Genomic DNA, 56,798 nt, shown 5'->3' with positions numbered 1-56,798 from the left:
CCCCAATAACTTATTTACATATATATATTTATATATTTATTTATATATTTATTTATTATATATATATTTATTTATTTATTCATTCATATTATGCTGTATATTCATGTTATCCTATGTAGGCTACTACACTATTATTAGGCTACCATCAAGGACATGAATGAGTTTATACAGGAAATGAACATTTGCCAGGAAGATGTTTATGCAAAGAAAGAGCTTTATTAAAACAAACACCTATATACAACGCGAGGATCCAAAAATTACAACTCTGTGAACTGTCCCCCGTGAAAATCTGTTTCCCCTGTGTCGGGAATGCGCTTTGCAGCCGTTTTCCCGGCGCTTCTAATTGATTTCTCGGTAAAACAACTCATATAATCATGTCAAGGTTGTAACAGTCAGTTTAATCGGCAGTTGTTTACAAAATTGTAGAATAAAAATAAACAAACTATACGCTGTATTGTGTTATAAATGGCAAGATAAACGGTCTTTTTCCAACTTTTGTCACTTTAACCTGACAAATAAAAGTAAGCCATAAAACACTATTCCAGCACCTACTGTGTATTTATGATTTTACATTGCTGAAAGAGGAGGATGGGATGGCTGATAGCAGGACACAAACATTATGGCTGTTTCTCAATTCACGAGAATGCGAGCGCGTTCTCGTGAATTGAGAAACAGCCTAAGACTTCCTGAAAACACAAGAGTGTAGACTTCCCAGTACATCCCTTTGTAATATAAAATATGACAGTTTACTGGATTAAGGAAATTTCTAGTATACTACATGCTATCACACATAATTTTTGACAATTTAGAAACATTTGCTCTTTATTTCCCAAAGTTTTCGGGAGATGTCTGAAAGACCGTTTATTTATTTTTATTTGCCGATTAAACTGAATGTTACAACCTAGACATGATTATAGGATTTGTTTTACCGAGAAATCAACTAGAAGCGCCGGGAAAACGGCTGCAAAGTGCGCTCCAGAGACCACGCCAACAACGCCATCTTCTTCGCCAGGCTGGAAAACAAATAAATGAGAGTGGTATGAATAAAAATCAAACGCAAGTCACAATAACATTAAACAAGGAAGGAGAAGCAGTAAAAACAAGTCACTTACAGATAATGTCGTCTTTATCAACAGGGTGTAAATCTGGAATTGCAGACATAGCTCCGAGCAAATAGGAGGTCACCGCCTCGCTCCGGTTCATAGCGCCTGCAATTTGTCTCCGAGTTGTGAAGACGGCATACTGCTTCCTGTAAATGAAAATACACTTTAATAAAGCTTGTTCTTTTGCAAGGCTACTAGGCTAATCTTAGATTTGGTTGTAGGCTAGGCTACTTTTAGCTTAGCTAGCAGTCACCGAACATATTCTTACCTAAGCTTGGGATTCTGCACCCGTCTTCTCTTCTTGGAGTTAGTCTCTCCCGCACGGTTGTTCGACTGCAGAGCCGCCAACTTGTCCTCTATGGACAGCAACCTGGAGTTTACCGAATTCTGCAGTTAAGTGAACCGCTCATTCATATCGGCACTATTAGCTGACGAGACGGTCCACTGCTGCTTCTTCTTCTTCTTCTTCTTCTTCTGGTTTTTATGGCGGTTGGCAACTAACTTTAATGGTGCATTACCGCCACCAACTGGACTGGAGTGTGGTACTGGAGTCTAACCTTCCCTAATAGGTTGCAAACAAATAAAACAAACACACAAACAAACATAACGAAACAAACCAATCAAAACAAAACAAACAAAAAGATCATACTAAATTATTTTTATTAGTCCTGTATTCCTCAGGAAGCCAATTACGTAGTTTACACTCATTTCCCCTGTGTTTTTTTGCAGAATTTCTTATAAGTTTAGCCTCATCTGTTCTCCTTGTAATTGTAAGACTAGTCTTTGTCTTTCTTCCTGATATTTATTACAGTGTACAATAACATGCTCTATAGTCTCTGGACTACCACAGAATTCAGTTGCCATCAGCATGCTTCTTCATTATTAACAAAGTTTTATTTAGACGTGTGTTTCCATACCTCATTCTAGAAAATACATCCTCCTCCTCCTTGCTTCTGTTTGTATTTCTGCTCTTTCCCACTTTATTCTGATTATAGAACTGTCTTCCAGTCTGCCCACCGTCCCTAGGGCCAAAACCAAAAATTTCCAGGGCGGGCGGGCGAAACGAGACCCTCCATTTCCGTACAGCCCCGTACAGCCCCAATGCCCAGGTATGCGCGGCGGCGTTCCGAAGCTCGCCGCGGCCGGGCCGGCCCCCTTAAAAATCGGCGGGCGGGCCGGGCAGGTGCAGAGCGGATCCCCGCCCGCCACGCCGCCGCCGCCGTCCCGCCGCCGCGCACGGCGGCCGTGCGGCGGCCCCCCAAAGAAGGCCGTTCTCCGCTCGCAGCGCGGGCTCCATCCACAGTGTGGCGCCCGGGGGTAGGGTCGAGAACCGTACGCAGGCGGAGGGGGGGGGCCGTACAGCCCCGCATTGGCCGAGCCCGCGCGTCCGTCGAAGTGGCGCGATTTTGGGAGGGGCCAGGCGGCCGAAACGTGGACCGGCCGTACAGGACCCACAGATTCCCTTTGCTGCTGGCGTCGGGCCTTCGGCGCCACCAACCTGTCGGAGCGGGGATGGCGCCAGCGTGGCAGGGGGCGGGAAGGGAAAAACGGGAAAGGTTCACGCATTGGCCGAGCCCGCACGTCCGTTAAAGTGGCGCATTTTTGGGAGGGCCAAGCGTCCGAAACGTGGACCGGCCGTACAGGACCCATAGACTCCCTTTGCCGCTGCCGTCGGGCCAGAACTGAAAAAAAATACGCCACTTATTTTAATATAATGTTAAAATTATTATTTAACCCGTTTGCAAATATAGATTCCAGACCCCTAATGTGAAATAAAAAATTAATCTCCCACTTCCAGGCTGGGGGGGTCTTGGTCACAGACCTCTCCCCAGGAAGAGGGCCTCTTGCTGGGTAAGAGTGCTGGAACGATGACCCCCCTGCTGGAGCTCTGACATGCATAAGGCAACATCTCTAAATGTTTGGTAGGACAGGTTACAGTTTGTAACAGTGGTAGCCACATGCTGAACTTCATAAGACAATGTTATATTTATTAAAAATAACCTACCGCGATATGTACACTTTAGATGTACGTACGCTACCGCGTTATGTACACTTTATATGTACGTACGCTAATGCGTTATGTACACTTTATATGTACGTACGCTACCGCGTTATGTACACTTTATATGTACGTACGCTACTGCGTTATGTACACTTTATATGTACGTACGCTACCGCGTTATGTACACTTTATATGTACGTACGCTACTGCGTTATGTACACTTTATATGTACGTACGCTAATGCGTTATGTACACTTTATATGTACGTACGCTACCGCGTTATGTACACTTTATATGTACGTACGCTACCGCGTTATGTACACTTTATATGTACGAACGCTAACGCGTTATGTACACTTTATATGTACGTACGCTACCGCGTTATGTACACTTTATATGTACGTATGCTACCGCGTTATGTACAATTTATATGTATGTACGCTACCGCGTTATGTACATTTTAGATGTAGGGCAGCTACCGCGTTATGTACACTTTATATGTACGTACGTTACCGCGTTATGTACATTTTATACGTACGTACGCTACCGCGTTATGTACATTTTAGATGTAGGGCAGCTACCGCGTTATGTACACTTTATATGTACGTACGCTACCGCGTTATGTACAATTTATATGTACGTACGCTACCGCGTTATGTACACTTTATATGTACGTACGTTACCGCGTTATGTACATTTTATATGTACGTACGCTACCGCGTTATGTACATTTTAGATGTAGGGCAGCTACCGCGTTATGTACACTTTATATGTACGTACGCTACCGCGTTATGTACACTTTATATGTACGTACGCTACCGCGTTATGTACAATTTATATGTACGTACGCTACCGCGTTATGTACACTTTATATGTACGTACGCTACCGCGTTATGTACACTTTATATGTACGTACGTTACCGCGTTATGTACATTTTATATGTACGTACGCTACCGCGTTATGTACATTTTAGATGTAGGGCAGCTACCGCATTATGTACACTTTATATGTACGTACGCTACCGCGTTATGTACACTTTATATGTACGTACGCTACCGCGTTATGTACAATTTAGATGTACGTACGCTACCGCGTTATGTACGCTTCAGATTTACGGCAGCTACCGCGTTATGTACACTTTATATGTACGTACGCTACCGCGTTATGTACATTTAGGACCTAAAAAAAACACCACTTTTTAAAAGATAATGTTCAAATTATTATTAAATCTGTTTGCAAATATAGCTTCCAGACCCCTAATGTGAAATTTAAAAAAAAAAATTTAATCTCCCACTTCCAGGCTGGGGGGGTCTCAGTCAGAGACCTCTCCCCAGGAAAAGTGCCTCTCGCTGGGGTAGAGTGCTTGACTGGACCCCCCTTCTGGAAGTCTGCCTTACCATAGGCATAATTTGAGCTACTCCTGTTAAATTCGTATCCACGCCATGCTGGAGACAGAACTCAAAAAAAAATACGCCACTTATTTTAATATAATGTTCAAATTATTATTAAATCTGTTTGCAAATATAGCTTCCAGACCCCTAATGTGAAATTTAAAAAAAAAAAATTTAATCTCCCACTTCCAGGCTGGGGGGGTCTCAGTCAGAGACCTCTCCCCAGGAAAAGTGCCTCTCGCTGGGGTAGAGTGCTTGACTGTACCCCCCTTCTGGAAGTCTGCCTTACCATAGGCATAATTTGAGCTACTCCTGTTAAATTCGTATCCACGCCATGCTGGAGACAGAACTCAAAAAAAATACGCCACTTATTTTAATATAATGTTAAAATTATTATTTAACCCGTTTGCAAATATAGCTTCCAGACCCCTAATGTGAAATTTAAAAAAAAAAAATTTAATCTCCCACTTCCAGGCTGGGGGGGTCTCAGTCAGAGACCTCTCCCCAGGAAAAGTGCCTCTCGCTGGGCTAGAGTGCTTGACTGGACACCCCTTCTGGAAGTCTGCCTTACCATAGGCATAATTTGAGCTACTCCTGTTAAATTCGTATCCACGCCATGCTGGAGACAGAACTCAAAAAAAATACGCCACTTATTTTAATATAATGTTAAAATTATTATTTAACCCGTTTGCAAATATAGATTCCAGACCCCTAATGTGAAATAAAAAATTAATCTCCCACTTCCAGGCTGGGGGGGTCTTGGTCACAGACCTCTCCCCAGGAAGAGGGCCTCTTGCTGTGTAAGAGTGCTGGAACGATGACCCCCCTGCTGGAGCTCTGACATGCATAAGGCAACATCTCTAAATGTTTGGTAGGACAGGTTACAGTTTGTAACAGTGGTAGCCACATGCTGAACTTCATAAGACAATGTTATATTTATTAAAAATAACCTACCGCGATATGTACACTTTAGATGTACGTACACTACCGCGTTATGTACACTTTATATGTACGTACGCTAATGCGTTATGTACACTTTATATGTACGTACGCTACCGCGTTATGTACACTTTATATGTACGTACGCTACTGCGTTATGTACACTTTATATGTACGTACGCTAATGCGTTATGTACACTTTATATGTACGTACGCTACCGCGTTATGTACACTTTATATGTACGTACGCTACTGCGTTATGTACACTTTATATGTACGTACGCTAATGCGTTATGTACACTTTATATGTACGTACGCTACCGCGTTATGTACACTTTATATGTACGTACGCTACCGCGTTATGTACACTTTATATGTACGTACGCTACTGCGTTATGTACACTTTATATGTACGTACGCTAATGCGTTATGTACACTTTATATGTACGTACGCTACCGCGTTATGTACACTTTATATGTACGTACGCTACCGCGTTATGTACACTTTATATGTACGTACGCTACCGCGTTATGTACACTTTATATGTACGTACGCTACCGCGTTATGTACACTTTATATGTATGTACGCTACCGCGTTATGTACAATTTATATGTATGTACGCTACCGCGTTATGTACATTTTAGATGTAGGGCAGCTACCGCGTTATGTACACTTTATATGTACGTACGTTACCGCGTTATGTACATTTTATACGTACGTACGCTACCGCGTTATGTACATTTTAGATGTAGGGCAGCTACCGCGTTATGTACACTTTATATGTACGTACGCTACCGCGTTATGTACAATTTATATGTACGTACGCTACCGCGTTATGTACACTTTATATGTACGTACGTTACCGCGTTATGTACATTTTATATGTACGTACGCTACCGCGTTATGTACATTTTAGATGTAGGGCAGCTACCGCGTTATGTACACTTTATATGTACGTACGCTACCGCGTTATGTACACTTTATATGTACGTACGCTACCGCGTTATGTACACTTTATATGTACGTACGCTACCGCGTTATGTACAATTTAGATGTACGTACGCTACCGCGTTATGTACACTTTATATGTACGTACGCTACCGCGTTATGTACAATTTATATGTACGTACGCTACCGCGTTATGTACACTTTATATGTACGTACGCTACCGCGTTATGTACACTTTATATGTACGTACGTTACCGCGTTATGTACATTTTATATGTACGTACGCTACCGCGTTATGTACATTTTAGATGTAGGGCAGCTACCGCCTTATGTACACTTTATATGTACGTACGCTACCGCGTTATGTACACTTTATATGTACGTACGCTACCGCGTTATGTACAATTTAGATGTACGTACGCTACCGCGTTATGTACGCTTCAGATTTACGGCAGCTACCGCGTTATGTACACTTTATATGTACGTACGCTACCGCGTTATGTACATTTAGGACCTAAAAAAAACACCACTTTTTAAAAGATAATGTTCAAATTATTATTAAATCTGTTTGCAAATATAGCTTCCAGAACCCTAATGTGAAATTTAAAAAAAAAAAATTAATCTCCCACTTCCAGGCTGGGGGGGTCTCAGTCAGAGACCTCTCCCCAGGAAAAGTGCCTCTCGCTGGGGTAGAGTGCTTGACTGGACCCCCCTTCTGGAAGTCTGCCTTACCATAGGCATAATTTGAGCTACTCCTGTTAAATTCGTATCCACGCCATGCTGGAGACAGAACTCAAAAAAAAATACGCCACTTATTTTAATATAATGTTAAAATTATTATTTAACCCGTTTGCAAATATAGCTTCCAGACCCCTAATGTGAAATTTAAAAAAAAAAAATTTAATCTCCCACTTCCAGGCTGGGGGGGTCTCAGTCAGAGACCTCTCCCCAGGAAAAGTGCCTCTCGCTGGGCTAGAGTGCTTGACTGGACACCCCTTCTGGAAGTCTGCCTTACCATAGGCATAATTTGAGCTACTCCTGTTAAATTCGTATCCACGCCATGCTGGAGACAGAACTCAAAAAAAATACGCCACTTATTTTAATATAATGTTAAAATTATTATTTAACCCGTTTGCAAATATAGCTTCCAGACCCTTAATGTGAAATTTAAAAAAAAAAAATTAATCTCCCACTTCCAGGCTGGGGGGGTCTCTGTCACACACCTCTCCCCAGGAAGAGTGCCTCTCGCTGGGCTAGAGTGCTGGAACGATGACCCCCCCTGCTGGAGCTCATTCCAGTGAGATGCTGACCGATCGTTGCCCCGGGGACAGGTTTTGGCAGCATCTCATCCACAAAACCTGCGCTGTTTTGAGAAAACTGTAGGAAATAAATGAGTGATAAGCTAAGTTAAGCTCTTACCACTACTCACAGACATTTTGACACATATTTAAAAATTCCACCTCCAGGCTTGGGGGGTCTCAGTCACAGACCTCTCCCCAGGAAGAGTGCCTCTCGCTGGGCTAGAGTGCTGGAATGATGACCCCCCCTGCTGGAAGTCTGCCTTACCATAGGCATAATTTGAGCTACTCCTGTTAAATTCGTATCCACGCCATGCTGGAGACAGAACTCAAAAAAAATATGCCACTTATTTTAATATAATGTTAAAATTATTATTTAACCCGTTTGCAAATATAGCTTCCAGACCCTTAATGTGAAATTTAAAAAAAAAAAATTAATCTCCCACTTCCAGGCTGGGGGGGTCTCTGTCACACACCTCTCCCCAGGAAGAGTGCCTCTCGCTGGGCTAGAGTGCTGGAACGATGACCCCCCCTGCTGGAGCTCATTCCAGTGAGATGCTGACCGATCGTTGCCCCGGGGACAGGTTTTGGCAGCATCTCATCCACAAAACCTGCGCTGTTTTGAGAAAACTGTAGGAAATAAATGAGTGATAAGCTAAGTTAAGCTCTTACCACTACTCACAGACATTTTGACACATATTTAAAAATTCCACCTCCAAGCTTGGGGGGTCTCAGTCACACACCTCTCCCCAGGAAGAGTGCCTCTCGCTGGGCTAGAGTGCTGGAACGATGACCCCCCCTGCTGGAGCTCATTCCAGTGAGATGCTGACCGATCGTTGCCCCGGGGACAGGTTTTGGCAGCATCTCATCCACAAAACCTGCGCTGTTTTGAGAAAACTGTAGGAAATAAATGAGTGATAAGCTAAGTTAAGCTCTTACCACTACTCACAGACATTTTGACACATATTTAAAAATTCCACCTCCAGGCTTGGGGGGTCTCAGTCACAGACCTCTCCCCAGGAAGAGTGCCTCTCGCTGGGCTAGAGTGCTGGAACGATGACCCCCCCTGCTGGAGCTCTGACATACATCAGGCAACATCTCTAAATGTTTGGTATAGCAGGCTACAGTTTATATTTATTAAAAATAACCTACTGCGATATGTACACTTTATATGTACGGCAGCTACGCCGTTATGTACACTTTAGATGTACGTCAGCTACCGTATTATGTACATCTAGAACCGAAAAAAAAAACGCCACTTTTTAAAAGATAATGTTCAAATTATTATTAAATCTGTTTCCAAATTTCCCTTCCAGAGTCCTATTAAGAAATTAGAAAAATATTTCAAAGTACAAGATGTTTATTTGCTTTAATGTAAATGAAAATATGATGGCCGAGGTGAGATTTGAACCCTGCTCCTCTGGGTGGAAGGCAATGTTGTTATCCACTCTGCTACACCCCTTAGCCCCTATATATAGGGGGCAGAGAGCCGTTTTGTACTTCCATGTTGCCTGTACAGCCTCCCTCCTTCTGTACACCTTGACCCCTCCTTAACCCACATAATTACATAGGCCTCGCTCTCAGCCAATAGCAAAAGCTGTTCCCCTCCCCCGGTAGTTGTGGTCGTGTAGTGCGGTTTCAGACACAACAGTGGAGCTTGATTTGCAATGAGTCAGCCCGTAACCTACCGTGTTATGTACAATTTATATGTACGTCTGCTACCGTGTTATGTACATCTAGGATCGAAAAAAAAAAACGCCACTTTTTAAAAGATAATGTTCAAATTATTATTAAATCTGTTTCCAAATTTCCCTTCCAGAGCCCTATTAAGAAATTAGAAAAATATTTCAAGTCTAAATTGTTTATTTACTTTAATGTTGTAAATGAGAATATGATGGCTGAGGTGGGATTCGAACCCTGCTCCTCTGGGTGGAGGGCAGTGTTGTTATCCACTCTGCTACACCCCTTAGCCCCTATATATAAGGGGCAGAGAACCGTTTTGTACTTCCATGTTGCCTGTACAGCCTCCCTCCTTCTGTACACCTTAGCCCTCTGTGTTGTCCTGCTCTAACTCTACTCCTCAGGTGTGCCTAGTTGGCTGAGGGGGTGTGGCCCACACCTGCAGCTCGTTGCAGGCGGCTTCCTCTGGCTTCTTAAGCAGAGCGCTGACAGATGGAAGACGCCAGAGCCTTAAGCAGTGGTGGTACGACGTGGCCTCTGACCCAACTCCTGAAAACCTGCTGGTGAGTTTTTTCGTTTTTGAACTTTGACTAATTTTGGATCTCCCTGTTTTTGTCACAGTTTTTGGTGCTTCTGGATCCTGCTGGTTCTTCCCTCACTCTGGTCAATCCATCTGTCACCCACTTCTGCCCAGCTTTATGGTAAGCAGTGCAGCTTCTAGTAGTTCTCCTGGTTCACCTTTCAGAGTCACTTACTCTTCTTCTCTTTGCAGTCTCTCCAGCCGTGACGTTCTGACCCTGCCGAGTTGTCCATAGTCCCGTCCGTTATATCTGCCTGTTTCCTAAATAAACATTTTAAAACTGTGCTTTGCTTCCCGATCGTATCTGCATGTGGGCTCGTCATCTGAAAACCATGACAGTACCAAGTTTGGTACACTTCTTTTTAGGAGGCCCTGATTAAGGCCTCATTAAGGTCAAAAACCAGCTGCTGGCAGACAAAATATAGAGCTACATGGGCTCCAGTGGGCTTGTTTCGATCGTCTCTATGTACTCTTTCGTTTGGTACCAAGTTTGTGAGGCTACAATGCTGCTTTGCTAAACAGTGGCCCAGAACACTGGTTTCTAGGAGGCCTATTGAGGCCTCCTAACTAAGGTGAAAAACCCAGCTGCTGGGAGACAAAGGAAAAAGCTACATGGGCTCAAGTGGGCTTGTTTCGATCGTCTCTATTTACTCTTTCGTTTGGTACCAAGTTTGTGAGGCTACGATGCTGCTTTGCTAAACAGTGGCCCAGAACACTGGTTTCTAGGAGGCCCCATTGAGCCTCCTAAGCAAGGTGAAAAAACAAGCTGCTGGGAGACAAAGGAAAATGCTACATGGGCTCAAGTGGGCTTGTTTCGATCGTCTCTATGTACTCTTTCGTTTGGTACCAAGTTTGTGAGGCTACGATGCTCCTATGCTGAACAGTGGCACGAAACACACTGCTTCTCTGTGTTTTGTGCATCTCTTTTTCATACTTCAAACGGTTGCCATTCTTAGACGCAAGCACCCAGAGGCACAAAAATCACAGACGGCGGTTGAGGGGTGAGCTAGAACTCATATCTAAAGTTTGGTATCACTGCGCTTAAATAAACCTTTCTTCCTCAGCTTTTGAGACTCAAATACTGTCTTGAACCCTTAGGAAGTTGGCTGAATTTTTTGGGGCAAACAGCTTTTGTTGTTTTTTTTCACAGAAGGCTGATTTTAACATATTTTGTAGGTGACCTTATGAGGAGCAGAACCTGTGATTTTGAACTCCCTGGGTGGTTCCACGTGGACACAGTGGGGGTCAAAAGGTGAAAATTTGCAACCTTTGATGGCACACAGCTCACACACGGTTTGTCTGTTCCAGCTCAAACTCGGCATACAGGAGCCCCTTTGAGGCATCTACCAACGGGTAAGAGCTCATACCTGTATCCCCTTCCTATAGCTACTTCCTTTTAGCAATGAGATAAGAAGATGTGGTTAGTGGCATGTTGTAGAGCACTTCCAGGAAATGAGCATTTACAAGTTTGGTCCAAATCCATGAGCTGCAAAGGCCTCAAAAATCAAATATTGCTTGGCTGGTGGCATAGCTCCAGAAACAAAACGGGCCCAGATTTCCACTCTTGGCCATATGCTGCAGTACCATTCCCCACCACCATTGGTGCTATTGATATTTGGACAGGCCTGTACACCATCCCTCCTTCTGTACACCTTCCATTGTAAAGCAATGGAACCAGTTCTGTACAGCCTCCCTCCTTATGTACGCCTTGGCCCCTAAAAAACACGCATAATTAAATAAGCCACGGTCTCGGCCAATAGCAGAAGCTTCCCCACTTTTCCCTTCCCGCCCGTAGTTGGTTCGTGCAGTGCTCTTTCCGACACGTTGGTGGCGCTATGCTGGGTGGGCTAATAAGCCATTGTAAAGCAATGGAACCAGTTCCGGACAGCCTCCCTCCTTCTGTACACCTTCCATTGTAAAGCAATGGAACCAGTTCTGTACAGCCTCCCTCCTTATGTACGCCTTGGCCCCTAAAAAACACGCATAATTAATTAAGCCACGGTCTCGGCCAATAGCAGAAGCTTCCCCACTTTTCCCTTCCCGCCCGTAGTTGGTTCGTGCAGTGCTCTTTCCGACACGTTGGTGGCGCTATGCTGGGTGGGCTAATAAGCCATTGTAAAGCAATGGAACCAGTTCTGGACAGCCTCCCTCCTTCTGTACACCTTCCATTGTAAAGCAATGGAACCAGTTCTGTACAGCCTCCCTCCTTATGTACGCCTTGGCCCCTAAAAATCACGCATAATTAATTAAGCCACGGTCTCGGCCAATAGCAGAAGCTTCCCCACTTTTCCCTTCCCGCCCGTAGTTGGTCCGTGCAGTGCTCTTTCCGACACGTTGGTGGCGCTATGCTGGGTGGGCCAATAAGCCATTGTAAAGCAATGGAACCAGTTCCGGACAGCCTCCCTCCTTCTGTACACCTTCCATTGTAAAGCAATGGAACCAGTTCTGTACAGCCTCCCTCCTTATGTACACCTTGGCCCCTAAAAAAACGCCCCTAATTAAATAAGCCACGGTCTCGGCCAATAGCAGAAGCTTCCCCACCCCTCCGTAGTTGTGTTCGTGCAGTGCACTTTCCGACACGTTGGTGGCGCTATCCTGGGTGGTCTAATCCGTTGTAACGTACAGCTATCCTTCCTTTCGTACGCGCCCCCCCCTCCGACACCCCCCGATACGCTAAATCTAGAAGAGAGCGCCATCACATGGTGCACGGAAGGCGGCACGCCCGTACGAAACGCCGACTTGGACCAAGCGGGCGAAATGCTGGAGCTTTTATTGCGCGCGTACGTACACTACCTCGTAACGAACACATACATACAGATTGTATGTGTAAATCCGTACGTACGGTATTCAAAATCATTGCGGCTGTACGGCCGAAGGCGTCGTTTCGTACGATTTTCCCTTGACTATGTTTTTGACCATACTTTTAATTTCTTCTTTGCTGTAGTGCACTTCAACATCTATATTAGAATGTCTTGCTGCTTGCTTAGCACTTTTATCTGCTAACTCGTTTCCTATTACTCCTATATGAGCTGGTACAATACCAGAGTTATATTAATTCGTGACTTTATTAGATTATTTGCAGCTTGCAGTATATCATACACAATGTCTTGCCTTGATTTTGACTGAAATACTGATTAAAGCTGAGCTGGAATCTGAAGCTTGCCTTCCTTGGCCTATTGACCTCCACCCAAAGCAAAGCTAGCCACACAGCAATCAATTCCGCTGTGTAAACTGCTAAATCATCACTCATTCTTTTTCCAACTTTAATGTTTAATTTTGGAATGACATAAGCAACACCCATTCTTTTATCAGTTAGTTTATATGCATCTGTATATATAGTTAAATCCTCACTATACCTCTCCATTAAAGTGGGACTTATTTTTAGTTCATTAAACCCCATTTCATTTACTTTAACCTGAATGACCCAACCAAAACTTCTGACTTGAACATTTCCACGCTCTTGGCATTGCTTCAGTACCGACTGACTCATATGAGACAGTCCACTGATAGCAATCAGCAGTTTCTTCTCGTCAGTCTGCGGACTGGCTGAAAGTTGTAGATCGCGTCCAAGAGGAGTTGAAGGGGAGTTGAATGCGAGACATGGGTAAACTCCCCCTGCAACCCTGATTTGCATTTGTATAGCTCACAGCATTTTCATTTACATGTTAAAGCCTCTCCTAGAATTAGGAGGAGGGGGGGTCATGGGGGGACCACGCCAAGCAAGGCCCACGACAATTTCTGACAATTCACGGCAGTTTTCGGTGTTGCCTGCAAATTACCGTGAACAGCCGTTAACCTGAACTTCCACGACAATCTACAGTGCCGCATAGTGACGAAAATCACACTTTTCATGCAGTGTTCGCCGAATTTGTCCCAGAATTTAGAACAGTCTTTTCTGCTGAAATCGATCCGGTCCAGTTATCCCGTTCCCTCCTCTCATTAAAGCAGCGGGATCGACGCGTATCTGATTTCTCCATAGAATTCTGAACCTTCACTGCAGCTGCAGGTTGGGAACCCAAGCCTCTTAAGGCAGTATTTTTGAAGCTTTAGATGAAAGTCTCAAAGATGAATTAGCCTGGCTGGAGGAACCCAGTACCTTTGAGGGCCTGGTCGCCTTGGCCATCCGGTTGGATACCCGGTTGTTTGACGTAACCGTGGTCGCTCCATCACCAACGAGAAATCCTTGCGTTCAGCCAGCCCATCAGTACCGGGATTTACCTCTCAGCATCATGTAGCCTCACCTTCCCCTCCTCCTGTACCTATGCAGATTGGTCATATCCACCTGACCAAGGAGGAGCAGCAACAATGATATTCGGGGAATCAGTGCCTTTATTGTGGAGCTGAGGGCCACTTCGTTAAAGATTTCTTTACATGGCCAAAAGACCGAGTCCGTCACCTGTAATGGGGAAGGTGGCAGACCAGAAAAAGATTTCTTTCCCCAAAATTGCCTCTAGTTCGTCTCCATCTCGCCTCTGTCTGCCCGTCACTTATTTTTGGTCAGGACAGTTTTGACGTTTCCGCCCTCGTAGATTCAGGCTCTGATTTCAACTTGATTGACTCAAGTTTAGTTAGCCACTTCCGTATTAGAAGTGTCCCGCTCACCAGTCCTCTCCAGGTTTCTGTGCTTGACGGTAATCGACTCACGCTTATGACCCTGGAGATCATTGTCTCAGGAAACCACTGTGAACATCTTTCCTTTTTCAGTTTTCCCGTTAAACATTCCCTGGTAGTTCTAGGTCTCGCATGGTTAACAACTCACAATCTGCAGTTTAACTGGGCCGGATCGCGGCTCGAATCCTGGTCTCTGGCTTGTCACTCCCGTTGTTTACTCTCCGCCCGAGCCATATCTCATTCTCCAGCTTCATTCCCCGAGCAGGAGAATAAGATTGACTTGTCGAACGTCCCTAAACAATATCATGACCTTTGAGAGGTTTTTAGTAAGAGTCGGGCCTGCTCTCTACCTCCGCATCGCCCATACAACTGCGCCATTGAACTGTTACCAGGTGGTCCGCTACCATCCAGCCGTTTGTACAACATCGCGAGGTCTGAACGTCAGGCGCTCGAGAAATATATTGGTGAGTCCTTAGTGGCTGGATTAATTCGGCCATCTTTCTCTCCTTTAGGTGCGGGGTTTTTCTTTGTAGTTAAGAAAGATGGGTCCCTTCGGCCATGTATCAATTACCGAGGGCTAAATCAAATTACTGTCAAGAACAAGTACACACTTCCTCTGTTATCCTCAGCCTTTGAACCAGTCCAGAATGCCACTATTTTCACCAAACTAGATCTACGCAACGCATGCCATTTAGTGAGAATCATACAGGGGGATGAGTGGAAGACCGCCTTTAAGACCCCACTTGGGCATTTTGAGTATTTGGTTATGCCGTTTGGTCTTTGCAACGCTCCTTCGCTGTTCCAAGCTTTGGTTAATGATGTCCTACAGGACTTCCTTAATGATTTTGTTTTTGTTTATTTAGATGACATCCTCATCTACTCTAGCAATCCCGACCAACATCAGCAGCATGTTCGGCTCGTTCTTCAACGCCTCCTAGAAAACCGTCTCTTTGTAAAAGCTGAAAAGTGCAAATTTCATTAGAGCACAGTTTCTTTTCCAGGCCTTATTTTAGAGGGCGGCCGTGTGAGATCTGCCCCCAGATAAAATCAAGGCAGTTCTTGAATGGCCAACCCCGGATACTAGAAAGCAGCTCCAAAGATTTCTTAGTTTTGCCAACTTTTATAGGTGTTTCATTCGCAACTATAGTTCTATAGCTTCACCCCTGCACGCACTCACCTCCTCCAAGGTCCCCTTTATTTGGATTCCCAAAGCCAAAGCGGCCTCCCAGGACCTTAAGAGTAGGTTTTCTCAGGCACCTATACTCATTCATCCCGACCCATCAAAACAATTCACTGTAGAAATAGACACGTCAGACACTGGTGTGGGTGCGGTCCTTTCACAACCTTCAGATAACGACAATAAACTACACCCTTGTGCATTCTTTTCTCGCCGGCTGTCTCCAGCCGGGTGCAATTATGATGTCGGGGATCGGGAACTGCTGGCCATTAAGATGGCACTAGAGGAGTGGCGGCATTGGTTAGAGGGGTCCGAGCAGCCCATAATCATATGGACCGATCACAAAGACCTCACCTACCTGCAGACAGCCCGACGCCTAAAAACCCGCCAAGCCCGCTGGTCCCTATTCTTCTCAAGGTTCAACCTTACCATGCTCCAAGAATGTCAAGCCTGACGCGTTGTCCCGACAGTTTGCCTCCTATGAAGAGGAGAAGGAACCAGCAATTATTCTGCCTCCCACTTACCGTGGGAGCTCTACGGTGGGAATTAGAAGACCGGATAAAGCAGGCTCAGAGACTGGATCCTGATCCTGGCACCGGTCCCCCAGGACTTATCTACGTTCCCCGGTCTGTTCGTCATGATGTCCTATGTTTGAGCCATGACTCAAAGTTACCTGCCCATCCGGGTATTTTTAGGACTCAATCTCAGGTCTCTCGATGTTATTGGTGACCTCCTTGGATGTGCGTGAGTACGTTTTAGCCTGCCCCATCTGCACATAGAACAAGCCATCCAATTGGACACCCTCTGGACTTCTGAACCCCTTACCTATTCCTAGACGCCCTTGGTCACATATAGCATTAGACTTTGTCACAGGCCTCCCATTGTCCCGGGCATATCCACTATTTTAACTGTGGTGGACAGATTCTCTATAGTATGTCACCTGATACCTCTCCGCAAGCTGCCCAACTCCTATCAAAGAGCCCAGTTCCTCATCTGTCACGTTTTGAGGTTGTATGACACTCCCTCCGACATTCTCTCTGACCAGGGTCCCAGTTCGTCTCCCAGGTCTGGCGGCACTTCTGTTCTGCTCTCGGTGCCCGCTACACGCTTACGTCCGGTTATCACCCACAGACTAACGGTTAGAAAGAAAGAATGAACCAGCAACTGGAAACCACCCTCTGCTGCTTCACGTCATCATCACCCTCTGACTGGAACAAGTTTTTGCCCTGGGTCGAGTATGCCCTGAACTCTCATATTTCATCAGCCGCTGGACATTGCCCATTTGAAATATCTTGAGGTTACCAACCTCCATTACTACCCACCGAAGAACAACAGATACCATCCTCCTCCGTCAATGATTACATCCGTCGCTGTCAAGACACCTGGAAATCCAAATTCAACTCTCTCACCCACACCGCAGAGCAGAACAGGAGGTTCGCCGACTAGCACCGGTCACCTGCTCCCTAGTACTGCCCCAGTCAGAGAGTCTGGCTGTCATCCAGAGATGTCCTCACAAACCCGTCTGTCAAGAAGCTTGCCCATCGTTTTACCGGCCCTTATGTGATCGAATCAGTCATCAGCCCCACTTCTGTGTGTCTTTGTCTGCCCCCTCACTCCAGAGTTCACCCTACGTTCCACGTTTCCCAGATTAAGCCAGTGTTGTAGACAGAGATTTGCCCCACCCCTCCACCCACCCAGGACAGTCAGAGACCCCGTGTCCACAGGATCGTGGACGCCCGTCGACACGGCAAGGGTCATCAGTATTTGGTCGAGTGGAAAGGTCGCTATCCTGTGGAGCGGTCGTGGGTCTCCCGCTCAGCTATGGACAACCAAGATCTGCTGAGTGAGTTTCGGCCTTCACGCCCATCCTGTTCGTCATCAGAGTCGCCAGGGGGCGACCGTTGAGGGGGGGGGGTAGTGTCAGGGTTCTCTGTTGGTCGGTGTTCTAATTCTGCTCCACAGGTGATTTGAGTTGGCTAGGGGGCATGACCCACACCTGCGGTTCATCGGGAGTGCTCAGCACTGGCTTCTTAAGGAAGGCGCAGGCAGATGGAAGACGCCGGAGCCTTACCCAGTCATGGTACGACATGGCCTTCGACCCAAACCTGAAAACCTGAACCTTTTCGTACTTTGGAATTTGTCTAACTCTGGATCTCCTGCCTTTTTGCAGTTTTGTGTTTTTGGATTACTCACCCATTGTTGACGTCTTGCTCGACGAACCTGCACCAGAATGATCCTAGGCTCAGATGTTGCTCTGGCGCTTCCCCTCTTGCTCCCTTGATATTACCAAGCCAGGCTCGAGGTTCCCCTTCCCGGATTTTACTGGTTCCTTTGAATCCTCTGGTCAAACCATCTGCCTCACTGTCAGTCGTGGCTAATCTCGGATCCCTCGCCTGCTCCTTTTTAACTCAGGTCTGCGGTGTTCCTAGGGCCCTGTTCCCTGCAGAGCTGTTATGCAGGGACCATCTTTTAAAGGTTCTAGGCTGGTGCTTTGCCCCCCCGGTTATGGTCCTAGACGTCACCTCCAAGGCGGCAGCGCGTCTCCGTAGCCGTTCCGCCGTCATAGACATCGATGAGCGGTTGGGCTGGAAGAAAGATTTGTTCCTGACCAGATCTCCACCCTGTCCGGCGGAACAAAGCTCTCTTCCCTCTGCAGCTCAGTCATCCATTGCTCCTCCCATTAATGCCCCTATCTACGAATATGGCGCAATGGAGGACAAAATAAGAACTTACACTCCCATAATAAAACAGCTGCGAGATGCTCTTTTTGCCCAATATTCCACAGATTTGGAGGCAAAATTAAAGGACGTTGAGGGCCATTATAGGGCAGCTCTCACGGCTTTCTACAGCCGACTCACACCTGCTCCTGAGGCTGTTCCCGAGGGCCTGGCCGACGCCTCGGCTCATGTCCCTTTCCCCGAGGGGGTTCTGGAGGACCCACCTCCGCTCCAGTCCCGAGAGGGGGTTCTGGAGGACCCACCTCCGCTCCAGTCCCGAGAGGGGGTTCTGGAGGACCCACCTCCGCTCCAGTCCCGAGAGGGGGTTCTGGAAGATCCGCCTCTGCTCAAGTCCCGAGAGGGGGTTTTGGAGGACCCGCCTCTGCTCAAGTCCCGAGAGGGGGTCCGGGAGGACCCACCCCCGCTCAAGTCCCGAGAGGGGGTTCTGGAGGACCCGCCTCCGCTCAAGTCCCGAGAGGGGGTTCTGGAGGATCCGCCCCTGCTCAAGTCCCGAGAGGGGGTTCTGGAGGACCCGCCTCCGCTCAAGTCCCGAGAGGGGGTTCTGGAGGATCCGCCTCTGCTCAAGTCCCGAGAGGGGGTTTTGGAGGACCCGCCTCTGCTCAAGTCCCGAGAGGGGGTCCGGGAGGACCTGCCTCCTCTCAAGTCCCGAGAGGGGGATCGGGAGGACCCGACTTCGCTTAGGCCCCATTAGGGGGTCCGGGGATGGTCCGGCGCCGGCCTGCGACGCAACGATCCAGGGGGAACCTGTCCAGAATTCACGATGCTGACGAGGCAGGCTCAAGCGATGAAGCAGGTTACATCCTTCCGGAGACGGTGAGGTGCTCTGTTACCATGCTCGACCTGGAGAGGGAGGTCAGGGATGCCCTCAGCACAGAACGTGTTCCAGAATCCTGCCCTAACAACCGGCTATTTGTCCCAGACTTATTGAGGGGGGGGATTCTTGATTTTTGTCATGGGTCTCGTTTGTTTTGTCACCCAGGCATCACCAAGTCTCTACAGATCATCCGTTCCCAGTTTTGGTGGCCCACCATGACTTCTGACACCCAAGATTATTTGGCGGCCTGCACAAAGTGTAATCAGGCCAAGGTCTCCCGACGGCCACCTTCAGGACTGTTGCGCCCTCTCCCAATACCCTCTCGGCCCTGGTCAAGGATCTCAATGGATTTCGTCACAGGACTCCCAGTCTCAAACGGCAACACGGTAATCCTCACAATCGTTGACAGGTTTTCCAAGATGGTCCACCTGGTTCCTCTACCCAAGCTTCCTTCTGCCAAGGAGATGGGGAACATCTTGGCTAAGGAGGTCTTTAGGTTACATGGTTTACCTTCAGACATCGTGTCGGACAGAGGTCCTCAATTTGTGGCCCGTAATTGGAACGAGTTTTGCTCCTTGTTGGGGATCTCAGTCAGCTTGTCCTCCGGCTTTCACCCTCAAATGATGGGCAGTGAGTACTGCACCAGACTAACCCTGTAACGCCTGAGCCCTTACCGCTGCACAGATATGGACCGGACCCAGACCTCTCGTAAGGATAACCGCCAAGGATTGCTCTCTGGGTTTTGACCTCGGACCGTTTCCCGGATCACGCCCCTGAAAGCCCCCTGGACCACGTCGCTTCAGCCGGACGTTTCCCCCCTCGGTTCTGCAGACGGCGCCTCTCCGACCCAAGGTTCTGCAGGAGCTCCGGGTTAGACGTTGCCTGCCGAACCACCTGAGCCGCTCCCTCCCGCTCTCTAAATAAATCAGTCTTCGAACGCCACTGACCTGTCTCGTTGTCTTCTGGGTCCTCCTTTCTGATCATCACAGCTTTATATTTGTCAGACCCATCAATTTCTGTCTTAAGTGCAAAAACCCATCTGCCCCCCACTGTCTGTTTGCCTGGTGGCAACTGAGTTAGGCTGAAAGTCTCGTTCTCCTCCTGTAGTGAAACCTGTCTAGTTTAATGTTATCCAATGTTGAGTTCACCTACTGAGGCCACCTAGTGACAAACGTTATATTTGGTCTATTACTGGTTCACTGACGCCATCTTGAGGTCACTTTTATTACTACACTTTGTTTACTGAAAGGAAAAAAGACCTGTTGATCCATGTGCTCAGAAGCCCCTTTTGTTGTGTTTTCTTTTAGTTAAATGCAAAAAAGGGAAAACGGCATCGTCTGTAAGTACTGTTCTAATGTGCTTGTCACATAAATCATAATATGTAATCCGTTTACATGTTTTATGTGAAGATAGACATTTTTACATGTGTTAGCCTAGCTAGCTTAATTTTTCTCTGTACCTATGTGTGTTGCAGTTTTACACGATTCTCATTAAACCCTGCTAAAGAACCAAATGGAGTGCTTCTTGGTGGACGGATGGGAAAGTGTTTAGCTACCTGTATAGCTGAGTTACTGCTGAAAGTCACAGTGCTTAGCGAGGCCAGGACAGTAAAAAGACGTCCCACGCAGAAAAAGACAACTTCTGAGCCATGGACGATAAAGGTAATGAACAGAAGGCAAGTGATGAGCTATCAAATAAGGACATAGATCAAAGCACAGTGTACCACGTCCGTTCGGTAGCCTCACGGTCATCTACGTGCTCTTCAGTCAGTTTGGCCGCAGCTAAAGCAAGAGCTAAGGCTGAAGCAGCTAAAGCTAAATTGGAGTTTCATGAAAAAGAGACACATATTCAGATTGAGAAGGTAAAACTTGAAGCATCACTGCGTGCACTCACTCTTCAAAAGGAAGTTACGGCTGCTAATGCTGAAGCAAAAGTTTTTGAGGCAGTAGCAGCAGACATAGAAGAAGGAAAATGCAGTGAGACATCTGAGCGCAGCCCTCTAGCCATACAAACACTGAAAAGGACAGAAGACTATGTAAAAGAGCAGTCATCTTACTTCAGTCAGTACAACTACAAGGATGAAGGGACTCACTCACACCCACCTAACTCAATGCCCAATGCTGTTAACGTGCAACAATATACAGTACCTATGCCTGCTGCTGTAACCACGCAACAATACACAGCATCAGATGAATTCAAGTCTCTTCCCATTCATCAGCCAGACATGACAGGAAGGCACGTTGAACAATCCCCTAACTTTAACTCTTACCATGGCGGTAACACAATGTACAACGTTAATGTGAAAACTGCTGTTCCTTCCTCAAACGTAAACTCAGGAAATCCCACATTTGATCTGGCAAGGTTTTTAGCACGCAACCAAGTCATAACATCTGGTCTGGTCAAATTTGATGACACTGCAGAACATTATCAAGCATGGCGAGCTTCATTCATCAGTGTTATAGAACCACTAGGGCTGACACCTAGTGAAGAAGTTGATCTGATGGTGAAATGGCTTGGCAAGGAGTCAAGTGAGCATGCGGCCAGAATAAGGGCAGTTAATGTTAATCGGCCTATGGATGGGCTAAAAGCAATATGGGCAAGACTGGACAAAATATATGGCTCACCAGAGGCAATTGAAAATGCTCTTTTCTCAAGACTTGAAGCTTTTCCCAAAATCCAATCCAGAGATAATCACAAACTTCAAGAGCTAGCAGATCTTCTACAAGAGATCCAGATTGCAAAGCAAAGTGATAAGTTGTGTGGTTTAGCCTATTTGGACACGGCTAGAGGTGTCCGGCCAATTGTAGAGAAGCTCCCCTACCCTCTACAGGAACGCTGGATGTCACAAGGTTCTAGATTTAAAAAAGAATATAACGTGTCTTTCCCACCATTCTCCTTCTTCAAAGAATTTGGGTGCTCGGAAGCTGAAGTAAGGAATGATCCAAGTTTTAAGACTCTCTCACTCACGTGTGCTCCTCAGAGAAAGGAAAAATGTGCACCAGTCAGATACCCAGTTGCTGTCAATAAAACAAATGTCACACAAGATCAAATCAGCATTCCTCTCAAATCAACAGAGAAAATCCCTGTTAACCCAGAAAAACAATGCCCTATCCATAACAAACCGCACCCGTTGAGTAAGTGCAGAGGATTTGTTAAAATGACTCTTGAGGAACGCAAAAAACTTCTCAAAGAACACATGATCTGCTATCGCTGCTGTGCTTCTACAAGTCATATGGCAAAAAACTGTCAAGCTCCAATCAAATGTTTGGAATGTGCAAGTGACAAACATGTTAGCGCCATGCATTTCAGTGGAACAAACACGGTTCAATCCTCAAGTCAGCCCCCACCGTGTACAGAGGACGGCGGGGAGGAAGAGACGAAACAGGAAATAAGCTCAAACTGCACTAAAGTCTGTGGTATAGGACAAAGTGGTAAATCATGTTCCAAGATCATTCTGGTCAACGTGTATCCCTCAGGTCAACAGCAGAGGAGTATGAGGATGTATGCAGTTCTGGATGACCAGAGCAATCTCTCTCTGGCAAGAAGTGAGTTTTTTGATAAGTTTGACATACACGGTACTGAGGCTCCTTACAGCATCACAACGTGTATGGGCGCAACACAAGCATATGGAAGAAGAGCCCATGGTTACGTCATAGAGTCTCTAGACAAAGAAACATGTCTGCAGCTTCCCACATTGATTGAATGTGACAATTTCCCTAACAACAGGAAAGAAATCCCGACACCAGAAGTGACTTATCACCACAAGCACCTGAACAAAATAGCTTCAGAAATCCCTCCTCTCGACCCCAACGCTGAGATTCTCCTACTGATAGGAAGAGACCTGTTGAGAGTCCACAAGGTGCGGAAACAGTTAAATGGACTGAATAATGAACCATTTGCACAAAAATTGGATCTCGGCTGGGTGGTAGTTGGTGATGTCTGTGTCAATGGAATGCATGGGCCGCCAACAGTGAGCAGCATGAAGACATACATATCTGACAGCGGCAGACCTTCTACATTTTTAGGGTGTGAGAACAAAATAAAAATAAGAGACTTGTACACAGAAACATCAGACACACTTTCAGTGTTTGCAAGAACAATTCATGATCACCAGTTGGCTCCCTCTATTGAAGACAAACGCTTCTTGGAAATAATGGAAAAAGGCCTTCTCCAAGATGATTCAAATAGCTGGGTCGCCCCTCTCCCATTCCGGCATCCTCGTCGCAAGCTACCTAATAACAGAGAATATGCAGAGAAACGTTTTGCCTCTCTGGAACGCAATCTTCAGAAGAAACCTGAAATGAAAAGGCACTTTTTTGAGTTTATGCAAAGGCTGTTTAATAATCATCACGCTGAGCTTGCTCCATCACTCGAAGAAGAAAAGGAAAGGTGGTACTTACCCACTTTTGGAGTTTATCATCCGCAAAAGCCCAGCCAAATACGTGTCGTGTTTGATTCATCTGCACAGTTTGACGGCGTCTCACTGAATGACGTTTTGCTGCAGGGTCCAGACCTAAATAACAATCTACTTGGAGTTCTGATGAGATTCAGAATAGGCCCAATCGGAGTTTTAGCAGATATTGAGCAGATGTTCCACTGTTTTGTGGTTCAAGAAGAGTGCAGAGACGTGCTCAGGTTTTTGTGGTACCGCGACAATCAGCCAGGAAACGAAGTGGTCGAATACCGCATGAGAGTTCACATATTTGGGAACAGTCCATCACCTGCAATCGCCATTTATGGCCTACGGAGGGCAGCAAAGGAAATGGAGCAAGTGTATGGCAGCAAAACAACAGAGTTGGTGGAGAGACATTTTTACATGGACGACGCACTGCTGTCTTTCACATCAGAAGCTGAGGCCACAAAGACAGTAGAGCAGCTTCAAGAAATGCTATCCGTTTCCAACCTGCGACTCCACAAGATAGCATCAAACAGTGTCAATGTCATCAACCACTTCCCAGCTGAAGACAGAGCCAAGGATATAAAAGATCTGGACCTGTTCACAGATGATCTTCCCGTACAGCGCAGCCTGGGGGTTATCTGGAACCTTAAGTCAGACACTTTTACATTCAAGGTCCCAGAAAATCAGAAACCATTCACCAGACGCGGTGTGCTGTCTACGGTAAATAGCTTATTCGACCCGTTGGGCTTTCTAGCACCTATCACAATAAGAGGAAGAAAGATTCTCAGGGACATTACTACAGACAATATTGAGTGGGATGCTCCTCTGCCTCAAAGTAAATATGAAGAGTGGAGACGCTGGCAAGAGTCCCTCTCAGTTTTGAAAAATCTTCACATTCCCAGAACATACGTCACATTTCCGGTGAGTCAAGCCAAGACGATTGAGCTGTGTGTTTTTTCTGACGCATCAGTACAGGCTATCTCAGCTGTCGCATATTTAAGAGTCACCCATGATGATGGTCATCATGAAGTGGGGTTCATCTTTGGCAAATCAAAACTTGCCCCCCAGCCTGAGCTGACAGTCCCCAGATTAGAACTCTGTGCAGCTGTCCTAGCAGTAGAAGTTGCGGAAACTATTATGCATGAGATAGATGTAAAACTGGATGCTGTCAGGTACTTCTCAGATAGCAAGGTAGTTTTAGGCTACATTCACAACGAGAGAAGAAGATTTTACGTCTTTGTCAGTAACAGAGTGCAGCGCATCAGACAAGTGTCTCAGCCTAATCAGTGGAGATTTGTGCCCACTGAACTCAATCCAGCAGATTGTGGCTCGAGATCAGTTGCAGCAGAAGAGCTTGTCAACACCCTCTGGTTAACTGGACCAAGATTCCTCACAGACATGGACTCGACAAAGATTGGTTCAGACGAAAAATACTTGCTTATCAATCCAGATGATGACACAGAGGTCAGGGTGAACGACACCAATGTGGTAACAGAGTCATCAACTCTCAAACTATTTTCAAGTCGCTTTGAACATTTTTCCAACTGGAAATCTCTCCTGAAAGCGGTTGCCAGACTCATTCACATCGCTCAAAGCTTCTCAAACAAAAACAGCAACAGCTGTCGAGGCTGGCATTACTGCAACAACATCTCATCTTCAGAAATGGATAAAGCAGAGCGACTGGTCCTTCGCACAGTGCAACAACAGTGCTTCTCACAGGAAATCTCTGCAGTCAGGAAAGACAAAAGTCTATCAAAGAACAGCCCTATTCTCCGACTCAATCCATTCATCGACAATGAGGGGCTCCTAAGAGTTGGAGGACGTTTGCAGCATTCTACGTTACAAAGAAACGAGTCAAATCCAGTCATAATACCCAACAAACACCACATGGCAACTCTGCTAGTGCGCCATCATCACGAGAGAGTGAAACACCAGGGAAGGCATCTAACGGAAGGAGCCGTTCGCACCAGTGGACTGTGGTTGGTTGGAGGTAAGCGGCTCATAGGCACCATCATTCACAAGTGTGTGTTTTGCAGAAAGTTACGTGGACTGTCAGAACAACAGCTCATGTCTGACCTACCTGAAGAAAGGCTCAAAGTGGACCCACCATTCTCATATGTGGGCTTGGATGTCTTTGGCCCGTGGGAGATTGTGACAAAACGTACAAGAGGAGGCCAAATAAACAACAAGAGGTGGGCAGTGTTGTTTACATGCATGTCTACTAGGGCCATCCACATTGAAGTCGTGGAAACAATGACTGCCGCAAGCTTCATCAATGCTCTCCGGAGATTCTTTTCACTACGCGGACCAGCCAAGCAACTCAGGTCCGACAGAGGGACCAACTTTATTGGCGCCTGTAATGAGCTGAAACTATCACCGCAAGATGTCGATAACACGATCAAAGACTATCTGACAGAACAGAGGTGCACATGGGAATTCAACCCGCCCCATGCGTCCCACATGGGTGGGATTTGGGAAAGAATGATTGGGGTTTCTCGCCGCATTCTAGATGCTCTACTCCTAGATGTGAAGCAACCTCAGCTCACCCACGAAGTCTTGGTGACCTTCATGGCAGAGGTCACAGCTATTGTTAATGCCAGACCCCTTGTGCCGATTTCCACAGACCCTGAAGCTCCACTGATCTTAACACCAGCTATGCTTCTTACTCAGAAAACAGGAGCACCTCCGCCAGTTCCAGACAACCTGAAAGAGAGGGACGTCTTCAAGAGCCAATGGAAGAGAGTTCAGATACTAGCCAACAACTTTTGGACAAGATGGCGGAAAGAATATCTCTGCACCCTTCAAGGTCGTCAAAAATGGCTCGTAAAGAAAACAAATCTCAAGGAAGGAGATGTTGTCCTCCTGAAGGATTCCACTGTAAAGCGCAACCAGTGGCCCATGGGACTTGTTGTTAAGACATACCCCAGCAAGGACGGACTTGTAAGAAAGGTGGATGTTAAAGTTGCAAGACATCAGGGTGTAAAGACATTCAGTCGACCAATCTCAGAATTGGTTCTTCTGTTGACACCTAGTAATGTGGACATTTGAGTTAGTGGCATCTCTTAAAGACGCCAGGCGGGGAGTGTAGTGAAACCTGTCTAGTTTAATGTTATCCAATGTTGAGTTCACCTACTGAGGCCACCTAGTGACAAACGTTATATTTGGTCTATTACTGGTTCACTGACGCCATCTTGAGGTCACTTTTATTACTACACTTTGTTTACTGAAAGGAAAAAAGACCTGTTGATCCATGTGCTCAGAAGCCCCTTTTGTTGTGTTTTCTTTTAGTTAAATGCAAAAAAGGGAAAACGGCATCGTCTGTAAGTACTGTTCTAATGTGCTTGTCACATAAATCATAATATGTAATCCGTTTACATGTTTTATGTGAAGATAGACATTTTTACATGTGTTAGCCTAGCTAGCTTAATTTTTCTCTGTACCTATGTGTGTTGCAGTTTTACACGATTCTCATTAAACCCTGCTAAAGAACCAAATGGAGTGCTTCTTGGTGGACGGATGGGAAAGTGTTTAGCTACCTGTATAGCTGAGTTACTGCTGAAAGTCACAGTGCTTAGCGAGGCCAGGACACCTCCAGAGATCGCATCTCCTCTCTCATGGTATTTTTCCACTGCTTCGCTTTGGTTGATGCAATAGCGTTGTAGTGGATTAATATCAATATAGTGGATTGATATCTCACAATGAATATATTCTTGTCACAATGGTTAAAGGGTGTGCATACCTATCTCACAATGAATATATTCTTGTCACAATGGTTGAAGGGTGTGCTTTAACATATATCTAAGAAATAATGTGCGTGTGGCATTCCAGAGGTCAAGATAAGAGTTAGAGGGTTAATGCAAACAAACCGTGGCAGTGGAGAAATACCTGAGGCAGTGTAAAAATACCTGAACCAAAGATCAAGCTGTACTGCAATGTAAACAAAACGTGTATGGTCCAAAGGTCCGGAATGGGCAATGATGTGTAGCCATTTTTAAAAAACACGCACCCTAGGGAAATTTCCACAGGTACATAATCGGATAACAGAGATATCCGTGGAAAAGTACCTTAAAAAACGTAATAAATAGGAGGGGCTCGGGGAGGAGCCCCCAATACCCAGGGAATGTATATAAGCAGACCACTTTCTTTGTTTTGCTAGATGTTGGCCGGTTAACATCTCATGTGTGGTTGACTTGTATTACTGCAATAAACCATACTGGACCGAGACCCAGCTGCCTCTGCTTATTTTTGACCACTGTTGGAGATTTTTCAACTGCCTTATCAAGAACTTAGAATTTTTGAAAGACTTAGCACAAATCACTACATCGTCCGGAGGACATCCACGACAGCGTCCTGGTAAGTTTGAGGTATATCACACACCGCTCTGTAACAAGAGTCCATGCATGTGTTCAGTTTGTCCTCCTTATCCTCAGTTTCAAAATCCTGTAGATAAGTTGGTTTCTTTCTATTTCTCGGTGGGTACTTTTTGGTCACAGTCTCTGTGACTTCACCTGGCTGTGTGTACTCAGTCTTTTTAGGTGAAGTCTCGGTAATACCACTTTGATCACCCTGACCTGGTACATTTTCCACATTTTCATCAACAACAGTCTCTTCACTGTTGTCAACCCTTGGATGTACACCCCTCGTGTTCTATGTGTGACTCAGATGTTTGTGTTTCCATTTCCTGGGTTGTTTTAATGGTGAATTTCACCAGTCTATGCTTTTGGACCCTCTTTGTGTCTGGATCGTATACTAGATAGGCTGGGCTGTTTTTATCGTAGCCTATGAAAACGCCTTGCTCACATCTAGAGTCCAATTTGCTTTTCTCTTGCTTGTAAGTAAAACACATTGATCCGAATTTTTGCAATTTGGATACATTTGGTACCTTGCCTGTGAATAACTCGTAGGGCGTTTTCTTTGTGCGTCTACTGTAGCACCTGTTTCTCACATAAGCTGAGGTCTGCACAGCATAGTTCCACAGCTCATCTGGCAGCCCGCTTTCTATCAGTAGGCATCTGCTCATATCGTAGAGTGTTCTCCAACCTCTCTCCGCAGTGCCATTTTGGTGGGGTGAGTAAGGAGCAGACGTCTCATGCCTAATCCCATTCTTTGTTAATATTGCCTGAAAGTCTCGGCTTGTAAATTCAGTGCCGTTATCTGAACGGATACACTTGATATCTCCATAAGGCGCTGTGTCTGCCAAGAATCTTTCTGTGGCCTGCACCGGATCACTCTTAGACTTTAGAAAGTACACCAGTATAGTGCCTGAGTAGTCATCTGTGAAGGACTGCACATATCTGTGTCCCTCTTTGCTTGGTGTGGACATAGGCCCGGCTAAATCAGTGTGAACTAGTTCTAGGGGCTTCTTTGCATTCCTATCTGGCTCCCTATTTCTTGTCTGAGTGAACTTTCCTTGTGTACACACATCACATGACTGATCCAAACCAACTGCACCTCCCTTAATCTCCATGCCCTTCACAACACCTTGTAACTTTTTAACATCCTCAAAATTACAATGACCTTGTATTTGGTGCCAAGTCTGTAGATCATCACATACATTACACTGGTCAACATCTTTTTCAACAGTTGGCAAGTAATGCAAACTCCCAGTCTCATGAATGTCAAACCTGTGTTTGCAGGAGTCCAGTGGCGAGTGAGAGGCGCTTGGGAGCAGACCATAGCAAGGACGCGGTGCAACTGGACCAATCCTGAGACGGCTGCGGGGTGGAACTAAGAACTGACTTCCTTTGGGGACTCTGCTGCTGGACAATTATCCTGGACTGGAAGCCTCCTGTTTTTAGTTGTTTTACTGATTTTAGATTATTTAAAGAAAACATTTTATTGTTTTTTAGCTTTTTAAGAGACTGTTTTTTATGAGAAATAAAAACCCTCCACTTCAACCTGATCTGTTCCCTGGGTTCTGACTCGCTAGCTCCCTCTAATTGTGAAAGGACCTACTGTAGCACTGAGCTGTCCAACTTGGTGTTGACATATGCATCTTCATCACGTTATCTGTAGTCTGTTCTGTCATTTTCATTTTTTCCAATTCTTCATAGACCCGTAGCCTTCTTTTAAAGTCCGAAAACGTAACGTTATCCTCATTCTGCGTTACATGGACTGCTAGCGGCTTGAACGAGTCTGGTAGCCCGCCTAGTATCATGGCTACGATTAATCCATCACTCATGGTTTCTCCAGCATCTCTTAACGCTGTAATGATGTTCTCTGGCCTTATTAAAAATAAGTTGTTAAAAATAACATGTTGATCAGCAGATTCTGCTGATCAACATTTGTTTCTTTACATTTGTTTCATTTGTTTCTTTACATGCAGTCCAAGAGATCTCACTTATGTCTCCGGTCCTTTTGTAAGTGCTTCAGGTGTTAGAGCAAATGTGTGTTTCTCACTACCCATTGTCAGTTTTCCACCACGTTGAGGTTTAGTCAGCATGCTAGACGGACACATCTAACAAGCATGTGCACCTCTTTACTGATATATGGTGGTGGTAGCATGATTTGGGACTCTTTCATTGCCAGTAGTGAAGTATATAAATGGATGGAATAATAACTTCACCTCAAATTATCAGCTGCCTGCTTTACATGGTTGGGTCTTCCTGTAGGATGCACATTCAAGCTACTTTAGGAATGAATAATCAAGGCTGACACTCTGCTTCTGGAAAGGACTTCTTAAAGCTCTGATATAAACACCACCGTATATTTGTGGGCTCAGCATTACAGCCTGAAAACTAAAGTAACACTTCCCATTCTACCAAGAATAGTAGTCAAATGTCCCACCAGAACAATAGCAGAAGCTTGCTGGCCACCACAAACCTGTGGTAATCAACAAGCAACCAGTTAACAATTAGCTGCGGGTGTCATGGGGCTTGTAATTTAGGTGTTGGTTGTACGTAGGGTTAGGGTTAGAGGGGAAGACAGTACATCTCCCTGGAGAAAAGCAAGTGTATGCACAACTCCAAGTGCAACATGAGGTTCTTCACACTCTGGGCTTCAACCATGAACAGGTCCGCACTGAGAGACAAATATGTCCAAATCCTCTTCAAGAACATTAAACCAGGTCAGTTCACACACAAATCTGAAGATTTATGTTATTTTAAACAAATGTAAATGATTTATTGATTCATGGTTTAAAGTGTAATAACAGCATAAAAGTTTCCTTTATGGTCGTCTGTGAAGAACGACAGTACAACTTCATGAAAGTGGAAACTAATAACCTGGGAACTTGTTAGAATTCTTTTTACTATTCTATATATGTTTTATTTTATTTTCCATATTCATCGTATTTATCATTTATTTACTCCTTACGTTTAAAAAGGTTTTAAGGTTTTAGTTTATTCAGATATTAAAGTATCTTTCAGATGACTAATCTTTCTCTCCCATGTAACACTTCAGAGCGATGGGAGACACATGCCTTACTGTATTCCTCTAGTTCTTCTTGCAAGAGAGCTGTTGTCTTTCCTTTTTGCGTTGTTTTAATTAATGTTTTAAGTGTTTGAACCTGACAGAACTCCTTAAGACTTCAACTCTGTCATGCATTATGGCAAGTAAGTCTTTGCTATCATGGAAGGTCTTTTTTATTTAAATGAGAGGCTGTTAGTTGCCCTTGTTATAAAAATGCTGGTTCTTATATCTTTCATGAGTTTTTTGTTTTGTTTTGCAGGTATGCCTTTTCCACAAAATATGCGGCCAACCATCGCTGCCAAGTCCAGCCTTATCCGCAGCTTTGGAAACAGACATCGAATAAGCAAGACTGATGTCGACCGTGTCTAAAAACGTTATAACTACAGGAATGAAAAAAACTAAAGGTCTCCACTCTCTCAAAAATTAGGGTCAGTTACATCATTAAAATATTTTTTCACATTAATTATTTTAATATCAGTGGAAAGCATAAATAATAAAATTCATTTCACATGGGCCTCATGTTTGACCCAGCGAGGTCAAGGGCTCTGAAGATCCTGAAGCAACCTAACCATCCTGGAATATGGTAAAAAAAAACACATATCACTAAGCATTTAATTGCTTTGTATGTGATAAATTAAACTTATCTTTTCATTTAAAATGAATCATATTTTCAAGAAACACCATTTTTAGATGGTGTAAACATGACGTTCTTGTCACTTGGTCCAAAAGTATATCAGTATTGCATCAAATTGCTATTTTAGTTTCTCCATATGGTTTAGCTCTTCCTGTATACGTGCAGGTTGTTGCTGTTGCTCAAGTACTATGGTTTGGAGAGGTAGGGTTAGGGCTTCCCAAAAGTGACAAATACGGCTGTTGTTTCAGTTCTTTCCCTGAACAAATTAAATCATCATTTGAAAACTGCATTTTTATTTGTTCATGTTATCTTTATTTGTGAAATTAAATTGATCTAATAATCTAAAATATTTGTGAGTCAAAAAACAAAACCAGAAAAACAGCCATTGTCAAAAAAGCAAAAACATTAGTGTCTCCTTAGGTGGTGACTCTCACCAAAAGGTGATGACAGTCTGTGGTTTGTATTTCCTGATTCAGTTCAAGACCCTGAGGTCATGTCAAAACTCCCACTGATCTTAACAGGATTTTTGTTCAAGCACACGGGCTCTACTTAACCTTTCACAGTGTGATACAGGTAATTTTGAAGAAGAACATTTTTAAATAAAGAATAAACTCTTTGGTTGCTATAAAAATGTAAAAGTTAAAACATCAGGATTTTCTGCATTTATAGGCATATAGGGTGTGTAAATGACATTAATTTGTATGTTATAAATTGTATGTTGAGAAAAACAGTGATGGTGTAGAAGAGGAAGAGGAGATATTTGTATCAAAAATTATACATTTGGGTGATGCACACATTTAAATCTCAAATGTAGAGCACTGTTTCTTTGAAGAGGTCATAAGTCAGTATTTCTGAACAACTTTAGTTCACAGGCTTTTACAGAGGTTTGAACTGTACAGAAAAACTGTAAATTAGTGTATTGACAATATTTGGTTGAAAGCATGATTTAAAAAGCATAATGTATTAAATTCAACTTGGTTTAACTGTCTTTCAGAGACAAAAGGTGTGTGAAAAAAACTGTTTCAGGTGACAGTATCTTTCATTGTAAAACTGGCGTCGCTTTTGCATCATATTTCTCTGCATCATTCAGTATCAGTTCTGCAGTGACTCATTTGACTGTTATTGGTTGTGAAACAGATATTTGCCATTAACTGTTGACTTTTTCAGATGCAACAGTACTGTTCAATTCAATTCAATTTTATTTAAATAGCGCCAAATCATGAAACATGTCATCTCAAGGCACTTTACAAAGTCAAGTTCAATCATATTATACAGATTGGGTCAGATTATACAGATTGGTCAAAAATGTCCTATATAAGGAAACCAGTTGATTGCATCAAAGTCCCAACAAGCAGCATTCACTCCTGGGGAAGCGTAGAGCCACAGGAAGAGTCCTCTGCATTGTACATGGCTTTGCTGCAATCCCTCATACTGAGCAAGCATGAAGCGACAGTGGGAAGAAAAACTCCCCATTAACGGGAAGGAAAACCTCCGGCAGAACCGGGCTCAGTATGAACGGTCATCTGCCTTGACCGACTGGGGGTTACAGAAGACAGAGCAGAGACACAACAAGAGAGACAAAACAGCACAGAAGCACACATTGATCCAGTAATCTGGTCTACATTAGATGGTAGTAGCGGGTGAGCCGTCTTCTCTGGATGATGTCACAGTTAACAGAACGCCAGACCAGGTGTACCTACTATGAAGATAAAAGAGAGAGAACAGAAAGTTAAAGCAGAAATGACAACACATAATGCATAATTGAAGAACAGTAGAATTCTATAGAGTGAGAAAATTAGATCCTGATATCCTCCAGTAGCCTAAGCCTATAGCAGTAAAACTATAAAGGTAGCTCAGAGTAACATGAGCCACTCTAGTTATAATTTTTGTCAAAAAGAAAAGTTTTAAGCCTAGTCTTAAAAGTAGACAGGGTGTCTGCATCACGGACCAAAACTGGGAGTTGGTTCCACAGGAGAGGAGCCCGATAGCTAAAGGATCTGCCTCCCATTCTACTTTTAGAGACTCTAGAAACCACCAGCAGACCTGCAGTCTGAGAGCGAAGTGCTCTGTTAGGAACATACGGTGTAATCAGAGCTCTGATATATGATGGAGCTTGATTATTAAGGGCTTTATACGTTAGAAGACGAATTTTAAATTATATTCTTGATTTAACAGGAAGCCAATGAAGGATAGCTAAAATTGGAGAAATATGATCCCTCTTGTTGATTTTCATCAGAACTCTTGCTGCAGCATTTTGGATCAGCTGAAGGCTTTGAACTGCATTTTGTGGACTTCCTGATAGTAAAGAATTACAATAGTCCAGCCTTGAAGTAACAAATGCATGGACCAGTTTTTTAGCATCACTCCTGGACAGAATGTTTCTAATATTGGCGATATTCCGCAGGTCAAAAAGGAAACTCTAGAAACCTGTTTTATATGGGATTTAAATGACATGTCAAAAATAACACCAAGATTTTTTACTTTATTACCAGAGGCCAAGTTAATGCGATCCAGATTAAGTGATTGGTTAAGAATTTTATTTTTTGAGGACTCTGGTCCAAAGATTACAACTTCTGTCTTGTCAGAATTTAAGTGCAGGAAATTTAAAGTCATCCAGCTTTTGATGTCATCAAGACATGACTGCAGTCGAAGTAATCGATTGGATTCATCAGGATTTATGGATAAATATAGCTGAGTATCATCAGCATAATAGTGGAAATTAATCCCATGCTGTCTGATAATTTTGCCAATCGGAAGCATATATATAGTAAAGAGAATTGGTCCAAGGACTGAACCCTGTGGTACTCCACAGGTGACCCTAGAGTTTGAGGAAGATTTATTATTAACATGGACAAATTGGAATCTGTCCGACAGATAAGATTTAAACCAGCCTAATGCTTTCCCCTTAATCCCTACAGTATGTTCAAGTCTTTGTAGGAGAATATTGTGATCAACTGTATCAAATGCAGCACTGAGATGAGAGGACAAGTACAGACACAAGTCCATTATCTGAGGCCATGAGGATATCATTAGTGACCTTCACCAGAGCTGTTTCAGTGCTATGATGAGCTCTGAAGCCTGACTGAAACTCCTCAAGTAGGTCATTGCTTTGTAAATGTTCACAAAGTTGATTAGCAAATACTTTCTCAAGAATTTTAGATAAGAAAAGAAGATTAGATATAGGTCTGTAATTTACTAACTCATCCTGATCAAGAGAATGTTTCTTAAGTAAAGGTTTAATAACAGCTACTTTAAAAACCTGTGGTACATATCCATTTACTAAGGATAGATTAATCATGTCTAAAATAGTTCCACTGATCAAAGGGAATATGTCCTTAAACAAATTGGTTGGGATTGGGTCTAACATACAGGTAGAAGGTTTAGATGAAGCTAAAATTTTAGATAGCTCAGAAAGCTCTACTGCTTCTAAACAGTTCAAACACTGCGCAGGTTCTAAAGATTCCTCCAATGCTGCCTCACTTACTGAGGACGAGGTAATCGTGTTTGGGAGAATGCCAATTATTTTATTTTTAATGGCATCAATTTTATTTATGAAGAATCCCATAAAATCGTTACTACTAAGAGCTAAGGGAATGGATGGATCAACAGAGCTGTGGCTCTGGGTAAGTTTGGCAACTGTACTAAAGAGAAATCTAGGATTATTTTTATTCTTTTCAATTAATGATGAAAAATATGCTGCTCTAACTCTGCAAAGGGTCTTGTTATACAACAATAGACTGTCCCTCCAGATTAAGTAGGATTCCTCTTGGTGTGTAGAGCGCCATTTTCTCTCCAATTTCCTAACATTGTGCTTCAAGGAATGCAGCTCTGAATTAAACCAGGGAGCCAGCTTCCTGTGAATAATCACCTTCTTTTTCAAGGGAGCTACATTGTCTAATGTAGAACGCAATGAGGAAGTCACATTGTTAGCCAAGGTATCGATTTGTGAATGGGAAGAAACAGCATTGCTGCCATCTACAGGGCATTTCTGCAATACCGAGGATATTAAAAAGGGAACAGACTCTTTAAGTTTTGATACAGCATTATCCAATAAAGATCTACTATAATGGAACCCTCTTTTGGGGGTGGAGAACTCAGTTAGATTAAACTCAAATGTTATTAAAAAATGATCAGACAGGACAGGGTTGTGAGAGAATACTGTTAATTCTTCACAATCAATGCCATATGTCAGAACAAGGTCTAAAGTATGGAGCCGAGAGTGCGTCGGTTTATGCACATTTTGAGCAAAACCAATTGAATCTAGGATAGTTTTAAAGGCTACACTAAGGTTATCACATTCAGTGTCAACATGGATGTTAAAATCACCCACTATAATAGCCTTATCAGTATTTAACACCAAATCAGATAAGAAATCTGACAACTGATCCAAAAACTGAGTGTAAGGGCCTGGTGGACGATACAAAACAACAAACAGAAGAGGTTTTATTGCTTTGCAGTTTGGATGAGGGAAACTGAGGGTTAAATGTTCAAAAGAACTGTAATTATTAGTTGGCCTGGGACAAATTAATAAATCAGACTGAAAAATAGTTGCCACTCCTCCTCCTCTTCCCACAGATCTGGGTATGTGGAAATTTACTGTTAATGTAAATGATTACGAATACTGTTTATCTGAACAGCTACTTGTGACTGAAGTTGATTTAAGATGACACCGTTGTTAGCTGCAGTGACAGGGGAAACTCTTTTGGTGTGGATGGTTTTTGAACATCAATTCCTCCCTGGATTCAGGTCATTCTTAAACACGCTCTGGGACTACGTCTTCCTGCACTACCCAGGGACATATGTCGGGATCCTGTTTGTAGGCTTCTGCAACACCATCAACCCAGCCATCTTCCATCAGAAGCTCACACAGCCCATGGGGCCAGACTCCACCTGTCAGGGGATCAACCATCTTCCTTACTGACAAGCATCAGCAGGTGAAGCATGGAGTATGTTCCCTCCCCCCTCCTCTCTGTACATCAATGATTACATCTAAGCAGACAAGTCTGTGAAACTCCTACTGTTTACAGATGACACTAGAGTCAATGGTCTGATCAAGGACAATAAGGAGTTTGTATACAGAAGAGGTGCTCCACTGGTGCAGTCAGAACCACCTGGAGCTCAAGAGAGTGGAGATTACAATGGCCCCCCGGAGAACATCCCCCACATTGTATTATGATTATTATCACCTGCAGATCAAATGCATCAGGGAAGGGTCTGTTTGACAAAGACTTAGTTACACCTCCCTTCCGTCTAGTACAGTAAAATGGGCTGGAAACTGGCTGCCAACAAGCCTGCACTTGTCTAGCACTTTTATCAAGTCTGAGTAATCCAAAGCACTCTACACTGCAGTCATTCACCCAATTATAAACACCTTCTCATGCTGGCGGTGGGTAGCTACTCTGCAGCCAGAGCTGCCCTGGGGCAGACTGACGGAAGGAGCTGCCATACATTTGGCGCCACTGGACCCTCTGACTGTTGACAGCAGCCGATACGGATGAAGTGTCCTGTCCAAGGACACAACGACTGAAATGGTCGAACCTGGCAACCCACTGGTTGCGGGAAAATCTCCCTAGCTCCAGAATTGCTCACAGGCGGGCTCCGTTACCCAATTAGGGAACTGTTGAAGGCATTTGGTTGAACAAATGAATAGGAATTCACAGATTGAACATTTAAGGCAGAAAGGTGCATAATCTGATTTATTTAAGCACAAAAGACAAGTAACAATTATTACTCCTGATCACCCAAGGCTAAATATTTTGTTTTGGTTCCACTTTTTGTTGTTGCTATGCTTATTTGTTTCATCCATTCATACTTAAATATGGTTGTTTTGCAGCATTCCTTTTGTCATTTACAGATTTCAAATCTATGCATGCTTTAAAAACATCTCTTTTTACACATTTTAATACCAAAGTGCATTGTATGCACCAAAGAAAAGACTTTATCTTATAATTATGAGATCAAGGTCTTGTAATTATATAAAATAAGGTGTCTATATTTTTTCTTTGGTGAATGAAATGTGCTTCTGAATTTTAAATATCCGAGCTTTTTTGAATGCATTTAACACATTTTCACCTCACATCACCCCAACTTCCTTTTCCCCTTAACTTAGTGGGACTAGTGAGTATTTCTTTGAAATATCGCTTGATGTGGGGGTGGGGGGTGTAGGTGGAAAGTTTGACAAGAATAAAGGTATGTCATCTGTTAGCTGCAGCCTTGGCTGGTACTTGTTTTTGACCAATATAACATGTAAAAGACACTTTCACACAGATTTGTAGATGTGAAAGGGATGACTACTTGCAGCCACTGGCCATAGTTACTTTATATGTTTTATGAGAGCTCTGGCACCTCTTAGTCGAGGTATGCCCTACACTTTGAAAACCCTGGTCTCTACCAAATGTGTGTTGTGATTTTGGTAAAGTAAATGACCACCTGCTACACTTTGTATCAGTTTTTTGCATAGAATGTTATATGTGTCAGGACTCAGCTGGCAGGGCTGTGCAGCCTGCTGCCAGCTCCGTTACCTCTGCTTCTTCACAGGTGTTCGTGGTTGGACGGTGGGCGGAGTGCGCACACCTGTGGCTCATTCGGCAGCATCTGAGCGTCCTACAAGAACTGCGGCCGAACAGCGAGAGGACGCCAGAGTGTTTTCGTTGCGGTATGCGTGACAGCCTCGACCTCTAGCCAGCCCTAGTTTCCTGAAACTAATCCTTCGTCTTGCTCTCTCAAGGTTTCCCTGTGTCTGTGTGAACCCTGCGTGACTCTTGGGCTCCCCGACTCGATCAGACGTACCTCTGCTCTGGACGCGAGTCACACCAACTCTCTCTCCGGTTCCTCTCGCTGCTCTGGATCCCTGGACTGCCTCGGTGCTGCTCGGACCCCTCCGCCCCGCTCTCCGTCGACCCGAACACCTGCTCAAGACAGCCCAGCTGAGTCCTCCTTACCGTCTCCCCACTCGGTTATCTAATCCTCGTGGTAAGCTTACGTTTATAGCTTTATATCCCATTTCTTTACCACTGCTAATCACATTCCCCTTACCTCCTAGACTGGTCCCGTCCCTTGGTCCCGGGGTAGTTCGAGCCGTCGTCGTTCCCCGTCCCGCAGACTAACGCTGCGCTCCGTGAGCTCCCGTGTTTAAGAAAATAAAACCCCTGAATTCTGACCTGTGTTTTCGAGTGTGTTTTCTGCATGTGGGCCCGACATCTCAAGGCAAACATGACAGAAGAACACTCTGGCCAACAAGGCGACCCAGCAGACACACTCGGTGGGGCGTTAGCGGCCCAACAGGATCAGATTCGGGGCTTAGAGTCCACGGTGTTAGGCCTACAGGGCCATTTGCAGAGCCTAGCCGGTCAAATCAACCAGCTAACTGTGATGCTAAGTGCTAGCCAGCAGCCCGCAGCCTCGGCTCCTCCTAGTTCCGCTTCCGACCCAGCTCCGCCTTCGGTGACATCACCATCCGGTCCCGAGACTTCCTCCCCCGCTCCGGAGAAATTCTCCGGAGACAGTAGTGACTGTGGGGGGTTTCTTTTCCAGTGCTCCTTAGTTTTTAATCGGTCCCCTCGTTTGTTTGCTTTAGATGAAGCTAAGATTTCCTTTATTTTACGTTTACTCACGGGCCGCGTGCTCAGGTGGGCAGAAGCCCGGTTCTCCAATTGCCAGCAGTTTGGCTGTACTTTTAACGAGTTCCTGTCTGAATTTAAGATGGTCTTTGCAGCTGAGGTAGATCAGGTGCAGGATTCTCGGCGGCTTTTAGCTCTCCGGCAGCGGGGAAGACGCCTTGCTGATTTCGCTGTTGAATTCCGTACAGTGGCCGCTGCGGCTGGCTGGGAGCAGCGCGCTTTAAAGACTGTATTTTTTCAGGCGTTAGATGAGTCTCTTAAGGATGAGCTAGCACGTCAGGAGGAGCCCACTACTCTTAACGAGTTTATTGCATTGGCCATCCGGTTAGATAATCGCCTCCGCTCCCGCTCTAAGAGTCGCCCCCTCGGGCCTCTCGTTTTCCGCCCTCAACCTCCCGAGCGGAGACCACCTAGTCCAGCAGAACCTCGTTCCCCGCCTCCCGAACCCATGCAATTGGGTCGAGTGCGGTTGTCTCCAGAGCAGAGGGAGCAGCGAATGTCCTCTAGGCTATGTTTGTACTGCGCCTCCCCTGCTCATTTTATTAGGGAATGCCCAGAGCGGCCAAAAGACCAGGTCCGCCGGCTGTAGCGGAGGAGCCGACGGACCAGCCTCAGTTAACGTCTTCTTCCCCTCCGCGACTTTGTTTAAAAGCGACCGTAGTAACCTCTCGTGATTCCTTTTCGTTATCAGCTCTAGTGGATTCCGGTTGTGATTTTAATTTAATCGATAGTGCTTTCGTCCGTCGGACCGGACTCGAGACGGTTCCCCTGAATTCTTCCCTTCACGTCTCTGCCCTGGATGGCGGGGTCCTCCCTAGCATTACTCATAGCACTAAACCACTTGAGTTAGTAGTTTCCGGTAATCACAGAGAACGGTTAGCGTTTCTGGTTTTCCCAGTGAGACATGCCACCTTAGTGCTAGGTGTCCCTTGGTTGCAGCGGCATAACCCGCACATTAACTGGGTGGACCGTCGGGTAGAGTCCTGGTCCTCAAGTTGCCATGCTGCCTGTTTACAATCTGCAGTTCCTCCCTGTCAGACCGTTTCGCCGCCTTCCGTCCAGGTAGATCCAGATTTAATGAAGTTAGTACCCCAGTGCTACCATGATCTAAGACAAGTTTTTAGCAAATTCCAAGCCTGTTCCTTGCCGCCGCACAGGCCGTATGACTGTGCTATCGATCTACTGCCGGGTGCCCCGTTGCCGGTTAGCCGCCTTTATAATATTTCTTTGGCTGAGCGTCAGGCCCTTGAGAAGTACATAAAGGAGTCTTTAGCAGCGGGTCTAATCCGAGCTTCGTCCTCCCCGGTAGGGGCAGGCTTCTTCTTCGTGTCCAAGAAGGACGGTTCACTGCGCCCGTGTATCGATTATCGGGGTCTGAACGCGATAACTGTTAAGAACAAGTACCCCCTTCCACTACTCTCCTCCGCCCTAGAACCAGTCCAGTCAGCTAAGGTCTTTACCAAACTAGATCTCCGTAATGCTTACCACTTGGTGCGGATCCGTCGGGGGGACGAGTGGAAAACAGCCTTCAAGACCCCCCTGGGACACTTCGAGTACCGGGTGATGCCTTTTGGCCTGTGCAATGCCCCAGCTGTGTTCCAGGCTCTGGTCAATGATGTCCTCCGTGACTTCCTTAACGTATTTGTCTTCGTTTATCTTGACGACATCCTCATTTACTCCCGCAATCACTCAGAACATCAAGACCATGTTCGACAGGTCCTCCAACGCCTGTTAGAGAACAAGCTGTTTGTGAAAGCGGAGAAATGTGAGTTCCACAAGTCCTCAGTGTCATTCCTCGGGCTCATCCTAGAGGGAGGACAAGTTCGTTCAGACCCGGAGAAGATTAAGGCGGTTCTCGACTGGCCGGTTCCCGAGACCAGGAAACAACTGCAACGTTTCCTTGGCTTTGCTAACTTCTATCGAAGGTTCATTAGGGGATACAGCCAGATCGCCGCTCCTCTCCACGCACTCACTTCCACCAAGTCCCCTTTCTCGTGGAGCCCCAAAGCAAACTCAGCGTTCATCGACCTAAAGAAAAGGTTCTCCCAGGCGCCCATCCTCATTCACCCTGACCCCAGTAGACAGTTTGTGGTGGAGATAGATGCTTCCGATACAGGAGTCGGAGCAATTCTCTCCCAGAACTCACAGTCGGACCAGAAGCTTCACCCCTGCGCCTTTTTCTCCCGGCGCCTGACCCCGGCCGAACGCAATTACGATGTGGGGGATAGAGAGCTGCTTGCCATCAAGCTCGCCCTGGAGGAGTGGCGACACTGGCTTGAGGGGTCCGAGCAGCCCGTCCTTATCTGGACTGATCACAAGAACTTGGCATATATCCAGACAGCGAAGAGGCTCAATCCCAGACAGGCCCGCTGGTCCATTTTTTTCTCTCGTTTTAATTTGTCCATCACGTTTCGCCCCGGGTCTAAGAACTAGAAGCCTGATGCTCTGTCCCGCCTTTACTCTCCCCCTGATTCTGAAGAGAGACCAGCCACCATCCTCCCTTCGTCCTGTGTTTTTGGAGCCCTCCAGTGGGAGATTCAAGACTTGATCGCTCAGGCCCTGCACTCAGACCCCGACCCAGGTACTGGACCACCCGGCCGGAACTATGTCCCAGCCTCAGTTCGTTCCCGTGTGCTCCAGTGGGCGCACTCTGAAAGATTCTCTGCCCATCCTGGCGTCTACCGAACACGCACCCTCATCTCCCGCCATTTCTGGTGGCCAACCTTGTCCCAAGATGTGAAGGCTTTTGTTCTCTCCTGTCCCGTGTGTGCTCAGAACAAGCCGTCAAACAGACCACCTGCAGGCCTACTACAGCCGCTACCCGTCCCCGATCGTCCCTGGTCCCACATCGCCCTGGACTTCGTCACCGGGCTCCCCTCGTCCCAGGGGATGACAACCATCCTCACAGTTGTTGACCGTTTTTCTAAGGCCTGTCACCTCATCGCACTCCGTAAGCTCCCCTCCGCCTTTCTCACGGCCCAGCTCCTGGTTCGACACGTGTTCCGCCTCCACGGAATCCCCCGAGAGATCCTGTCTGACCGTGGTCCCCAGTTCATCTCCAGGGTTTGGAAGGAGTTTGCCGTGGCCCTTGGGGCCCGGTACACTCTAACCTCCGGCTATCACCCCCAGACCAACGGTCAGACAGAGCGGATGAACCAGGAGCTGGAGACCGCCCTCCGTTGCCTAACCTTCCAGAACCCGTCTGAGTGGAATAAGTTTCTCCCCTGGGTCAAGTACGCCCACAACAGTCACATCTCCACAGCTACCGGTCTGTCCCCCTTCGAGATCTCTCTAGGCTATCAGCCCCCTCTGCTTCCCGATGACAATCCACGAGTAACAGTTCCCTCAGTAAAAGACCACATCACCCAGTGCAGGCATTACTGGACCCAGACTATTCAGGCTCTGAAGGACACTGCAGAACAGAATCGCCGATTCGCTGATCGAAGACGCACCCCAGCTCCCAGTTACCGTCCCGGTCAGCGAGTTTGGCTCTCCACACGAGACCTACCCTCCCGAGCAGCCTCCAGGAAGTTGTCTCCACGCTTCGCCGGCCCCTTCGAAATCACCTCCATAGTCAGCCCTACGACTGTTCGCCTTCGTCTCCCGTCCCACTCCCGGGTCCATCCCACGTTCCACGTCTCACAAATCAAGCCTGTTCTCACCAGTTCTTTGTGCCCTCCGGCCGAACCCCCACCACCCGTCCAGGACCATCAGGGACGTCAGGTTCAGCAGATTGTGGCCTCCCGTCTGCGAGGTAAGGGGTTCCAGTACCTCGTCGACTGGGTAGGTTGGGGTCCGGAGGAGCGGTCTTGGCTCGCCGGTTCCTCCATTCCTGACCAATCTCTCATTGATGCATTCCTCTCCTCTCGTCCCTCCACTTCCTCCTCTGGGCCGCCAGGTGGCGACCCTTGAGGGGGGGGTGGTGTCAGGACTCAGCTGGCAGGGCTGTGCAGCCTGCTGCCAGCTCCGTTACCTCTGCTTCTTCACAGGTGTTCGTGGTTGGACGGTGGGCGGAGTGCGCACACCTGTGGCTCATTCGGCAGCATCTGAGCGTCCTACAAGAACTGCGGCCGAACAGCGAGAGGACGCCAGAGTGTTTTCGTTGCGGTATGCGTGACAGCCTCGACCTCTAGCCAGCCCTAGTTTCCTGAAACTAATCCTTCGTCTTGCTCTCTCAAGGTTTCCCTGTGTCTGTGCGAACCCTGCGTGACTCTTGGGCTCCCCGACTTGATCAGACGTACCTCTGCTCTGGACGCGAGTCACACCAACTCTCTCTCCGGTTCCTCTCGCTGCTCTGGATCCCTGGACTGCCTCGGTGCTGCTCGGACCCCTCCGCCCCGCTCTCCGTCGACCCGAACGCCTGCTCAAGACAGCCCAGCTGAGTCCTCCTTACCGTCTCCCCGCTCGGTTATCTAATCCTCGTGGTAAGCTTACGTTTATAGCTTTATCTCCCATTTCTTTACCACTGCTAATCACATTCCCCTTACCTCCTAGACTGGTCCCGTCCCTTGGTCCCGGGGTAGTTCGAGCCGTCGTCGTTCCCCGTCCCGCAGACTAACGCTGCGCTCCGTGAGCTCCCGTGTTTAAGAAAATAAAACCCCTGAATTCTGACCTGTGTTTCCGAGTGTGTTTTCTGCATGTGGGCCCGACATCTCAAGGCAAACATGACAATATGTTTCTGCTATTCGTCTCATAAAATTATACAAATATGATAAGCTCATATCATCTGGTTAATTGCTCTTCTGCTGGCTCCTCAGCAGTTTTGTTACTCATAACTTTCAAAATATAATTAGAAAACTGTTAATTCTTCATGAGTGGTTTGCCTTTAGCTTCTACACCACGACTGTCCATTTTTTCTCAACTACATTAATGGACAACAGATTCAGTTTTTGTTGTAAGCAAGCAAAAAGTGTATGGTACTAGCTTTCTCTTGGCTGGCTGAGGTTGTTTTCCGTTCACTTCAGCTCCTTTTCTGATAGCTCAGTGGCTGGCCCGTGCCCACAAATTAGTTTTGCATCATTTAGGTAAGAACTGAAAATGTTTAAATCAATTTTCCAAAGTCCTCCGCAGCCCAAGAAGAGATCAACACCATTCTCGGATGGCTGGAGTGTCATGATTTGGGTTTTGTTATGGTTTATGTTTGTTATTTGATTATTAATTCTATCTCCTGTCTTAGTATTAGCTCTGGTTTTTATTATTTGCTTGTGTTCTGTTTAGTCTTAGTTTGGTTTTCTAGCTTAGGTCTGGTATTTATGGTTATTTTGGTTCTGGATTAGTCTAGTTTAAGTTTCTGTTTTGGTTTAGTAATTCTCTTCATTTAACCAATTCTGTCATAGGTTCAGTTTCTGTTTTAGTTTATCTGTTTTTCACCTGCCAGTCATTCAGTTTCACATCCTGTCTGTTTGCCTGGCACTCCCCTTCACCAGTCACCATCCAATCAGTTAAAGTTTACTTACAGACACAGGTACAGAAACAGGTCAGGTAATCTGGCAGGCAATCAGGTCCGACAGGGGAAAGGCAGGCTCAGAAATCAGGAGACAGAAACGGATTAAAATCACAGGCGAGTAGGCAGACAGAAAAACATTGGATAAGACTCACCGGAGGTCCGTAATGATCTGGCAAAGCTGAGTAGGCTGAGGCGGGTATAATTAAGTCGATGAACAGGTGACCAGAGTTGAAAACTAATTAACGGCAACAGGTAGAGCTGATCTAGTGAAGGGTGGTGGCTGGAGGTGGGCTGAACTGATTGGGTAGTAGCTGGTGGCTGAGAAGTGAACATAACTGATTGGTTAATGGCTGGTGGCAGAGGAGTGACAGGCTAAATAAGTCTTAAATAGTCCAAAAGTAAAACAAAACAAAACCCAAACTATGACATAAACTACAACTTAAACCCAAACCAAAAACATTTCTTTTTTAATGTGCCAGAAAACACTGTAAGGTATCTTCAGTATTGCAGAAATGCCCTGCAGATAGCAGCAATATTGTTTCTTCCCACTCACAGATAGATGTATTTGTTAACAGTGTGACTTCCTCATCGCGTTATGCATTAGACGATGTAGCTCCTTTGAAAAAGAATGCGATTATTAATAGGAAGCTGGCTCCCTGGTTTAATTCAGAGCTGCATTCCTTGAAGCACAATGTTAGGAAATTAGAGAGAAAATGGCGCTCTACACACCAAGAGAAATCCTACCTAATCTGGAAAGATAGTCTACTGTTTTATAAATACACCTGCCGTAAAGCTAGAGCAGCATATTTCTCATCATTGTTTGAGGAGAATAAAATGAATCCTAGATTTCTCTGCAGTACAGTTGCCAAATTTACTCAGAGTCACAGCTCTGTTGGTCCATCCATTCCCTTAGCTCTTAGCAGCAATGACTTTATGGGATTCTTCATAATAAAAATTGATTCCATTAAAAATAAAATAATTGGCATTCTCCCAAACATGATTACCCCATCCTCAGTCAGTGAGGCACCTTTGGAGGAATCTTTAGAACTTGCGCAGTGTTTGAACTCCTTAGAAGCAGTAGAGCTTTCTGAGCTATCTAAAATTTTAGCTTCATCTAAACCTTCTACCCGTATGTTAGGCCCAATCCCAACCAAGTTGCTTAGGGAGATATTCCCTTTGATCAGTGGCACTATTTTAGACATGATTAATCTATCCTTGGGAAATGGATATGCACCACAGGCTTTTAAAGTAGCTGTTATTAAACCTTTACTTAAGAAACCATCTCTTGATCAAGATAAATTAGTAAATTACAGACCTATATCTAATCTTCTTTTCCTATCAAAAATTCTTGAGAAAGTAGTTGCTAATGAACTATGTGAACATTTACAAAGCAATGACCTACTTGAGGAGTTTCAGTCAGGCTTCAGAGCTCATCATAGCACTGAAACAGCTCTGGTGAAGGTCACTAATGATGGCCTCAGATAATGGTCTTGTGTCTGTATTTGTCCTGTTAGATCTCAGTGTGCATTTGACACAGTTGATCACAATATTCTCCTACAAAGACTTGAGCATACTGTAGGGATTAAGGGGAAAGCATTAGGCTGGTTTAAATCTGATCTATTGGACAGATTTGTTCATGTTTATAATAAATCTTCTTTAAACTCTAAGGTCACTTGTGGAGTACCACAGGCTTCAGTCCTTGGACCAATTCTCTTTACTATATATATGCTTCCGATTGGCAAAATTATCAGACAGCATGGGATTGATTTCCACTGTTATGCTGATGATACTCAGCTATATTTACCCATAAATACTGATGAATCCAATCAATTACTTAGACTGCAGTCATGTCTTGATGACATCAAAAGCTGGATGACCTTAAATTTTCTGCACTTAAATTCTGACAAGACAGAAGTTGTAATCTTTGGACCAGAGTCCTCAAAAAATAAACTTCTTAACCAATCACTTAATCTGGATCGCATTAACTTGGCCTCTGGTAATAAAGTAAAAAATCTTGGTGTTATTTTTGACCAAGACATGTCATTTAAATCCCATATTAAACAGGTTTCCAGAGTTTCCTTTTTTCACCTCAGGAATTGCGCCAAAATTAGAAACATTCTGTCCAGGAGTTATGCTGAAAAACTGGTCCATGCATTTGTTACTTCAAGGTTGGACTATTGTAATTCTTTACTATCAGGAAGTACACAAAATGTAGTTCAAAGTCTTCAGCTGATCCAAAATGCTGCAGCAAGAGTTCTGATGAAAATCAACAAGAGGGATCATATTTCTCCAATTTTAGCTTCCCTTCATTGGCTTCCTGTTAAATCAAGAATAGAATTTAAAATTCTTCTTCTAACATATAAAGCTCTTAATAATCAAGCTCCATCGTATATCAGAGCTCTGATTACCCCGTATGTTCCTAACAGAGCACTTTGCTCTCAGACTGCAGGTCTGCTGGTGGTTCCTAGAGTCTCTAAAAGTAGAATGGGAGGCAGATCCTTTAGCTATCAGGCTCCTTCCCATGTGGAACCAACTCCCAGTTTTGGTCCGTGAGGCAGACACCCTGTCTACTTTTAAGGCTAGACTTAAAACTCTCCTTTTTGACAAAGCTTCTAGTTAGAGTGGCTCTCTAGAGTGAGCTATCTCTATAGTTATGCTGCTATAGGCCTAGGCTGCTGGAGGATATCAGGGTCTATTTTTCTCACTCTACTGATTTCTACTGTTCTCCAGTTTTGCATTGCATTGCATTGAAATTACTGTTGTTATTTCAGCTTTTAACTTTTTGCTCTCTCTCTCTTTTTTCTTCATAGTAGGTACACCTGGTCTGACGTTCTGTTAGCTGTGACATCATCCAGGGAAGACAGATCACCCACTATTACCATCTAATGTAGAACAGATTACTGGATCAATGTGTGCTTCTGTGCTTGTTTGTCTCTCTTATTGTGTCTCTGTTCTGTCTTCTGTAACCCCCAGTCGGTTGAGGCAGATGACCGTTCATACTGAGCCCGGTTCTGCTGGAGGTTTTTCCTTCCTGTTAATGGGGAGTTTTTCTTTCCGCTGTCACTTCATGCTTGCTCAGTATGAAGGATTGCTGCAAAGCCATGGACAATGCACACGACTCTCCCTGTGGCTCTACGGTTCCCCAGGAGTGAATGCTGCTTGTCGGGACTTTGATGCACTCAACTGGTTCCCTTATATAGGAAAATTTTGACCAATCTGTATAATCTGACCCAATTTGTATAATCTGATTGAATTGTGCCTTGAAAGTGCCTTGAGATGACATGTTTCATGAATTGGCACTATATAAATAAATTTGAATTAAATTGAATTGAATTGAAGGTTAACAGACATGTGATCGAATGAAGTGACGAGCATTGTGATTTAATCATTTTAGCATAATTTTTCTCTTTTGTCTCTGGTAGTAACACTATTGCGTGGCTTACTTCCTCTTTAATGATTAACAGCTTTTGTTGTGTTATTTTTTTATTTTTATTTTTACAAATCTGCCCACACAGAACAGGTCGGGCGTTAGTGGTTGACCTTAAAAGGATCTCTAAGCCACATCCTGGACTGCTTATAAACAGAGAGGAGATGAACATCTGCTGCATGCAGACTCTCGGTTCTTCAGGCAGACATCTATTTTATTTCTCTATTTAAACGCATTTATTGGCCATAACTTTGAAACAAGACTTATCAGATTTCAAGCCCTGAGGTGAAACTTCTGAGAGCCGTCATCATGACTCCAGCTGTTCTTTTCTTCTTCTTCCTCTCAATGATGGATGGCTGTCTGGTAACATTTTGGGATTATTGGGTTAAATTTCTCACAATGTTTAGCTACCAGAAACCAAGTTGAACGAAAAACTTAATTTGGAAAATACACTTTCTGGAAGTGAATCTGTTGGTTTTTGTGGAGTCAGAGAGAAAAATTAAAGCTTTTAATTTGTTAGAAACAGATTTGTTAGGCAAAGCAACATTATGTGGTTGTTAAATGTTTTGTAAATTATGTGTTTCTATGTTGCAGAGCGCACCAGCTGAAATAAAAAATCAAACGGGTGAGCTGAACATAAAGCTTGACTTAAGTCTGACATGTGAAACGTGAACATTTCAAACCTAAACTTCTTCTGATTTCTCCTTCAGATAGGATCACAGATGCCATCCCAGGACCCAAGCTTAACCTAAGTAAGACACTGATTTTAAATAAAGTTTCAAAGTGACATAAAAAAAATTATGAAGAGACAACCGACTGAAATATTTAAACATTGACTGGAGTGAAAAAGAATAAAATGTCCAGCTCTAATTGTAGATTGCATACTTCCAAATAGTTTCCACAGGGTTTTTGTTTCCACAATCTGTACAGTTTTAAACTTCACAATCCTGCCACTAAAAATGCTGGGAACTGGAGTTATTTGTGCTAGGGATCATCTGAATATCTAACATTTTACTTCTGCTATCTGACAATAAAAAAGAGGGGAAAAAACTTCAGTTCAGATAAAGATGCTTAAAATAGTTATGTGTTAATTTCGCCAAGTGAAATTATATATTCTGATTGGATTTATGTGTTCGCCAGATTAATTTGTGTACTAGCAGCAGTACTTCTGAGACAAAAAAAACACAGTATTGGTTGACTTCTTTTACAATTTTACTGACCATTTTTGAACACCTTCCCTCCAGTTTTTATTGTTAAATAATATTACTTTAATGATCATTGTTATTGCAATTCATATTAATTGTTGCATCCAAATATGATAAAAAAGACTAAGTTCTGAAGTCTGTCCTTTTACTTTCAAATTAATCCGACATTAATGTCGTTACAGAACCCCCTGTGCTGCATGGAGACATTGCCGTACCAACTACCTTCACCAGGAATGCAGACCCATGTGCATTCAATGTCTGCAAGTGGCCCAAATCGGGAGGTTACGTCCAAATTCCCTATTACATCTCACCGGACTTCTGTAAGCAGTTCTAACTTCAATGTAGAAACTACATGAGTTCATATTACTTATTTTAAACAAATAATAACCAGAAGTTTAATAAATACAACTTAACTTTGTCTTAAAATTTCCCTTAGCTGAGGCAGAAAGGAGAATCATCAATCTGGGGATACTGAGCTTCCACCAGCGCACCTGCATTCGTTTTGTTCCCTGGAGTTCTGGTGTTCGAGATTTCATATATTTCTTTTCTGAACCTAACTCTAGGTAGGAAAACACACCAAAGAACACACTTCTGCTACTGTTTAGGGGCTTAAACTGCAGCCATACATGTAATACTAGCTTCATCTATTGTGCTTGCTGCATACTCCCTCTCAGTGTCTCATTCACAAAGCAAAGAGCACCAATGATATGCTGCTGAACATTTGCTTTCTTATTATGTTAGTTTTCTGTTGCCCTCAAGTCACAATCTAGAAGTCCAGATCTAATAATTATCAGCATGTATCATTAAGCAAACTTTTTCATACTCCTGGCAGACATACATATAAAATTGTTTCCATTCTAAGAACAGGTTTGTTTCTCACAGAAGTGAGACAGGCATCTCTTGAACCATGAAAATCAGGAGAATCAAGTTTAGAATAAATTGAAATCTACTAGGGGTATGATTCATTTTGCAGGGCTTGAGAATATATTATAGTACCGGTCAGGGGCGGTTCTAGACAGGGGCCAACAGGGGCCTGTGCCCCTGTAGAAATGTTCCTGGCCCCTGTTATGGCCCCTGTACGAAAAACATGATATTAAATTTCTTAGGATGATAAATGCTGACAAAGACAACGTGACTGACTGGTTATTTTGATCAGTTGTATTTTTTTTGTTTATATTTTTACCCAATAATAAAATAACAAAATAATTAAAAATTAAGCTGTTTCACGTTAAGCTCCCGATGTATTGAAAAAAGATCAGGGGTCTGCAACCTGCAGTTCCAGAGCCACAATTGGCTCTTTGGCTTAATATATTGAACGATGAAATGTTGACCTGTTAAGCCCCCCAATCTTTTGTTCTGTGCTCCTGTGAAAAAACACTGGCCCACTGGTACCGGTGTCTTATTATTAAATCATTAAAATCCATGCTGGCAGCAATCTTTCCATTTCTTTTCTGGTCTCCATGTCAGGTGCTGGTCCTATCTGGGTCGTCAAAGAGGAACACAGCACATCAGCCTTGAGAAAAATAGATGTGTATACTTCTCAACTGTGCAGCATGAGCTTCTTCATGCTCTAGGCTTCCACCACGAGCAGGTCCGCTCGGATAGAGATGAATACGTCTGGATTCTCTACAACAACATTCAGCAAGGTTAGTGACAAAAGTTTGAACAGTTTAAGTAAAAGAATAGTTACTTTGAAATACTGTAAATAACATTACTTGTTTTAAAAGGTGTTGAAACTATCTCCTGATTTTAACAGACAAACATTACCTTTTCGAAAAGCAGCCGACGAACAACTTGGGAACTCCCTACGATTTTGGCTCTGTCATGCATTACAACAAGTGAGTCATTGTCATTTAAAATGCACCCTTGTCTGTGTAAAATGCTGTTTAGAAACAAACAGCGCTCATACTGATTTATTTTTCACGTTTGAGGACAACTTTTATTGTTTCATTTTCAGGGTTAAGTTTTTCTTAAGAGGGTTTTAAATTTTTCCATTTGCAAGAGCAACAACATAATTTGAAGATCTGTGACTAAACAGAAAACAGTTTTTATTACTATCAAACACATTTTTATGTTTGGTATTAGGTTGTAGTTATTTTTCTTCCCCGCTTGTCCAGCGGCTTTTTGGGGTCCTAGTTTGTTTTTATTTTGCAAGGTTTCTTTGGATTCTTTTTTTTTTCTTTTTCTTTTTTTTTTTGCAGAAGTACAATAGTTATTTTGATTGTTACACCAGTGATTTCTAAGTTAATTTTCCTTGCAAAGTACTTCTCTGTCCCACTTGCAGCTTCTGGTTAATTTTATACGAGGTTTTAAATAATGGTTAACTCAGTATTTGCTAAAAGAGGACTAAAATCCTTCTATTTGAAAATCAGCTGATTACTGGTAATCTCAGCCCTGTTGCTACCATTGTTCTTTCAAAGTTAAAAATATGGCATTGTTTTTTGGTCTATTCGATCAGCCAAGGTGCGGTCTCACAGGGTAACAGATTCAGGAGGAAAACTTAAGCCACCCCCACTCTGGGGGCTCCCCAGGCTTCTTAGGATGTTCTTAGGGATGTATTATCCCTTCTGTAAAACTGGGCCTACCTTCAAAGGTAGGCACCCAGGAGGCCTCGTCATTAGATGCATGAAGCCTCCAACTAACTTCTTTCGATGCGGTGGAGCAGTGCCTCTACTCTGTCCCTCCCCCAAATGATGGAGCTCCTCACCTTTTTCTTAGGGTGGGCTGGGGTACCCCATGATGGACGCCTATTTTGGTTGCTTGTACTGACAATTTTGCTCTCTCGGTATTGATCCATACCTCATGACCATAAGTCAGGTATGGAGCATAAACTGACCAGTTAATCAAAAAGCCTTTCTTTATGGGCTCAGTTCTTTCTCCACTGCAACAGGCTAAGCTGTCACCACATCACTTAAGACAAAGACCCAGTTGGTCTATTGATCTTAGACTCCATCCCCCCACTTCTCGTGAAAAAAAACCCTAAGATGCTTGAGCGCAGGTTTTTATTGTTTGATTAGGAGACCTTGAAAAATTAATTCATGCCTTCATCAGTTCTAGATTTGAGTACCTTAATTCACCATGTTGGCTTGAAAAGATATTTTCTCATTATTTTTACACCACATCACTCCAGTTTTAGAAGAACTGCATTACTAACATATCCATCTTTGTTAGTTTTAGGATGTCGTACTAACTTTTAAAGCTTGAAATGGTTGTACATGCAATGGTTTTAGGAAAACCTTAAACTCGTAAACAACATCATTTGTTGATGAGTTGTTGATGAGTCCATCAAATCCCATCTGTAAAAACTTTCAGACATTGACCTTTATTTCAAGTGTAATTTTCTATGTTTTAGATTTCTGGATGCAGCTTTGTCACCCTGTTTATTTATTTCATGCTTGTCAATTTTTCTGTTTTTATTTACATCTACTCTTTTCAATCACAGGGTTTATCTTTAAATTTGCTTTTTCAAAATCTTGTCATTTTTAAATGTGCCACAGACATACGGCAAACCAGTGACATTATTTTGTATCTGACTGTGTTTTCTTTAAGTTACGCCTTCTCCAGTAACGGGTTGCCAACCATCCTAGCGAAGTCCAATCATAACCTCGCCTTTGGAAACGCCAGTGAAATGAGCGAAAATGACATTGCTCGTGTCAACAAGCTTTACAGATGCTGTAAGCTAAAAATCAAACGAAAAACTGCATTTTCTCATTGCTATTCTTGCTTAAGGTTATCCAAGTTAATGAACATTTTACTTCATATCAATAATTTCATTCTTTTCCCCCAGATGGCTCATCTAAACGGCAGAGCCGCATGAATCCAGATGTGCTGTACTGAAATACATCATTTTAAAGCAACAGCTTTCTCGCTAAGCCTGTGTGTCTGCAATCCTTCAAGTCAGAAAAATAGAAAAAGAACATGTCAGTGCTTGATTGTTCACAATACATTTTTTTGAGTGGTGTTTTACACATTGTGACACTGTAATGAAGTAAGTCGTTCTGTGTGAGTCCATAAATTTGTGCAAACAGGTCTGTTTAGTAAATGTGAGCTTATGTCTCAATGAGACTACCTGCATAAAGAACAGTTTAATAATAACATTTTGTAAAGAAAAACTGGACAACAATCTAGTAAAAAGTGGTTTTAAAAGTCATTTAACTCAAAGGCCCCCATATTGTAATAAAAGAAAATGAATTAGTGAAACAAAAAAGTAAAAACAATGTTGAAATTTTATTTTTGAGCACACTGACCACTGAATTTTATAACCAGAATGAATGTGTTTATTTTACAAAGAATAAAATTATGTATTGTAACCCAAAAGCTTATTATTGCCGCTCAATAAACTTTAAGCATTATCATTAAAGTGACATGGTTTTCATGGTTTTATTTCTAAAATATTTATTTATTCTCTTGATGAGAATCTTTCAGTCTAACTGTGAAAGTGACATTTTATGACACAAACATAAAAAAATTAAAGGATGTACAGGAGATGCTCAATGAAGTAGATTAGTATTGAAAGTCATAACATATTTTTAAAGCACAAAGAGTTATCTTGTTATCACTAAAACTGTGGCTTGGAGTCTACAGAAGTGAAATTGCAGCAATAAATTCATTCAAGCTCTTGTAGAGACCAGGCACGAAGAGACACCAGAGTTTTATTCAATTCAATTCAATTCAATCTTATTTATATAGCGCCAATTCATGAAACATGTCATCTTATGGGGGACTTTCAAAATGGTATATGGTTTAAAAGCTGTTTTATGGTTCTTAGTGGTTCTTAATCTATGTTCACTCCTAAAAGACAACCTGGGCTATTAACTAAAAGTTAGTTCCTGAGGATCTGTTTTGCTTATGCAGGCCCGTCCATATGGGTGCCTGGAGACTGTGTACGGGCCCCTCACCCCTCCCCTGACATTCCGTAAGAGGCCGGTCAGTCCATAAAGATGTGTTCAGGTAATGTCAGGCAGACAAATGCTTACAAGGGCCGTGGAGGAGGACTTTGGTAATATACTAAATGAAACTTATTGTAACGTTGTAAGTGTTTGTCTCCCTTTGGAATTCTAATTGTAACAAATATATGCATATTATAAGTGTTTTCTCTCTGATAATTGTTTTCTTCCTTTGCTGCCAAATCTCCGAACCAGGCGAGGCGGGCCTTACTGAATGAGGCAGGAAGAACTAACTATTGATACAGATCTTGTTTAATGTCGGCCATAACCACACCAACACAACAGTCACACACCGAGAGTCTCCACGCAACAAGACATTCACACCCCATGGGAAATTACAGCACTATAACAGGAGCGTTATAACATGGAAAATTACTGCAGGATCGCTACACTGCTCCCCCCTTACAAAGACCGTTGCCCCAAGGGGTCTCATAAAAAGTCCCTGAGGTGCCTTCTCTGTCTCCGAGGACACCTTGGTGTTAACGAAGGCCGCCGAACCTGCCGTCCTGGAGCAATCTGCTGATGAACAGGGGGTCATCTGCAGATTGGATGGGGAACAATGTGGGGAGTTAGTTTTTAGATACAGTCATTAAGCCTGGGCGCTTGGCTGTCCTGTTCCTCCAGGAAGGTGTTGAGGGCCCCACACACTGATGAGGACGTGCATCACCCCTGCATGGGGCCAACTTGAGGACCACCCGTCTCCCCTTGGTGGTAGATGGACCCTATAGACCACCTCACCCAGCTTCTCCAAAACCTTACAAGGCTCCACCCATGGTCTGTCTAACTTAGGACAGTGGCTCTTCTTCCTCTTTGGGTTATACACCCACACCAAGTCCCCAATCACAACGTCTTTCCCTCTGTCCCTCATGTGGTAGTTTCTTTTCTGTCTCATATCTGCTTTCTGCAGCTGGTCACGTGAAAAGATATGAGGCGACTCCATTCGGTCCTGAAGCCTTCCAGCGTGTTCGGTCTTGGTGACACTGCTGGTGCATCTAGGGGCTCCTTCAAACACCATTTCTGCCACCGGCCGCAGGTCGCTCCCCAACTTGAGCAGGGCAGGACAGGTGTGCACGAGGTGGAATCTTGCACAGCTGATCTATAGCCCAATAACCCGAAAGGGAGGTGCAGGTCCCAATCACGTTGATGTTCTGCAGTGAGGATGCAGAGCTGTTTTGCAAAGGTTCAGTTGAACCACTCCCAAAACCCATCACTCTGCGGATGGAGAGGAGTAGTCCGAGTCTTTTGCATGCCCATGCATTCACACATGACAACACACCTGACTTGAAGTTTCTGCCTTGGTCGTGTTGAATGACTTGTGCTGCTCCAAACCTGGCATATTTTATTCAGTAGAGTAACAACTAAACTGTCCACCCACTGCACAAGACTGTAGAGGAGCTGAGCAGCTCCTTCAGTGCAAGACTTAGACATCCTGTCTGTAAAAAGGAGCGTTACCGCAGGTCATTCATTCCTGCTGCTATCAGATTTTACAATGCTGCACTGTAACTGCAACTGTGACCATAACGGTAATAATTAATGTGCAATAACCAAGGTGCAATAATCTATTTAATACACTGTCCTACAACCCGTGCAATAATCCTGATGTAGTGACTTCTGCTGCTACCAACACCTGAACATAAGTCAGTACACATGTATGTATGTACAAATGTATACAATGTATATGCACGTATATACGCGTAGGTACGTATGTATGTAGGCGCATAGATATATGTATATATTTAAGTATATAGATATGTTTATATATATATATATATATATATATATATATATATATATATATATATATATATATATATATATATATATAGACCACTAAGAATGTAATTGAGACATTTACATTCCTATTTCCTTTTTTGTATTTTTTTGGTATTCTTTTTGACCCATTGTATATATGAAGATTCACTGTATATAACTGAATACACCTTCCCTACTCTGCACCTCTTGTATGAGCTGATGTGACGAGTGAATTTCTCCATTGTGAGATAAATAAAGACTAACTTATCTTAACTTAACTCTTATCTTATTCACAGTGTTATTTATCTGTATTTAAATACTAAGCAAATTAAAACAGAAACTCATATACCTTGTGTCAGGGTTCCGTTTTTGCCTGCCTCACCCTGGACATTTTCTGGCACCTTCCTCCTCTCATAAAGCCTGTTCTTCACTCCACCACTGTTTCCTGCCCCTTTCCACTGCTCATTAAGTCGGACTCAATCCACCTGTCAACACTCCTATATAAGCCCACCTCAGTCTGCTCTTCCCTGTCGGTTCGTCTCGTCATCCTTGCACGAGTGTCTCACTTCTCCCCACGTCTCTCTACTTCTCTTGAAGCCATTTGGATCCCGTTCCAAGGCGCTGCCCTGCTTGGACCCCGCTCCAAGCCCTGTTCGGGTCTCGTCCAGAAGCTCTT

The 56,798-nt window shown here is 44.2% G+C and overlaps 1 protein-coding gene across 1 annotated transcript; it reads left to right on the top strand.

The window, feature by feature from the left end:
- The first annotated feature begins 48,021 nt into the window (after positions 1 to 48,021).
- LOC105922483 (low choriolytic enzyme) lies at positions 48,022 to 53,784 on the top strand. The gene is made up of 9 exons (XM_012858374.3): positions 48,022 to 48,582; positions 48,814 to 48,844; positions 48,930 to 48,971; positions 49,607 to 49,744; positions 49,861 to 49,987; positions 50,892 to 51,070; positions 51,181 to 51,262; positions 52,974 to 53,098; positions 53,212 to 53,784. Exons 1-9 carry the CDS (start codon positions 48,529 to 48,531, stop codon positions 53,259 to 53,261), a joined length of 828 nt encoding a protein of 275 aa, XP_012713828.2. The 5' UTR covers positions 48,022 to 48,528; the 3' UTR covers positions 53,262 to 53,784.
- Positions 53,785 to 56,798: the final 3,014 nt, after the last annotated feature.

The sequence above is a fragment of the Fundulus heteroclitus genome, chromosome 4, assembly GCF_011125445.2.
Source record: "Fundulus heteroclitus isolate FHET01 chromosome 4, MU-UCD_Fhet_4.1, whole genome shotgun sequence".
NCBI classification, from domain to species: domain Eukaryota; kingdom Metazoa; phylum Chordata; class Actinopteri; order Cyprinodontiformes; family Fundulidae; genus Fundulus; species Fundulus heteroclitus.
Note: the sequence above shows the minus strand (reverse complement) of the source record. Positions and strands in the feature narration are given on the sequence as shown.

Bases quoted from the DNA above. Each gene is read 5' to 3' on its own strand.
- LOC105922483 (XM_012858374.3), top strand. From the start codon at position 48,529: ATGACTCCAGCTGTTCTTTTCTTCTTCTTCCTCTCAATGATGGATGGC. The intron at 48,583-48,813 runs GTAACATTTTGG...TCTATGTTGCAG, and splicing joins CAATGATGGATGGCTGTCTG to AGCGCACCAGCTGAAATAAA. The intron at 48,845-48,929 runs GTGAGCTGAACA...TTTCTCCTTCAG, and splicing joins TGAAATAAAAAATCAAACGG to ATAGGATCACAGATGCCATC.